Here is a 72,089-nt window from a genome sequence, read left to right as displayed (position 1 = left end):
CAAAGACATCCCTGAATTTGTTATTTGTCGTGGAAAATTAGATATTTCTTTATATTAAATAACAGAGACATGATTAAGTATTATATTAGACATATGTTAGGAAATGAAAAATAATGAAAATTGATCTAAGATAGTCAAGGATAGACATGGTAAGTAACAAGCAAAAAAAAAAAAAAAGCCAGTCTAGATGCCGCAGTCTGGCTGGGCACAAATCACGAGCCACTGAAGCAGGAACAAACTTTATTTTTAAACTGCAGGAAAACACTTCACACAGCTCCCGGGGAATCCTCCCGAACGCGCCAGGAGGCTTGTCCAGGAACCCCCAGCCGGAAATATCTCTCCCGGAAATCCCTCCTCCTGCACTTCCCCAACCAATGGGAACTCTCGGGGAATCCCCGGAAATCCCCATGAGAACTCCAAAATAGTGCGAGAACTCAAAAGTTGCGGCAGAGGCGGATAGTAATGCCTCGCCTGTCAATCAATACTGTTGGCAAAATGCCAGGGGCCATACAGACTCGGCCGTGGCTCTCAACATCTAGAGTCTTCTCTAAATATGAAAATAAAAACTGGATGGATATAGAAAAGATAAGGCAGAATATTGCACTAGAAAGAAACAGTATTTGTTTCATTAACTGTGTACTTGGCTAGGTTACAGGATGTACAAACTGCTGTATTTAATATAGCTAATTACCAACTATGAGACTCAGTTTTGTACCTGAATAAAGAGAATAGATTCTACCTTAAAATGTAAAACCTTACATGTTCTTTCCTTTTGTACTTGCAAACATCAGAGCTTCTATCTATGAGGTTTACCTGCAGTGTTTGTAAATGTATTAGTTATGTGGTAATAATAATGAAGATCCAGAGTCCAGGGATAAAACTCTAGGTTGGGAAATTTGTAGAATACAATAATTCTGTGAGCAATATAGGAAAAATGTGGAAAAGCATAGAGGTGACATTTCATTACTATATTCTTACACTTACCAAAGATGCATTGCAGGACTGACAGTTTGAGGTAACCCTAGCAATAGCAGAGGGATCTTGGTAGTTAAAAAGATGGAAGAGCTGAAGCAGAGACTGATGGTAAAGGAAAAGTACAATCCATGTGGGAATAGATACAGGACTTCAAGAAATATTTCCCTCTTAGTACTTTATTGCCCCAAACAGTGCAAAATGCAAAGTGCAAAATGGTTCTAGTAAGTATCCCAGAGTTTTAGCTGGCACAGGTTTATTTTTGAGGTCAGATTTGTTTTGTAGACCAATAAAAAGGGGGAGGGGGGCTTTTCCTAAATGATGATAAGAAAGAACATCAAAGTCATCCTATTGGGTACCTGTAACCACTTTTTTGTTTGTTAATTTTTTGTGGTGCTGGGGATTGAGCCCAGGGCTTCACACATGCTCCATAAGCATGCACCCCTTGCCCTGCAACCACATGTGAAAGCTCAATTGCTTTGTAAAAGAGAGTTTAAAGTTTGTGTAGGAGAAAGAGAATCACTAACAAATGAATGTTCCATGAATGAGGTCCATTTGTTAGTTTTCAAGAAGGATAATTTAAAAGTTCAAGTTCATGTAAGGGCATTAGAAAAATACCATAAATATGAAATGTAAACCTTTAATGGTTATCTACCTTTTTTCCATACTGGGAATTGAACCCAGGAACACTTAAACACCAAACCACATCCCCAGCCCATTTTATATTTTATTTTGATACAGAATTGCTTAGGGCCTTATTCAGCAAGACCTTGTCTCAAAATATAAAACCGGCTGGGGATGTGGCTTGGTGTTTAAGTGTTCCTGGGTTCAATTCCCAGTACTGAACAAGAAAAAAAAAATTAACAGGGGAGAATTCAAGACACAGATAACAAACCTCAATCAGTTCAAAAGTAGTGATGGAAAGAAAGAAAGAGAGAGGTCAGGGGTTTATCTTCCCATTCTCATCCTGCTTGAGCTATTCTTGTCATTGACTTCTTCCTTCTAGGCCATGCCTAATATTAGCTGCGCATTTCTCAGAGCTCTCAACCATCTCTGGTAACCCTTCTTCCCATCTTCAGGCTAGTGACTGCTAATGGCTTCTTTTTATTTCCAGTCCCTTGGTGGATCAACATTCCTCAGTTCCCTTAACTCTACGCAAACTGTACCATTTTACCCTCAGTAAGAAGCCTTCCTGAATCCTCCCTGAGTGTGCCTGCTCCTGGTGGAACTTAGCTCATGCAGCCAGTGGGACATACACCTTCAGAAAGTCTCATGGAAATCACGGTGGTGGCCTGTAGCACCTCGAAAGTCAAGGCATGAGCAACTTTAAAACTTTTAACTAGTCATTCAAAATATAGCTCCAAATTATACCTAATAGCAACAATAGAAGGAGGAATGAGGAGAATAACTAAATAAAGTTCTCTAAACTAATGTACATGTTGTTTTACATCAATGTAACTATATGAACTGCAACTGTGTCAACATGGATGAAGCTCAATGAAGAGGAGTTGTAGGATGGAGCCACAGAAATACACAGTGTGACTCATTTATTTAAATCACAAAATATATAACATCCAATGAAATGTTAGCACATAACAGAAAAATAATCACCTTGGAATCAAGGATCCAGGATTATGGTTCAGGTGGGCCAGCCACTGAGAGGCAAAGTATAGCATACACACCACTTGTGAGCTACTAGGCATGTTTTGGTTGTTTTATTTTTATGAAATACAAGCTACAGGTACTTTTCTGTTTTATGACACAGGGAAATACATTTTTCACAACTGAAAAAACATTTTAGTATTTTTTTTCACAATTAAGAAAACATAATAATAAACTGCTGTCAAATTTCTTCAAGTCACTTTTATCATACTACATTTTACTATCTTTTCAACTATTTTAACTATGCTTTGATAACTGCACGCTTTGTCATACTAATTTTTCTGTTCTGTTTATTTGATTGTCATATTCATTAAAATTACAAACTATTTTCTAAAAGAACTATGTAAGAAGCAGAGAAAAATGCCAAGATGAAAAGTATCTGTAATTCAAAATTGTCACTTAATCAACGAGGTTTAAGGATTTTTAAGTTTGTGTTAAAACGTACCCTGGATCTATAGGACTGACAAATTTTCTCAGACTGTGCTTTGCTAATGCCATTACCTATACTTATCCAAGCCACCATTTAAAAGATATAATAATTATGAGAACTAAACAGAGACTAAGAAATAATCTGCCAAATGTTTATATTAACTTGGCTTTGTATACGTATTGTTATGGACCAGGCTATATGGACAATGACCAAACAGACTCCATTTTACCCTGAGACTCCATATCATATAAGAAATGCTTCTCCCATGGGAAAGCCACACCTCTGTACCCATTATACTTGGCAACACAAAATAGCAATTCTTATACAATGTAGAGTTGTTCTCTTTGCTTTCCATCTTTCTTGGGCAATGTACTTTGCCAGAGATTAATTGTCTAGATGTTAGTAACCATTCTCTAACTTGTACTCAACTAGGGTCATTCTGACCCACTTCCCTTCTGCTTGCTTGCTGCTATGCCAAACTGGAGTGTCCTATGGGAAATACCAATATACCCATTGTATTGTCTCACTAACTGCCCAATCCAGCTTCTGTACCTGCTTGCTTACAGCTATGTCAACCCAGATGTAGTTTTTCCTTTAAATATCCTAAAATGCTCAGGCTTGGGGCTGTTCCTTGCAGAGAGAGTTATGGGTCCTGCGGGGAGCAGTTGCTAGCTGGCCAGGTAAATAAAGACTCTTCAATTTGGACAAAACTGGGATTTGGTGTGTTTTCTGAGCAACCTGCCCCACAACAGTATGCATTAATTACATGTCTTTATGCATTCATTATGCTCAATTTGTAATTTATTCAACAAACATTAATTAATCCTATTCTCTGCATTTTCCTAGATAGTTTATGGAAGGGATGTGGCTCATAGGAGGAAACCTGTCCCTAGATATGGTATGTACTTGCTTAGAGCAAACTAATACACAGTTACTTCACTTTGGTTGGAATAGTTGATTCCAACTGCAGCCCTAGATGCAGAAGTCTGATTCAGACATGGCTTAGATTAGTCCACTTTGGGCACATAACTTGAGTAGAGAAAATGGATTTCAAACCCTCTTTTCTTCAACCTCAAGGAAAAAGCATTCAGCTTTATACCACTGGGCTTCCACTTGGAAACACAAACTAAGTCAGCCTTGTTTGAGGCCACTTTGCTATCAGGTGCTGGTCAAATATGAAGTCACCATGGCAGAAGCTGAATCAAAGCACAGCAGCAGGTGTATTCTAATGACCTGCTTTGGATTTCTACATTAAACCTCCTTATTATTTGAGTAACCCAACAAAATGTTTTTACTGTTAGCCAGTTTGAATTTATCTTTCCTTCACCTCCAACCAAAAGAGTCCTGATAGTGTAATAACAGATGTTATTAAATACATTATTTTCTTTCCACATAAGTTTAAAAGGATATGCATCTAAGTTATGATATATGTTAATATAGTGAGTAGTCTGAAAAAACAATTTATGAGGCATAGAAAAGATAAATCCATCAGCAGACATCTTCTGGAAACAATTATGCAAAAAAATTCACCACAATGCCAAATCATAAAATGACAAAACTCTAATTGTGTTTTTTTTTATTATGTGTGTGTGTGTGTGTATAATCTTAAAATTAATCTTAAAATTCATCAAAAAGAGTTAAAGAAAATAAGGGAAGATATCAAAAAAATTTAACAACTGAATTATAACTGATTTTCGAGCCTCTGTGACCTAGTGGGAAGGAATTAAACTCTATATCTGTTGCACTTGAATCAGGTTTTCTGAACTTCAGTTTTCCTATTTCTAATCACATGCTAATAAAGTTCTTCTCAGTGTCTTTTTTTTTACATGAAATGTATAGGGTGATGCTAAGTATATGGTAGGAGCTTCTGCAAGGTACTCATTAAATCTTTACTTTCTCCTCTTTTTCCCTTAATACTATAAGCATGTGAAGTGCTTCCATTTTTGAAAAATCTTAGAACTTATTCACTCTTCTTCTAATTCTGCAACCTCTCCCAACAAAATACTCATACAAAATTCCAAAATGGTTAAACTTTCAAAACATAGTTTTGGAAATATTTTTAAATATAAAAAATGAAATTCTCTAAAAATGTGTTGAGGTCTCAAATAAAACCGGTAGAATTTTAAGGGTTTGCTTTCTTATAGATAAATATGGATTAAGCTATTTGCAATGAAAAGTACATATTTCCCCAGAGGATGCAACTTCATAGCAGGACGCTCAAGATGCTGATAGCAGGCTGAGGGCAGTTAAATTATATTAGTGATCTGGAGGATGTAGTAGATAGTGAGGTGTTAAATTTCTGCTGATCTCCAAAAATTATTTAGGTTAGTGAAAAACATGCAAGATTATGAGGAAATCCAGAAGGATCTAATTAAACTGGGTGATTGGGCAATGTGATGATAGATTAAATTTAATGCAGATAAGTGCAAGGTAATGCATATTGGGAAACATAATTTAAACTTTTCATGCACACTGATGGGTTCTGAATTAGCTTGAACCTCTTAGGGAAAGCATTTAGAAGTCATTATGGATAGTTCAATGAGAAAGCTGCTCAATGTGCAAGAGCATTTAAAGTAGCCAATAGAACACTTGTAGGTATTAATTTCAGCATGTAGAATAATATGAAAACCATTACTATGAAATTACATAAATCAATGGCATTCTCATACTAGGCTATGTTTACTTTAGGTACTTTATCAAAAAACACTAAGGAATAATTGACAATATATTCAATTGTTAAATTAAAAGTGAGCAAATAGATTGTGTATTTGTTTAGGAATACAATAGCAGCAAGGCACAAATTTAATAGGCATGAAAAATAATGGGTGGCTCAGCAGAATCTTCTTTGGACATTCCTTTTCAATAAATACTAAAATATGAGGATAGAATGACATTGGGGGAACTGAAATCTACATTTTAACAGAAATACCTTTAATATGACTCAAAATCAATTTGTATTTCACTAGTGAAGTACATTACTGAGGCAAATAGCTTGACAAGATTCACAGGGATTATATATTTCTATGATTATGAATAACATTTGCAGCTATATAGGTTCAGATGCCACCGAATATTTCAATCCATTTGCACCAGGATTTAGAGAAATCATCTAGGAGATCCAGGAAAATTTGTTTTTCCTAGTCTGATAATGTAATTCATAAATGACTAGAAACAAAAATGTAGCCATTATTTATTTTAACCACTTTTGGTGTCCTATGAGAGTGTGGAATTTTTAAAAATAATGGCAGTGATAATATTGTAGGGGATAAAATTGCTAAAACATTTTCAGAAACTCTAGTTACAGATAACTTGGTAAAGTTTGCAATTAAAAAGACAACCACATAAACATAAATGAGAAAACTATATTTGCATTTTTAGCATGGTTCATTCATTCAACAAATATGTACTGAACATCTGCCTTGTTCTGAAAGCTTAGGGCACTAAGGATATGACTAATATAAATAAGACCCCAGTCTCTGCTTTCATAATCATGCATGCTATAAAGTGGAATGTAAGCCGGACAATTAAAATAAGTGCATGATAAAATATTTACATATTTGGAACATAGTGAATAGATAAACCTACTTTGGAAGGGGGCATTAGAAGAATACAGAGAAAAAATAATGTTTGAGGTGAGAGCTAAAAGTTAGGAGGATTTTTAACCAAAAGCCAGAAGAATATTCAGGTCAGAAAAATAAGCCACAGAGAACATAAAAATCAGGAATGGTGGATTTTGGAAAACTGTATATCAGTCAACTGGTTCATACAATGAAAGACATTAATATTATGATTATTTTTCTGTCAAATAATTTAAAAAGACTGGATACATATGAAACCACTAAAACTTAAAACATGTTAATTTAAACAACATTAGTGTCTATATTTTGGAAGTTCATATTTCTTTTCCACCCTCAAAAACAATCATATGTTGCCCTTTTCTAAAAACAATGATTAAATATATATATTTCATAGGCCCTTACTGTAGTACTGACCTGGGAAACAGTTTTGAGATAATTACTGGAATCTCCTAAATGTGCTATCTTTAAAGTGTTAACTTGAAGAATACTGTCTCACAGACAAATTTAGGAATCAACTTCTCCAGTGTGGGAGATTAGTATGTAAAACAGGGGTCATGTTTCCTCTCATGCGACAGTTTTAAGACTCCCTTCTTCAAAGTGTACCAGAGTATGGTTATGAAGTCTCTTCTAGAAGACCAATAGAGACTAAGAGAGTAATCAATACTTGCACTGTGTACTTTAATAATCCATTCATAAAAATCAGAATTTCTGTGACACTGTGCTAACAAAATTGAGATTCAGTGGGGGTGGGGGAGGTAAGGGGGGTTGAGGGTACATACCTATAATCCCAGCAACTCAAGAGGCTGAGGAAGGAGTATCACAAGTTCAAAGCCAGCCTCAGCAATTTAGTGAGGCCCTAAGCAATTTGAAAAGGCCCTGTCTCAAAACTTTAAAAAAGTAAATAAATAAATAAAAGTCCTAGGAATGTGGCTCTGTTAAGTACCCCTAGATTCAACCCTTGTACCAAAAAAAAAAAAAAAAAACAACTCTTTTTGACATTTCTTATTACTCTAATATTTGTGTCAATAACAATTCCCCAAGCAGTCCTTAAATAGGAAAGTGATACGACATAAAGTACCTACATATGCAAATATATTGTCATATTAGCATATAAAATACTTAAAACAATAATTTATTCATCACCAAATGAATACTTTAGTTGTTAACAAGCTATCAATTTTTGTGCTGATAATTTTTCTTCCATCATTATGGCTTTCCCCCCTAATTTTGCTTTATCCTTCCATTATTTTGCCCAGTTGTTTTTCAAATATTTGGAACTCTTTGCATAAAATCAGGCCAAATTGAGAGCTAAACATTAAAGATATTATAAAAATGTGTTCCAGCAAAGCTCAGTTCATGCTGACCATGATGCTGTGGGGCCTTCGCACTTCTCATAGCACGTCCAAACGATCATGACATTCTGCCAATTTCATTGGCAATGTAACTTGAGATTTCCTATGCATCCTTTTGTCTAAAATGTTGGAAGAGTTTGGGAGTATCCAATTCTCCATATATTTGAGAGCCAATAATTGTGTTGAAAAATATGTATCTTTTATGAAGTCTGGGTATTAAAACTCAAGAGGTAGTGAATGGGACAGAATATATAAATCTTTCAAGCAGAAAAATCCTGTAAGTATAAGATACACAGAGTGGCTTTCTTAAAAGGGGAAAAGTACTTATTTTACTAAGGTGAAAGTTCCCAAACCCTACCTCAACCATATGATCCTGCTCAACATCAACAATGGTAAATCATATCAATTCCTGAGTCCTGGGAGTGATATGATAAGAATGGCAATTTCCCTCTCTGGTTCTTCTGCCTGTAACCCATCACCCAGTCTAATATGAAAAAAAAAAAATGAGAGAGAGTATAAGTGAATAAAATTCTACAAAACACTTGCATTTCTCAAAACTCTCTGGACATTAAACACAAAGAAAATTACAGTTTAGAGCCATTAAAACTAAATATAATATTGTATCTTTGATGGAATTCTGAAACAGGGAAAAAGGCATTAAGCAAAAACTGAAGAAATCCAAATAAAGTATGGATTTTGGTTAATACTAATGTATTGCTGCTGGTTTTCTGATCATAACTGACACATTAATGTAAGATGTAAATAATAAGAGAAACTGGGTCTGTACTATATGTGAGCTCTATGTATTGTCTTTGCAACTTCTCTGTAAATCTGACTACTTGGAATTAAAAGTTTGCTTTTAAAAAATGAAAAACAACAACAACATAAAAAAAAAACTACTTTCAAGGATGTTTGTATTTGGGTTGGAATTGCTGTACCTTTCAAGTCTCTTCTCCCTGTGACCATCTCAGAACAGAACATATGCAGAAGAAAGTGCACAGGACTTGGTGGGAAGAGGAGGTCAGGCTATGGACCAAGGTTATCAGGGCCAGGAAAGTTTCAAGAAATCAACACCAAGTACTCACTTTATTGTTTACTTCAAATTTTTCTGGAGTTTAGCTAGAAAGTGGAATTTTTAAAGTCAGAAATAACACCAACTTCTAAACTGCAAATTAATAGTCAAAAGATCATGATTTTCATCTCCTTAATCTCTTACCTATAAAATATAAATTCTACAAATTTAGGAACAACTCTTTTTTGTAGATGTGTGAGGCAATTAAATACGAACCTATATTTGAAAGACTGAGAACTTCAATCATTTGACGTAATTCATTTATGAGACGTTTTGACTCTGGACAACTTGCTAAACCTTCTTAAACTTGTGTTTTTTTCCCTCCTATAAATTAGAATGCTATGTATTTCATAGTGTGATTGTGAGGACTACTCTGTAGTGTTTATAAATTCTTAATACATTACCTTAAACTTAAGTAATTAAATATTATTAGCAGTCCTAATCTGTCTTACCCATCTTTTGATATTACTTCATTGAAATGTGAATTTAATCAATACTCCTAAATTTCTGACGTTTATTTGATAAACTCTATAGGATAAAATCATGAAAAAAAGATTTTATTTCTCACACTTGGTCTTACATACTAATTTATAAAACTGTAAGAGGGTATTTGTACTCCACATAAGTAGACTTAAATCTAGATAGATATGCATGCAGATAATAGAGCTGCATCTTTAAACACATCCCAGAGGGTAACATTAATATTTCTGATAAGTCTATTTATAATAGTGAAATAACTTCTGCATTTACTTTTGCCTTGTCTTAAAATACAACTTTGAATCTTAAAGAAGTTGTTGTTCTATGAAATCATGTATTAATTGTCTTTCATAACTAGAAGGATCTATGAAATCAAACAATTTGGCCAACAATAATCAAGTAGTAAAACATTTACTGTTGTTGCAGAGTTAACTGTGTGGTAGTCACTATGATAATAACTTGTATTATCTCTCATTGAAGTTTCTTTAATCCTCACAACATCCCCCAAGGACATTATTCTCATTTTACAGTTAAAGAATTTGAAGTTTAGAGATGTTAAGTATTTAGCTCAAGATCATAGGACTGCTCAAGGTCTTAATGCTCTCTCCTTCCTCCTTTGGTCTTAATCACAAAGTTTTCCTGCTATCCCTCTGACAGATATTTTGCCTCTACAATATATACACTAAGCAGCTCTCGCCTCTCACTGACTTTTATCCATCCTATAAGGGATGAAAACCAACCAACTCTAGAGACAATTCATTCTGTCTTTTTTCATTCTTAGTTTAAGTTGAAATTTATTTTCCTAAAGTTTCTAATAATAGGTTTCAGTTTTAGCCCTGGAAGAGATAACTTACTACCCCATTTACATTCAATATACATGATAATGTTTGCTCAAGAGCTCTAGTTAAAAACAAAATGTTCTTAAAATCTCCAAGCAATAAAAGAATATGTTCCTATTTTAAAGTTCTTTCAGTAAAGTTGCTCAAGCTGGAGGCAAATGTCCCAGTTGTAGATATTGGAAGATACATTCATAATTTCACTAGTAATTATAACATGGGGATAAAGTTGAGTTAGTCAAATATGGAGAAAACACTGGTTATTGTAATACTGAGATAAATGTGATCCAGAATAAAGAAAAAGTCACTGGAAAAGAAAAACTATAGAGGCAGTTAGGTTTCGAATGCTCAGTGGAAACTAAGTATGAGGACAAAAAATAAGCTGTAAATTCAATAGAAGAGGAAAATGTTGCAGAAGTTTGTTTTTTTGTTTGTTTTGTTTTTTTAAGGAGGAAAAATCAGAAAAACCAAGTCTTATTAAGCATGCTAGGGAAAGTATCTAGGCAGCACAAAATAGCAGTGCTACAGCTTTGTTAGCTCTATCGCCACTAACACATCATAAATAACAAAATTTGCAGTTATGAAAGAAAGAAGAGTCTTAAAAATCAGTGAGAAAGAAAAACTAGCTTTGCAATTTCTGATTCCACTATATTCAGTAACTCAGTTATTCCAAAATTGTAGTGATACTGCTTTTCTTAACATTTTCCCTTAAAATAGTATTACATCAATACTACGATCTGTTGCAACTATAGATGGAGCTGCTGTCCACTCTAGCCATCCTCTTGTTTCATGCCTTTCCAAAACAGAATGAACTATGCAGTTGATCAATGAGGGTAAGCTGAAAACAGAAACTATGATAAGTAGTTTTAATCCATGAAATTTTTCATTTTTCGTTTAAACCCAAGAAATTTTTTTTTTAACTACTCCATGAAAAACTGAGAACTCCAAAGAAGAGAGTAGGTGCTACCACCCTAAAGCTAGAATGACAAGGTTTGTAGCAGTGTTACCAGATCTCAGGACCTCCTCTAGGAGAAACTATGCTGGTTGCAGCCAAATCCATCAAGGACATTCAGCCACAGCTAGTCATAGCCCAGCAAAGGCAGCAGTGGGGTAGGGCTATCCTAGTCCATCCTCCCTCCCTGCTTTTCAGTTTTTGTCAGTGCTCCTCATTGGCCAAAGCCAACAGAAGTTAGTTAAAATAGGAGTCTATGAAAGCAGCTGGTAAGTATCAGCTCTGATTCCAGGCAGAGGAAAAAAAACAAGAAAAATACATCTGAAGGCAAGTAATCCCAGAGATTGTCATACCATCAAAAATAAAATTCACTCTTCATGACCTTCAAGAGTAGAGTCATTTTTACTCATTGTTGCATGTAAAAGAGGAATAGTTTATATTACACGTTTGTGAATTCACCAATGAATTTGTATCAATAAGTTCTTGAAAACTTCTTAACAATATTTAAGCTACTTAACTCCTCTTTTACTTCTTTATTATCATTTTATGCTCTTGAACTTCCATACTGTAAGGTTAGTTAGTAATGAACAGGTGGGTAGGGGAAAGGACAATAAGGACAGATGTTAGGGATATGCAGTAAGAAAAATCTAGTAGTCATAAAACTACTAGGGCACCTTATTAGAATAGGCAAGCTTTGGGGGAATGAGCACTGATATGCTCAACCTTCCCTAAAATGTGGTTATTATAATCCCTTGAGGTAACTATTATTTAAAATCAGAGGGATCCTTAATCGAAACAGAAGAGCTTCAGAAAAGCTGGGTCCAGTATGTGGAAGCTTCAACAACAATGGTTAATTATAACCTCTCAAGGGAAACTACTCTTTCTAAACCATATAATCATTATCATCCCTAACCAGCTCTCAGGGCCCTCCCTTATCACTGAAACTATGTCGCATGGATATCAAGATCCTCACAAAGAAAGTTTGTTGAGGGCTATCCAAAGAGTAATAAACTAATTAAGGAGGGGGCAAGGAAATTGAAGGCAAGGACAGGAAGAGTGCAATTCCTTAAAAACTTCAATGTTGAGAGCACCACACCATTATCTTTATCTTTTTTTTTTTTTAATTCAGGGGTGTTTCACCATTGAGATTCAGTCCCACCTCTTTTTTATTTTTTATTTTGAGACAGGGTTTGCTCAATTGCTGAGGCTGGCCTCAAACTTCTCATATCCTCCTGCCTCAGTCTCTGTATCACTGGGATTGTAGGCATGCACCACTAAGCCCAGTCTGCTATCGTTTTGAGGTGGTCCACATGGTTCCTATGCTAAACTTTTGATTGCTATTCTGTTTCACTTGAATTATTTCTGCTGATGGTATAAAAACTGGTAACTGAAGGTTGTCTTGGCTACTACAGCTCTGTTCTGGGCTCCAGAGTGGGTCCTGCTCTGTAACACACAACATCTGGCATTGCTAGCTCCTCCTCTTCCCTATGTTAATATTGAACAATTTGAGAGCTAAGTTCTTGGCCCTCATCTCTTCTCTCTCCATCCCTCCCCACCCTCTCCATCTTTATAATTTTTCCCAACCCCATAACTTAAAATGCTGATGTGTAAATTTTGATCTCAGCTCAAACTCTTCCTCGTGATACACTCATATATACCCACCTGAACTTTTATGTGATTGTCCCAAATATAACTTCTCACTCTATTCATGTTTTAAAGACAGCATTTATTCATCTACAACCAAGCCTGCTTTTTTTTTTGTCTATTTCATGTCTTTTATTTTTTATTTTTTTGGAGGGTATACCAGGGATTGAACTCAGGGACACTCACCCACTGAGCAACACGTCCAGCCCTATTTTGTGTTTTATTTAGAGACAGGGTCTTGCTGAGTTGCTTAGTGCCTTGCTTTTGCTGGGGCTGACTTTGAACTCTCGAACTCCTGCCTCAGCCTCCTGAGCTGTTGGGATTATAGGTGTACACCATTGCACCCAGCTTTTCCATGTCTTTTTGATTTTACTTTTACTTCATAACTTAAAAAATTTCAAACTTGGGCTGGGGATGTGGCTCAAGCGGTAGCACATTTGCCTGGCATGCCTGGGGCACTGGGTTCCATCCTCAGCACCACATAAAAATAAAAAATAAAGATATTGTGTCCACCTAAAATTAAAATATAAATATTAAAAAAAATATCTCTCTCTCTCTCTCAAAAAAATTCAAACTAAACTATAATTACTTTAACTCCCCCTCTACAGCTAATTATTCCTCTTTGAAACTCTACTCCCAATGTATATGTAGAATTTGAATATTTTCACCTTCTCCATTGCTCTGATTCTAAGTCAAAGCTAGACTCATTTTTCACCTGTTATTGCAATAACCTATTTAGTCTCCTATTTCATGTCTCCTTACAGCCCATCCTCCACACAGTAGCCAAAATAACCTTCTAAACATGTAACTGAGACTATGTCATGCTCTTGCTTATCATTAACTATTACACTCAGCATAAAATCCAAACTCTTTATTTTGATCTATAAAACTGTAGCAAAAATAATAGATATCCCTGTAGACATTTCTGCTCTAATCAGAGTTTTTAGCATTCACTTTTTAGAATCAACAAATCATTAAATATATTTATCTATACTATATGGATCTAGTGACCTAAAGGCCTGTTTTGTCTTTTAAAATTTAGTAGAGTTAAAAAAAGGTAACATTTTTGAAATTCAAAGCACTTCAAAGGCAAGCTGTGCAGTCTCAGATTTCAACTTCCTTGAAACAGAGCCTAGAAGAAAAAGTTGAGCCAGCTCCTTACTAACAGAGATACGCCTTCATGAAAATAAAAAAAAGAAAAAAAAAATATATATATATATTTGTTGTCTTTCTAGCTATTTCTTTTAGCATCTGAATCAATGATGCAATTCCAAAGATTTAAGGCCAAAAAGCAATCTTATTCCTAGCCCCTACATTGAAAGCCAAAGAAATATCAAATGAAGATAAGAGAGTTACATGAAAGATTACCTATAGCTGTGTCCTGCTGCCACTTGGTAGGACAATCAACATGCATGGGGGATTAAGCTATATAAACTCAGTTGAATTGAATCAGCTGTCTTAATGGGCCAGAAAATCAACCAGTCTGAGTGAAAAATTCACTTGAAATGGTTGACTGGCACTAGTTGAAGAAGCAACTGAAATTTGCAGAATCCTTAAAATGCCCCAAACTAGGAGGGGGGAAAGACCCAAAACTCTCTTTTTCAATGTCCCTCTCTGAGTGCTAAATCTAGACATCGCTCCAGGGATGTCAGTCCAAAATACCAATTGTATTTCTCCTAATATCTAAAAGTATCTTTTCAATTCTCAAAAATACATATCATTACATAAGCCAATGGCACACAGACTGCCATTCTGAACTCAATACTTAATGTTCTGAAACTCATGAACAATTTACTCATTGATTTTTGTATTTCTAATCACTTTCCCATATCAAAGCAATTCATATGAGCATAAACATTTTTCATTTTTTTAAAGTTTCAAATGTGTTATCTCAAGGCCCTTTTAATTAAACATTGTTATTATTTAGATGAGAAACCAGAAACTCAGATATGATCAATAATTTGTTCAATATCATGCATGGATGAAATGACAAAGCTGAGATTTGAATCAAGGCTTGATCTTCTATCACGAATGAGTAACTCCATAGCTTTTGGAAAACCAATAAGATCACAATTTCTCTTTTTTCTTTCCGAAGTTGCCTTCCTTGATAATCAGAAACTTTCACCTCCTTACCTAGGAGAACTAAATAAAGTCAGGCAATCACACTACCTATTAAGGAAGCCACATTATAAGAATCCATTAATTTATTAAGTGACCTATAGGATTGACTATGATATGATACTCCAAATAATTATAAGTCAATACCAGATTTACTAAGACCTAATAATGTCCTCTCCCTAAGAAAATAAAGCCCTTGTGCAGGTAGGTTATTTATTTCTAAATTATGCATTTGTATAGCAGAAAAATCATACAGCTGCCACGCAGTCTTTGATTCTAAAGAAGACTTGAAATGCTTTGCAATGAATTAAGTTCTATCTTGAATAGAGTAAGTAAATAGTTCATTTTAGTAGAAACTATATTGTCACTACATCAGCAATTCTCATTTAAAAAATGTGCATTACTTATTCAGCTATTTGAAAGATGATATTAGAGAGAAGTTATTTTCTCAATTCGCTTATTTTTCATCTACAACCCTTCATTTTTAAACCTACAATGTCGTGCGTTTTTAAGACATCAATTACCATTTTAAAATGTACCACTCTATCTTGAGTTTCTCAGCAAGTTTCTATGCCAAAGAAAACACTAATCCTTTCAATTTATTGAGAATCAATGTTTAATCCTCTTTTTTGTTCTCATGCTTATTACAAATCATAAAGAATTCTGAGTGTCAGTTTAAAAACTAAAAGACCTATGTAATGTTCCTATTACTTATTGATCATTTTAAATTAAAAATTTTAGTGCTGTCTATTTGAAAATCAAACCAAAATTTATATTCCACACAGAAATTCATTCAATATATAATAAGTAAAGTGTGTGTTTAGAGGAATACTTCATACTATCTATTAATATTCATTAAAATGGGGTTTTCTTTTATAGTTAATTTGTGATAGTTCAAGTTTTTAAATAAAGGTAAAATATTCAGTTATCTCTATCACATATGAAGATCATGAAAATGTTCTGATGGATATTTGAAAGCAAACCTTAAAATAGCAAACATATTATAAAATAAGTTTTGAATTGCCCTTTTAAAACTCTTAAATCTTTATGGTCCTTTAAAAACTTTAGATAAGAAAAACTTCTTCATATGGTTCATCTTAAAAGTTTTCTACTCCATCTAATTTCTTATACTCCTATAAATTGCTTAACTATTATAACATTGCTTCCTTAGATTTATGGATTTTTAGTATAGTAAAATTATACATGATTCCATATAAAATTCATTTTTTTCTATATTAACATTTCTTTATCCATGTACATATATATAAAATTATATATATATATATATATATATATATATATATATATATATATATATAATAAAGATACATAAATAAAATTATATTTTTTCCTGAATTTATTCATTGAAAAAAATACTTAAATGCCAATAATGTGTCTGGCACAATATATAAAAATTCCCCAGTTCATTAAACTTACATTCTAATGTGGAAGGCAGACAGAAACAAACAAAACAAAGGAAAAATATAAGGTATATTTGTTATACAGAAAGGTATAACAAATATGCTATGAAGAAAACTAAAGCAGAGATAGGGAGTATGGTATAGATGATGGGCTAGCATTTATGTCCATCAATGGTAAAGTCTTCACTCTGTGAAATTTAAAAAAGACCTTTAGAAGGTGAAAAAGTTAGCCATAGGAATACCTGAAAAAAAACACAGCATCAGCAAGAGTGTGAGGTAGAATTGTTTAATTGTTTAATTAAAAAACAGATTATTCACAGAATTTTTCTAATCCCAGAGGCTAAGGCAGAAGGATTGCAAGTTCAAAGCCTGACTCAGCCACTTAATAAGGTCGTAAGCAACTTAGTGAGATCCCATCTCAAAATTTAAAAAGTAAATAAATGAAAAGGGCTGAGGATAGATTCAAGTGCCCCAGGTGCAAAAATAAATAAATAAATAAGTAAATAAACAGATGCATAGGGATGCATAGACTCTTGAGCAGTTTTAGACCTGTCAACCACCTATGTCTCCAAAATATATATACCAGACTGGGACTGTAGCTTAGTAGTAAAGCACTTGCTTAGCATGTGTGTGGCCCTGTGTTCCACTGTCAGCAATACACATACAGACATACACGTACTCTACATTCATTATCTGCAAAAAGAATCATCTTATAATACTTATTTTGCTGATTTTCAAGACAGTAGTATATATTATTATTCACTGTCCCAAGAACATAAAATTTTCTCTTAAATTATTGTAAATTATTTTTGCATATTTACATATATATGAAAACTCAATTTGTATATATATATATGTGTGTGTGTGTGTGTGTATATATATATATATATATATATATAATTTGTAAGTTAAGAATATCTTCTTACTTGTGCACTGAATATAATATAGGCAGAAATTTCCACTAAAAATATATGAGTATAAAACTAGCATACTAATTAAAGGTAATTCTTACTTCAGTATAAAAAAAAGAAATAGAAACATTTGCTTTTGACATCTTTTCTAGGTAAAATTATTTATAGCAACTCTATAAGGTATCAAATGAGCACAGAAGTGAACAGTTGTATTGAGTAAAGTTTTTATAAACCAGCAGTTAATATTTCTTAAATATATGAGAATATAGTTTCCATTGAGTTTGAATCTTTATTTCTCTAATCTACAGAAAGGTTTTAGAGCCATTTTTATCCTGTGAACACAAAAGAATATATTGAATGATTTCAGCAAAATTTCCTCATTAGACATATAATCACTGATGCAAATTGTATTTTCATGTTCATAAATATATGAAAGGTGTACCTTAAATATGTCATGCTGCATCCAATTTTTACATTCTATTAGATAATTTTCTTTATTATGCAAGTACAACTTAATTATGTCCACCCTGAACCAAATTCATCTTGACCTTGGAGTAACCTCCAGCTATTTCCTCACTCCTGTGGTCCCCTAGTGGCTAAACTTCATAAAAATCATATTTATCATGCTAGTCCTTACAATCAGTAGTCATATTGATTCATAATAATTGATGACTATGACTTAAGTTTTTATTCACATTGTTTTTATTTTTTACTTGGTGTATATTGAAAGAGCTTTGTAATTTTGTTTTTATTTTTTGTAGCAGTAATCAAAGTTCTAAAACCCGTGACAAAGTACATAAATAAGCAGACAATGACAAATGCATCAAAATAGATGCCTAGGTAGTAATAAGAAAAAATGCTATAACTTGAATATATGTCCCAATCTCAAAGATTTAAAATATGAGATAGTAACATATTAGAGCTAATGAAATATGGCAAGTATCTATATGCTGTATCTGAGGGCTGTTCTTCTGTTCCTTATAGAGCCTTCTCTAATTAGACTTTCACCTATACACTCCAACTGAAAGGGCTTTTACCAACTCCACTAGAGATCATGTATGAAAATATCCAGTGGGAAATACTCAGTTCTCATTTTTCTTGATGTATAAGTAATATTTGCCACATGAGATTACTTCATCTCTTCTCTAATGCTGTTTTCTCTTGGCTTTTCTTATGTGGTGTTCTTATATTTCTCCCACCTCTCTTATTGCCCTTACTTTTCTTTCCTAGTTCCTTTTTCTTTACCTGTCAGGGTTGGAATACCCACATTGTAGTTTCTGGACCATGTGTCTATCAAACTCATTCTTTATTTTTTTTTAATATTTATTTTTTAGTTGTAGGTGGACAAAATACCTTTATTTTATTTTTGTGTGGTACTGAGGATCAAATCAAGTGCCTCACACATGCTAGGCGAGCACTTTACCTCTGAGCCACAACCCCAGACCCTCAAACTCATTCTTTTGTTCAGCTTTAAAAATTACTTCTGGGAGCCTGCGGAGGTTGCTTCTTGGACCCTGCTACTATCAGAGCATACACCAAGCACTAAGCAGCCGAATTCCGGCTCCCGGAACTGAGCCCACAGGGACTGCTTCTTGGAGCTTACACTTATACGAGCTTACACCGAGCACGGAGCGGCCGAGTTCCGGCTCCCGGAACTTCCCTGGACTGGGGCTAGGAGCCTGCGGAAACTGCGTCTCGGTCCGGGTCCTGCTGAGGGCCGGTCAGGACTCACCCGTTGCTTTGGTTGCCCGGCAAGGGGAACGAAATGCTGCCATTCGCATAGGATACCAACATGGCAGAGATCTGATGTCAGCAGAAAGCGGCGGAGGAGAGCTCTTCATCAATACCAGCGGTGACATAAGCAGTTGGTCTCCTGGTAGGGGGGTGAGGCACAGTCACCCGAGTCTCCTCAATTTGTCGTCGAGCCAGAGGGGAGGAGCCGGGCCGCCGCCAGCGCCCGGAGCAGGCCCAGCAGCTCGCCAGCGTGGTGACCGCGTGACCCCAATTGGAGAGGGGGCGGAGCAGAGCCGCCACCCACACCCGCCAGGTGGGCAGACCCGCGACCCAGTGGTACATGGGCGTGGTAGGAGGGGCAGGGCAGAGCCGCCCTTCGCGCTTGCAAGGTAAACAGACCTGTGACAGCCTGGCGGGTCAGGCCCAGGGGCCTGCCAGTGTGGTAAACACGTCACCCCAACTGGAGTAGGGGCAGAGCAGATCCTTCTCCCACGCCCGGATCAGGCCCTGCCGGTGTGGTGGTCACGTGACCCCAATTGGAGTGGGGGCGGAGCGGAACCGCCACCCGTGCACGCAGGGTGAGCAGACCAGTGATCAACCTGCAGATCAGGCCCAGGGGTCCGCAGGCGTGGTAGGAGGGGCAGGGCAGATCCGCCGCCCGTGCCTCCAAGGTAGGCAGACCTACAACAGACCGGCGGATCAGGCCCAGGAGCCTGCCGGCGTGGTACAAACACCACCCTAATTGGAGTAGTGACAGAGCAGAGTCGCCTCCCGTGCCAGGAACAGGCCCAGCGTCCTGCAAGCGGGGTAGTCACGACACCCCAATTGGAGTAGGGGCAGAGCAGAGCCTCCACCCGTGCCCGAAAGGTGGGCAGATCTGCGACCGACCAGCGGGTCAGGTCCAGTGGCCTGCCGGTACGACAGACACATCACCCCATTTGGAGTAGGGGCAGAGTAGAGCTGCCGCCCGCGCCTGCAGGGTAGGCAAACCTGCAACTGACCGGCGGATCAGGCCCGGTGGCCTGCCGGAGTGGTACACTCGTCACCCCGATTGGAGTAGGGGCAGAACAGAGCCGCCGCCAGGTCCCAGAACAGGCCCAGTGACCTGCCGGCGTGGTAGCCACGACACCCCAATTGGAATAAGGAGAGAGCAGAGCCGCCGCCCGCACCTGCAGGAAAGATACGCAAGCAGTATGAAAAGACAAGGAAAGAAAGGACCACAAGCAATGCAGGTCAACGCAACTTTAGAAGAGGTAACAGCTGCAGCAGATGGAATGTCAGATAAAGAATTCAGGATATACATGCTTCAGATGATCTGGAGTATCAAGGAAGACATTAAACAGCAAAATCAGACAATGAAAGATCACTTTGACAACGAATTACGCAAACAAATCCAGGAAGCAAAGGATCAACTATACAGGGAGATAGAGGTTATAAAAAACAAGCAATCAGAAATCCTAGAAATGCAGGAAGCAATAAACCAACTTAAAAACTCAATGGAGAATACTACCAGCAGAGTAGAACACTTAGAAGATAGAACATCAGATAATGAAGACAAAGTATTTCAACTGGAAAAGAACATAGACAGCTCAGCAAGACTGTTAAGAAACCATGAGCAGAACATCCAAAAAATATGGGATAACATTAAGAGACCAAACTTAAGAGTCATTGGGCTACAGGAAGGTACAGAGCTCCAAACCAAAGGAATGAGCAGTCTATTCAATGAAATAATACAAGAAAACTTCCCAGACTTGAAGAATGAGACAGAATCCCAAATCCTACAAGCCTACAGGACGCCGAATGTGCAAAATCATAAGAGATCCACACCTAGACACATTATAATGAAGATGCCCAACATACAGAATAAGGAGAGAATTTTAAAAGCTACAAGAGAAAGGAAGCAGATTACATTTAGGGGTAAGCCAATCAGGATAACAGCTGATCTTTCAACACAGACTCTGAAAGCTAGAAGATCCTGGAATAACATATTTCAAACACTGAAAGAAAATGGGTTCCAACCAAGAATTGTGTATCCAGCGAAATTAAGCTTCAGGATGGAGAATGAAATTAAAACCTTCCACAATAAACAAAAGTTTAAAGAATTCGCAGCTAGAAAACCATCTCTTCAAAACATCCTCGCCAAAGCATTACAGGAAGAGGAAATGGAAAATAACAATGAAAACCAACAGTGGGAGGTAGGACAGTAAAGGGGGGGGAAATAATCAAAGAGGAAAACAAACCATGTTTAGTAACAGAAATAAACAAATATGGCTGGAAGAACAACCCATATCTCAATAATAACCCTAAATGTTAATGGCTTAAACTCACCAATTAAGAGACACAGGCTAGTAGAATGGATCACAAAACAAGACCCAACAATATGCTGCCTACAGGAGACACATTTGATAGGAAAAGACATACATAGGCTGAAGGTGAAAGGTTGGGGAAAATCATATCACTCATATGGACTTCGGAAACAAGCAGGCGTGTCCATACTCATATCAAATAAAATAGATTTCAAGCCAAAGTTAATCAAAAGAGATAAAGAGGGACACTACATACTGCTTAAGGGAACCATACACCAACAAGACATAACAATCATAAATATTTATGCCCCAAACAATGGTGCAGCTATGTTCCTCAACCAAACTCTTCTCAAGTTCAAGAGTCTAATAGACCACCACACCATAATCATGGGAGACTTCAACACACCTCTCTTGCCACTGGACAGATCTTCCAAACAAAAGTTGAATAAGGAAACTATAGAACTCAATAATACTATTAATAACCTAGACCTAATTGACATATATAGAGTATACCACCCAACATCAAGCAGTTACACTTTTTTCTCAGCAGCACATGGATCCTTCTCAAAAATAGATCATATATTATGTCACAGGGCAACTCTTAGACAATATAAAGGAGTAGAGATAATACCATGCATCTTATCTGATCATAATGGAAAGAAACTGAAAATCAATGATAAAAGAAGGAAGGAAAAAGCATACATCACTTGGAGAATGAACAATAGGTTACTGAATGATCAATGGGTTATAGAAGACATCAAGAAGGAAATTAAAAAATTCTTAGAGATAAATGAAAACACAGACACAACATATCGGAATCTATGGGACACATTGAAAGCAGTTCTAAGAGGAAAATTCATTGCTTGGAGTTCATTCCTTAAAAAAAGAAAAAAACAACAAATAAATGATCTCATACTTCATCTCAAAATCCTTGAAAAAGAAGAGCAAAACAACAGCAAAAGAAGTAGAAGGCAAGAAATAATTAAAATCAGAGCTGAAATTAATGAAATCGAAACAAAAGAAACAATTGAAAAAATTGACAAAACTAAAAGTTGGTTCTCTGAAAAAATAAACAAAATCGACAGACCCTTAGCCATGCTAGCGAAGAGAAGAAGAGAGAGAACTCAAATTACTAGCATACGGGATGAAAAAGGCAATATCACAACAGACACTTCAGAAATACAGAAGATAATCAAAAACTATTTTGAATCCTTATACTCCAATAAATTAGAAGATAGTGAAGGCATCGATAAATTTCTGAAGTCATATGATCTGCCCAGATTGAGTCAGGAGGATATAGACAACCTAAACAGACCAATATCAATTGAGGAAATAGAAGAAACCATCAAAAGACTACCAACTAAGAAAAGCCCAGGACCGGATGGGTATACAGCAGAATTTTACAAAACCTTTAAAGAAGAACTAATACCAATACTTTTCAAGCTACTTCAGGAAATAGAAAAGGAGGGAGAACTTCCAAATTCATTCTATGAGGCCAACATCACCCTGATACCTAAACCAGACAAAGACACTTCAAAGAAAGAAAACTACAGACCAATATCTCTAATGAACCTAGATGCAAAAATCCTCAATAAAATTCTGGCGAATCGGATACAAAAACATATCAAAAAAATTGTACACCATGATCAAGTAGGATTCATCCCTGGGATGCAAGGCTGGTTCAATATACGGAAATCAATAAATGTTATTCACCACATCAATAGACTTAAAAATAAGAACCATATGATCATCTCGATAGATGCGGAAAAAGCATTCGACAAAGTACAGCATCCCTTTATGTTCAAAACTCTAGAAACACTAGGGATAACAGGAACATACCTCAATATTGTAAAAGCAATCTATGCTAAGCCTCAGGCTAGCATCATTCTGAATGGAGAAAAACTGAAGGCATTCCCTCTAAAATCTGGAACAAGACAGGGATGCCCTCTCTCTCCACTTCTCTTCAACATAGTTCTCGAAACACTGGCCAGAGCAATTAGACAGACGAAAGAAATTAAAGGCATCAAAATAGGAAAAGAAGAACTTAAATTATCACTATTTGCAGATGATATGATTCTATACCTAGCAGACCCAAAAGGCTCTACAAAGAAACTATTAGAGCTAATAAATGAATTCAGCAAAGTGGCAGGATATAAAATCAACACGCATAAATCAAAGGCATTCCTGTATATCAGCGACAAATCCTCTGAAATGGAAATGAGGACAACCACTCCATTCACAATATCTTCAAAAAAAATAAAATACTTGGGAATCAACCTAACAAAAGAGGTGAAAGACTTATACAATGAAAACTACAGAACCCTAAAGAGAGAAATAGAAGAAGATCTTAGAAGATGGAAAAATATACCCTGTTCATGGATAGGCAGAACTAACATCATCAAAATGGCGATATTACCAAAAGTTCTCTACAGGTTTAATGCAGTGCCAATCAAAATCCCAATGGCATTTCTTGTAGAAATAGATAAAGCAATCATGAAATTCATATGGAAAAACAAAAGACCCAGAATAGCAAAAACAATGCTAAGCAGGAAGTGTGAATCGGGAGGTATAGCGATACCAGATTTCAAACTGTACTACAGAGCAATAGTAACAAAAACAGCATGGTACTGGTACCAAAACAGGCGGGTGGACCAATGGTACAGAATAGAGGACACAGAAACCAATCCACAAAACTACAACTACCTTATATTTGATAAAGGGGCTAAAAGCATGCAATGGAGGAAGGATAGCATCTTCAACAAATGGTGCTGGGAAAACTGGAAATCCATATGCAACAAAATGAAACTGAATCCCTTTCTCTCGCCATGCACAAAAGTGAATTCAAAATGGATCAAGGAGCTTGATATCAAATCAGAGACATGCCGTCTGATAGAAGAAAAAGGTGGCTACGATCTACATACTGTGGGGTCGGGCTCCAAATTCCTCAATAGGACACCCATAGCACAAAAGTTAATAACTAGAATCAACAAATGGGACTTACTCAAACTAAAATTTTTTTCTCAGCAAAAGAAACAATAAGAGAGGTAAATAGGGAGCCTACACCCTGGGAACAAATCTTTACTCCTCACACTTCAGATAGAGCCCTAATATCCAGAGTATACAAAGAACTCAAAAAATTAGACAATAAGAGAACAAACAACCCAATCAATAAATGGGCCAAGGACCTGAACAGACACTTCTCAGAGGAGGACTTACAGTCAATCAACAAGTACATGAAAAAATGCTCAACATCTCTAGCTGTCAGAGAAATGCAAATCAAAACCACCCTAAGATACCATCTCACTCCAGTAAGATTGGCAGCCATTAGGAAGTCAAACAACAACAAGTGCTGGCGAGGATGTGGGGAAAAGGGTACACTTGTACATTGCTGGTGGGACTGCAGATTGGTGCAGCCAATTTGGAAAGCAGCATGGAGATTTCTTGGAAAGCTGGGAATGGAGCCACCATTTGACCCAGCTATTCCCCTTCTTGGTCTATTCCCTAAAGACCTAAAAAGAGCATGCTACAGGGATACTGCTACATCGATGTTCATAGCAGCACAGTTCACAATAGCAAGACTGTGAGACCAACCTAGATGCCCTTCAATAGATGAATGGATAAAAAAAAAATGTGGCATTTATACACAATGGAGTATTACTCTGCATTAAAAAATGACAAAATCATAGAATTTGCAGGGAAATGGATGGCATTAGAGCAGATTATGCTAAGTGAAGCTAGCCAATCCCTAAAAAACAAATGCCAAATGTCTTCTTTGATATAAGGAGAGTAACTAAGAACAGAGTAGGGACGAAGAGCATGAGAAGAAGATTAACATTTAACAGGGACGAGAGGTGGGAGGGAAAGGGAGAGAGAAGGGAAATTGCATGGTAATGGAAGGAGACCCTCAGGGTTATACAGTGGAGGGGGTAGAGAGAGAGGAGGGGAGGGGAGGGGAGAGGTGGGGAGGGGGGAGGGTGGAGGATAGGAAAGGCAGTGGAGCACAACAGACACTAGTATGGCAATTTGTAAATCAATGGATGTGTAACTGATGTGATTCTGCAATCTGTGTATGGGGTGAAGGCGGGAGTTCATAACCCACTTGAATCAAAGTGTGGAATATGATATGTCAAGAAATTTGTAATGTTTTGAACAACCTACAATAAAAAATTTAAAAAAAAATAAAAATTACTTCTAACTGGCACTACCAAAATTTTTATTTTTCATTCAGACCTCTGCCCCCAGATTCTAAGATACTCAGGTTACGTTCCTGACACATCCATGTTCATGTCAAAGTTGGGATATTGGCCATTTCTCTAAATCCAGCTTCTCTGTCTTTTTTCTCATCTCAGGAAAGATAAGTTTTATCTTTAAGTAGCCAAGACCCATAAAGACCCCACTTTGATTTCTCTCCTCTATTTTACTTTACATCTACTTTGTAAGAAATTTCTATTAAACCTACTTTGAAAACCCATTAAAATCTGACCACTTCTCACTCTTTCAACACCACTATAACTCTGGCTCAAACATTGGTAGTGACTCACCTGAGTTATTATACTAGCCACTCACTGATGTCCTTAGTCACTTCGTGTTTCTTTACAATCTTCTGTACATAGAGAAGCCAGAATGATCACATGGAAATGAAGTCATATCATGCTATTCAAGCTTCTTCAAGACAAACAACAGCTTCCTGTCCCACTCTGAATATAAAACTACAGTGGCCTATATGCTTCCCAGAAGGTGCACCACTCAACCCATGTGCTTCTCCTTCTCCTTGATCTATCTTATCTCATATGTCATCACCCTTGTTTTTACATGTACATGTTGATTTCCATGCTGCTCAGTTGATATTCAGGGCAGACTTTAGTCTCAGGCCTTTGCACTTACGTTTCTTTCTGTCTATAACATCCATGCCCCAAATATCCACATGGCAATAATTTCTAACTTTTTTTTTAAGTATTTGTCTAAACCCACCAATGAACCCTTTACTTAAAAATGCAAATAGCTATAAAGATGGACTTTTATATCTTCTTATTCTGCATTATTTCCACCAATTTACCACAGTGTCATGAAAAAAAAAATACGCTATATTTTACATGTGTCTCTTCAACTAGATGGTAAATACCACAAGGAGAGAATATTTTATTTTATTTTTATTGTAGTATCCTTATACTAAGAGTAATTCTGGACATAGGAAAGAAACTCAATAAATACTTGTTAAATAAATACCTTTGTACAAGCTTATAAACAATACATTGAGCTTATTATTTAAAAAATAATAAAGAATAATTATCTCAGTCCATTATTCTGTTATAAAAATATATTAAACTAGATACCTTAGAAAAATTAGATTTCTTTTTTCTTCTTATAGTGGCTAGGAAATCCAAGATAAATGTGCCAGAGGATCCACTGTCTGGGAAGGGCTCACTTTCTGCTTCATAGATGGTTACTTCTTGCTATGTTTTCACATGGTAGAAGGTACAAAGGAACTTTCTGTGTGTATTTGATGAGTGCACAACTTACATTAATGAGGACTTGGCCTAATCACCTCCCACAGGCCTCATATCCTAATACCATCATAGCGGTGTTTAGATTTCAGCATATGAACTTGTTATGGGAGGAACACTAACATTTAGACAATAGCAGCAATTATTCTAGCAAAGAAAATTAAAGTAAGTGCTACTTTTTTAATTATTCTATAAACATACTTTTCAAATGAATGTTATATTCTGACCAATTAGAAGTGGTATTTGGAATCATAGCCACTAATTTTACAGTTCATCAATCAAAAGTAGTGTCAATCCTTACCCCATTTTCTTTACTTGAGTAAATTAAGATTATGTGCATTTTTGGTAAGGTAGCAGGCTAAAATAAAAATATTCCCTCAATTAATATTGCTACAATATTTTCTCATATTACAGAGTACTAAATTATTCCATCAAATCAACAGTTTTACTGCTTCTGATAAGCTATGATTCTTCTTATATTGAAAATATAAACTGAGAGTGATGGCACATGCCTATAAGTTCGGTGGCTCAGGTGGCTGAGGCAGGAGGATTGCAAGTTTAAAACCAGCAAAAGTGAGGTGCTAAGCAACTCAGTGAGACCCTGTCTCTAAATAAAATACAAAATAGGGCTAGTGGTATGGCTCAGTGTTTTAATGCCCCTGAGTTCAATCTCTATTACCACCCTCAACCCCCCCAAAAGAAAATACACTTACTTTCTATGTCTCTAATTATTGTTTTCAATAAATTACATGAGGGGCAAAATAAGGAAAAAATTAAAAGAACAATTTATTCAAAATAATTGGAAGACAAAAGCGGTTGCTATATCATTGATTCATGTTGCAAAACCAAAGTAACAAGAAAGAAATTGAAGGAAGACCTCTTTTGTTTATAAACACCATAACAGACTATACTTCAATAGGAAATTGTGACCTTGTTCAGATAGTGAAATGGACTTTATATGCCTCATGATTTAGCAATTCAGAGTAAAAATTTCTTAAGTCAACAATAGAAACAAAAACCCTTGTTGAATAGATATGAAGTTAAATTCTTCTACCTTCAACTTCCTAAATAATGTTGTCTCTGTCTTTCTGTTAGAGTACTTAATTAACCTCAATCTGGGTATCTGAGGTTTAAACAATTATATTTTTTAGGTAGTTTTTTTTTTTTCCTTCTTAACCTGCTTCAGCAAAGTAAATCAACAGAAACAAATTCAATAAAATGCATTTAATTTCATATTTTGTGCAATTTAAATCTCAAACAGACATGCTAAGTTAGGCGTTCTCTATCATTTTTCTAAAATATTAAATATAAAATATTTGATTTCTGGGAATTCCTTTGTAAATAGAACTGAGCTCTCAGTAACATTTTCTTTTTCTCTTATCTCTACTGGAAACACAGGTAGAAATTTAAAAAAAAAGATATTTGGAAGTAATGGTTGGTATAATTTTCTCTAAATGATCTTTATAAATACATCTTAATCTCTTAATTGCAACCACAATAAAACTAAATAAATATTTTTAAGTGTCAAACACCTACTATGTATTGGCTGATAGATGGATATTTTCTCAAATATTTCAACAAATCTTTCAAAGGATTTTCATTCTTTAGATGAAGGAACTGAGTACCAGACCAAATAGATCACATCATTATATTTAATTCCTTAGCCCTTATAGCCATGGACTCAGCTTGTGACCATTTCTCCAAAACAGGTGAAAGGTATTTCTTTATTCTTTGACTTTAGGTGGCAAAGCAAAATGTGTGGAAATTTTTAGTCTAAACCTTAAAAAAATGGATGATTTTTAAATTTTCCTCTTGCTCCATTACCATTGTATAATTAAGTACACACCCTAGCTTGTTTTTATATCCAAAAATAAGAGAAAATTTTAGAAGATACGCTTTACCTCATACACAGACCTGTGTGAGAAGTAGAGTCTTCCTATGTTGCTGCTTGAAACAGGGATTATCATCTAAACCCAATCTGAATCACAGTAACTCTGGCTAAACACCAACTGGCTTGAAGATGTATGAGTAATAATCAATGGTTGTAGTTTTAAGACAGTAAGCTCTGAAAAAGTTTGGTAGGTAAGAATAGCAAGAGAATTAAAAGAGGTTTACACAGATTTTCAAAAAGTTATGGAGTGGGACCATTTTGTAAACTTTGGATAGTTTTACTATAGTGTCTGAACTCTTAAACATCATGATTTTTTTGTCTTATCCCAACCCTTCAAGTTATAGGAAGCTAGTAATGACATATATGAATCTACTTAAGATCATATTTTCAAGCCATAATGAATGATGAGTAGAGTTAGTTATCATACATTCTGACTTACATGGGACAGATGCAGTTTCCCAGTCATACTTATTAATAGTACTTCCTTTTACTCTAAAAATTTACATTTATTATATAATTACCCTAGTAAAAACTAAACTAATCAACCAGATGACCATGTGTTGTATTTATTCTCATAGGGAAGAAATAAAAGGAGCTATTTGTGGGACAAAAGTGTAATTTGGTATCAGAGATGAACAAAAGGAGACTAGAGTCTTTATGACTCTCTAGATCATCTTTCCATCAAGAGTGATGAAAACTGAACTGAGTGAAGATAATCAGTTTTATAGATATTGATTCTAAGATACCCAAGTGGATTAACGGGACAGAGTCATTCACATAGAGATAAGTTTTAACTTTGATATATATGAAAACCCCTGTGGGTTTTAATAAGAAGAGAAAAATTGAGAAAAAAGAAAATCTGGAGAGAGAAATGAGATTTAACTCTAACTTATAGTTCATAAAATGTGTTGATTAGACATTTTTCTTGGTCTCTGTAAGCCTTAGTCTTTCATAAAACTTCCAACACATTGCTGAATTCACAGGGCAGTGATAATTAAATGAAATAGTGTCCATGGAACTGTTACATAGTTAGTAATGCTAACTTTAGTTTTGAGTAGTATCTTCTTGGTGTATTGTGAGCCATTAAAATTTAGCATTACAATTCAGATTATATTTGATTTTGATATATTCTATTTAAAATAAAAATATTAAAAATAAGTATCCATTCTTTATAACCTTATTGAGGAAGATTTGGCAATTACAAATTGTATGTAAGTATATCAAACAATAAGACATTTTGATACAAATATACATTGTGAAATGATTAACACAATAAATCCATTACTTCACATAGTTACCTTTTTGTGTGAGTGTATGTGTGTGTATGTGTGTGTGCACGTACATTAGAATATTGAGAATACTCTTTTAGCAAATTTCAAGAGTAAAATATAGTGTGGTGAGGCGCTTCTGCCGTTTCTGCAGACTATGGTCGCCATTACAAGATGACGCTGGCTCCGCTGTGGTCTGTGACAAACAACTTCTTATCTGGGAAAGTTGGCACATGATTTTTCACCACCCTGTGAGAAAGCTCCACGCGGCAGCTTTGCATTGGGGCTTGGGATGCTTTATTAAGGCTGGGAGGGGCATCCGAGGGGAAGAAGAAGAAATATCAAGGGCCTGAATAAACTGCTGAAAGAAGATTCCCGAGTTGCGTCTTCCTTGCGGGCAAGGGGTCGCGACAATATAGCAGTGTTAACAATAGGCACTATGCTGTAATTAGATCCAAAACTTATTCATCCTGAATAACTGAGACTTTCTACCCTTTGACTAACATCTCCCTGTTTCCCTAACTGCCCACCACCTCTCAACTACCATTATACTCTGCTTCCATGAATTTGACATTTTTAGATTCCATGTGATAGTGACATTATGCAATATTGTTCTTTCTTTCTGTGCCTGACTTAATTCACATAGCCTAACATTCTCAAGGTTCATTTATGTTGTCATAAATTAAAGAATTTTATTTTAATTTTTTTAAAATGTGGGTCTTGCTATGTTGCCTAGGCTGTCCTCAAGCTTGAAACTTCTTATTAAACTGAATAATATTCCACTGTATATTCTTTCTGATCATATGGCCACAGGACATAAACATCTTTAAAATAGCTTGAATATTTTCTTTAACATAACACCCCTACTGTCGAAACACAGGATATTTTAAATAGTATAATCTCATACTTTCAATTTGGGGTGTGAGGAACTAGTTTATTTCATATCAATCCTATTTACCTACAACTACTTGAAAACTGGCTAACATTTTGAAATGTGGAGCATATTGGGGAACAACAAATAGACAATACTAAACAGCCACTACCTAAAAATGCACAGTCAGGTGGAGCCAAGCCTCTCTAGCATTTTTCCAACTAGAGAAAACTCAGATTGAAATATGAATGCCCTACCAAAAGGGAGCATTTACTTTTTAGCGACCTCATTGTGAATATTTATATTTTATAGGGTCTTGAGAACAGGAAACCACACAGAAAGTAACTGTGAACATGGAAAACAAACAAAACACTAGGCAATTTTTTAAAGTTTAATGAGAGAAATAGGAATTCAAGGACAAACCAATGCTCACTGTTTTGCTTAAAAAAATAGCATACACAGCATTTTGTAAAACATTTTAGCAGTCTTTACTAAGGCCTAATATATGCAATCCTAAGTACCAGAAATATCCACCAGAATTACACACATTTGTGTTTCAGAAGGCATGTACATACATGGAAGACCACAGCAGAATACTTTTTTATTTAGAGCTTTGTGATTATATGCAACAGTTGAGTTCATCCCAACAAACTCATACATGCATGGAAATCAATTTCGGCTCCTGATCTCCCCTTTCCCTCCCAACCTCCTTTCCCTCTCCCCTTCTCACTCCTCTACTCTACTAGACTTTCTTTCTGTTGTATATTCATTTGTGTTTGATTAGTTCTTTATGCAATCTTATGCTTCTCTCCCCCTTTAATTATTTTACTCTAGCTTCCACTAAGGAGAAAACATTTGACCTTTGAATTGCTGAGTTTGGCAACATAATATTCTCAACATAATATTTTTTACTCAACATAATTTTCTCCATTTCCATCCATTTACATGCAAATGCCATAATTTCATTCTTTTTAATGGCTGAGTAAAACTCCATTGTGTGTGTGTATTTATACATATTTATAAATTTATATATGTTATAAATATATATGTTTTCCTTAATCCATTCATATATTGCTGGGCATCTGGGTTGATTGTATAATTGTGAATTGTGCTGCTATAAACATTGGTATGGCTGTGTCACTGCAGTGTACTGAGTTTAGACCTTTGGAAAAATAGCAAGGAGTGGAATAGATGGCTTATATGATGACTCCATCCCTAATGTTTTGAGGAATCTCCATACTGCTTTCCAGAGTGGTCGGACTAGTCTGTAGTACTACCAAAAATGTACAAGTGTGCATTTCCTCTAGAATCTTGTCAGCATTAATTATTGTTCATATTCTTGATCATGGCAATTCTGACTGGAGTGACATGAAATCTAAGTTTAGTTTTGATTTGCATTTCCTTTATCATAGTTGAATTATTTTAATAAGTTTAATCAACTTAATCAGCCCCAATTGAATTGTGAACTATTAATTCACAAAAGAATGATTAATTTTTTTGCATATTCATATACAGGAAGTCCATCACTTATGGTGGTTTGACCTATAATGTTTCAACTTAACAATATAATGTTTCAACTTAACAATGATCCAAAAGTAATATGCATTCAGTTGGAACCATACTTTTGAATTTTGATCATTTCCTGGACTATCAATATATGGTGCAATATTTTCTGCTGAGCAGCAGCAAAAAGCCACACTTCCCAGTCTAAAATATCATAATATCTTATAATCTGGGAAGCTAAAAGATCATAAGAGTAAACAACAAAAACTATGGCATACTGTGCTGCTAAGCTACAATGTTCTGTAAGCAAGGCATGTTAAATGCATTTTTTGTCTTATAATACTTTCAAATTATGATTGTTTGATTGGTATGTAATCTCACCAAAATTCAAGAAGCATCTGTAATGGAATACTGTATAGCAATGATAAAGAATTAGCTACTTTTACATGAAACAACATGGATGAATTTCACAAAACTAATGCTGAATAAACACAAAATAGTAATTTCCTGTGAGATTTTATTCTCGTGAAATTAAGTAACAGATTTAAACTAATCTATTGTAATGGAAGTTAGAATACTGGTTTCACTGGGAGATAAGGGAAAAGGAGAATAAGGGACCTTGGTAAGATTCTTTTGATGTTCTATTTCTTACCTGGATAGAAAAAAGATCAAAATTCAACATTAATAGTATGATATCTACTGAATGCATATTACTTTCACACCATTTTAAAGTTTAAAAATCAGAAGTCAAACCAGTGTAAGTTGGGACTATATGTACACATATTTGTGTGTATGTACCTGTAAATATGCATATATGCATTTATGTGTGTATGTATATATATATATATATATATATATATATACATATACATATACATATATATGTGTGTGTGTATATACACAAAAATCTTAGTAGAATTGTAAACATATAAATCAAGAACAAATTTATGTTTAGCTTTTAGGTGGAAAGAGATCATGGTCTACAATATTCTCACATTTTTCTTTTAAATTATCTTTTAGATCCCAGCTAAGATGTTTACTTTTTTTCAAGATTAGATTCTCTCGGTCAAATAACCCTGTTGGTTTCATCTTAAAAGTATCAAAATTTAAAATTATTGTATGTATTTTATTATATATTTATATTTATTCATTTATTTGTGTAATATCAATCTCTTTCTAAAGGTCAAGGGCCTTGACTGTTTATTCAATTCTGCATAGAATGTTTTTACTTTTTCACATTCCTTTTTTTTTTCTTTTTGCATAAAAGTGATACTCAATGAGGAGTTATTTCACATATGAATAAGAAAAAAGTAAAGGCAGAAAATTTCTAAATTTTTACAGAGATATCACAGCTTCTCAGTGGCCAGGTCTATTAACTTTTCAGTTTTCACACCATTAAATTTGAGGAACTCAACCATGAATAATCCCAGAAAAAATAATATTACATTACATTTTCAATTGCTTCCATATACAAAAGTCTTGTCTATAGAGAAAGTCATAAATTTCCTATTTAAAATAAACTTCAGGTCAGCTTTTCTCTTCAAAACATAAGAATTATGAACAGAATAATAAGACTATGAGAGATGAAATTTCTCAAAATAAATGTTCATGAGTGGATTAAGGAAATATGTAGTTATTCAAAAAATAGATTGAGAGTTTTTTTAATGAATTAAATTTATGTTTAAAATTTGACTTAAATAAATTTCATTTATTATAAAATACATAAAATGTACATGATGGCATAATAATATATATACTGCTGTGAGCTGTGATGTTTTAATAACATATATATGTGGAATGTTTAAATAGGCACAACAATTTAAATCCTAAATACTTATCATTTACTTTAATAAGCTTTCAGAATTCTTTCTTCTTACTTTTATAAGCATACACTACATGATCAATATCTATATTCACAAAAAATTCTTATTCCTACCTACTATAACTTATGGCCTATTGATTTTTATTGTTCATCTCTTCCTCCCCTGTGCTGTCTGCAACCTCTAGTAACCACTATTTGGCTCTCAACTTTTAAAAGACCAAGTTTTTAGTATCCTCATATGAGTGAGATCATGCAGTACTTGTCTTTTTGTGCCTCACTTATTTCCCTTATCATAAAGGTCTCCAGTTCTATTCATGTTTTCACAAGTTACAGGAATTGATTCTTTTCTGGGCCTGAAAAGTATTGTACAGAATATATGTACCACATTTTCTTTATGCATCCATCAGTTGATAGACATAATTTTTATCCATGTCTTATCTACCAAACTAGTACAACACTAAACATGGGAATATGGATTTTCACTTAGACTCACTAACTTCATTGCTTTTAGATATATATCCAGGATTACAGTTTCTGAAACGAATGGTAGTATTTTTTTTTTCTTTTCTTTTTTAATCTTTCATACTGTTTTCCACAATGGAAGTACTAATTTGCATTCCTCCTAGTGGTGAGCAAAATTCTTTTTCTCCAAACCCTTGCCAAGAGTCTTTATCTTTTGTGCTTTCGGAAAGGACCAGTCTCACTGGGATAAGGTTGTGGTTTCGGTTTGCATTTTCCTGGTGATTAATAAGGTAGAGGATTTTTTTTTCATATGCCCATGAAACATTTGTATGTCTTTTTTTTTGACAAATGAATATTTAGGTCTATTGCCCATTTTTATTATTTATTGATATTTTGGAAAAAAAAAGACTATCTTTTCTTCAATGTTTGTCCTTAACAGCTCTGCCAAAAATCAGTTAGCTATAAATCCATGGATTTACTTTTAAGCTTTCTATTTAGTTTCAGTGATCTATATGTCCACTTTTATGCCAGTACCATGCTGTTTTGATTGCTATAACTTTGTAGTGTATTTTAAAATCACATAGGGGAACAATTCCTGCTTTCTTCTTTTGCTCAAGATGACTTTTGTATTAGGATTTGTTTTGGTTCCATACAAATTTTAGGATTTTTTTTCTAGTTCTACGAATAATGCCATTGGTATTTTGATAGTGACTAAATTGGATTATGAAATTATTTTGATTAAATACATTGAGTCTATCAATCCATAAACATGGGATGTCACCTCATTTTTTTGTATGTGTGTCTTTTCAATTCTTTCCTTATTGATTTATAATTTCCCTTTTAGAGATATTTCATCTCTTTTGTTAAATTTATTCTTAGGAATAAGATTTAGGTTTTTTAGTATTATAAATGGTATTTATATATTGATTTCTACGTAACATAGTTTACTATTGGCATATAGTAATGACTTTTATATATTCATTTTATATCTTGTAACTTTGTTGAATTCACTAGTTCTATATCATTTGGGGTGGTGTTGTGGGGTTTTCTATGTATGAGATCATGTCATCTGCAAAAAGTGACGACTTTATTTCCTTTTTTCCAATTGGCAGGACCATTTTTTTTTTTGACTGATTGCTCTGGTTAAAACTTCCACCCCTATTGGCTAAATAAAAATGACAAAAGTGGGCATCCTTGACTTATTCCAGATCTTGGAGAGCTTTCAACTTTTCTCCATTCAGTATAATACTAGATCGGTTTGCTATATATTATTATTTTGAGGTATCTATGCTTCATTTATTCATGCTTTTTATCATGAATTAAGGTGAATTTTATCAATTACCTTTTCTGCACCTGAGATAATTTTGTGGTTTTTGTCCTTCATTAAGTTAATGTGGTGTATCACATTTACTGATTGGCATATGTTGAATCATTTCATCCCTGGGATGAATCCCACTTGATATAGTGAATAATCATTTTAGCATTCTTTTGGGTTTGGTTTGCTAGTATTTTATTGACAATGTTTGTATGTTTAAAGTGTATTGGCCTTATTTTTCATTTTTATTGTTTTTTATTTTTCTTCATTTTTTGAATAATTTTATGAGTATTTATAATTTCTTTTCTTTACATGTTTGGCACAACTCAATGGTGAAGCATGTGTTATTCCTTGAAGAAAAACTTTTTATTGCTGGTTCAATATTATTTAATATTGATCTGTTCAGATTTTCTATTTCTTCATGAAATACTCTTAATTTGTCTATGTGTCCAGGAATTTGTCCATTTCCTTTAGCTTTTCAAATTTTTTGGTGTCTGTTTGTCCATATTAACCTTTAATGATACCTTTTCTATCGTGTTAGTTTTAATGTCTTCTTTGTCATTTCTGATTTTATCCCTCCTTCTTAAGTCTATGATTTTGTTTTTCTCTTTTGATCATGTTTTTGGAGAAATATCTCTGTGTTTAAACATATATAAACACATTTGTGTATACACACACAAACACACACACCACACATTTGGTCTCTGTTTCATTTATTACTTCTGTGATCTTAGGTATTTTTTCTCTTGTGCTAATTTTGGATTTGGTTTATTCTTAGGTATTATCATCCTTGAGATACAGTGATAGGTTGTTTCCTTGAGATTGTTCAACCTTACCACCATAGCAATTTATTACTATAACATTCTTACTTTAGTAATACAAATTGTTTATGAATATGGTTACCTGGACATAGCTATATATCCCTTAGTCCCAATTTAAGTTGATCTTTCTCTAAATCAGGTATCTTTTCAAGAAAATGACTAACTGCATCAAAAAATGCTTTTGGTTCTAGAGAGTCTTGGCAAATAAAATTGGTGAGACTATTTCACTTTGTGGTAAAACATCTTAAAATTATTTAAGAACATTATTTTAGAGAGAGAGAGAGAGAGAGAGAGAGAGAGAGAGGGAGAGAGAGAGAGAAAAAAGAGAGAATTTTTTAATATTTATTTTTCAGTTTTCGGTGGACACAACATCTTTATTTTATTTTATGTGGTGCTGAGGATCGAACCCAGTGCCCTGTGCATGCCAGGTGAGTGCGCTACCACTTGAGCCACATCTCCAGCCCCAAGAACGTTTTTGACATGAAATAGAAAAAACATATTGGAACACTGTCCCAAAGATAAAGGAGATAGGAGAGTCTTTGTACAAGCATTATCTGATTATATCTAATCTTCTTAGTGGCAACAAATCAATTGAATTTGAAATGTTGGACTGACTGTCCCTGAGACTACTGAATCTGAGACTGTGTTTTAAAAAATAACTATATGTCAGAAGTCTAAATGTTAAGGAAAAACTGGTTAATTTGAACAAAAATTTTAAAACAAATGGCAGACAGAAGGTTAGTATCTTTAATATAGAACATTTTCTCATATTTTTTTAAAAACGAAAAATAGCTTAAATTATTTATACTAATCTACTGGGATTACAGTTGTGCACCATAGCACCTGGCAATGTATCTCTTGATTTACATAATTTATAGTTTCTCTTTGTTGATCTATCAAATGTTTTGTTGAATAGTCAAGTAATTCTCAAAATTTTAATAGGTGTTAATAAAAAAGTTACATTTTATATTATAAAATTTTCATAAATTCTGTAGGTAAAAATATATTTTTGTGAAAAATTGAGATAAATGTGAAGAGTACATATGGTACATGTAATTCATAATTTGTGAATATATAAAATTTAAAATATTCATGTAATCTTATTCATTTTTTATCTAATAACCATAATTTAAGTAATTGGTAATTTGATGGTCATTTGATTTGTTTGATCATATTTTTGTATTTAGTATTATTTTTAAATAATGATTAGTTAAGAGCTGGGGTTGTAGCTTAGTGGTGGAGGGTTTGCCTACCATGTGTGAGGTACTATGTTTGATTCCCAGAACTGCTTACAAATAAATAAAACAAATGTCCATTGACAACTAAAAAATTATTTTAAATAAACAATTAGTTAATTTATTTTAAATGTTATTATTCATTGTTGTAAATGTGTGAAATATAATAACCACATTTTTATTATTTGCATCCATTTTCTTGTCCTATATATCTAACTATAATAGATATTTTATGAGTACATATTGGTTTACTGTTAGCATACAATTGATCATTAAATGTGCTGGATAAAATACATGCAAAAATATCTCCTGTTATTGACCTAAGTTTGCTTAGGATTCTTTTGTTAATCAAAATGCATATGTACTCCTGTTTATGTAGTTTCTCTATGGTCTTAATAATCTGTAAGTGATAGGGGGAAAGTGTGTTCTGCATTGTGGATACTGAATGCAGTACACATTATCTCCCAACTCACTAGGTGTGTTTGATTGAGTAAAAAAGTCATGACAGGCAGGGAGTATATGGTAACAATCAGAAATATGAGCTCTAGAATAAGGCTACGTGGGCACAAGTGATGACTAATTGTGTGGACACACACTGATCATTCAACCTCCATTAGCTTCTCTTTCTGTACCCTTAAGATAAAAGTTAGGTGAGGCAGTAGCATCTGTATTATAGGTTCATGAAAACTAATTGAGTTAGTGATGTTAAGTATTTAATGCATCACATAGCATTCAGTTCATGTTTGATAAATGTTGAGAGAACAAATAGGGAGATGATCTTGTCATTTGGTACATATTAATTTGTTCCAAACATGTTTGAATTGCCAAAAACTCTTACATTATTAATTTTTTTTGATTAATAGTTAATATTTATTGAAGTTTTTACTATTTTCCAAATCCTATGTGGAATGATTTTCTTTTTTTTTTATATTTTTAATTTTTTGATGTGGGTTGTTCAAAACATTACAAATTTCTTGACATATCATATTCCACACTTTGATTCAAGTGGGTTATGAACTCCCACCTTCACCCCATACACAGATTGCAGAATCACATCAGTTACACATCCATTGATTTACATATTGCCATACTAGTGTCTGTTGTGCTCCGCTACCATTCCCATCCTCCACCCTCCCCCCTCCCCACCTCTCCCCTCCCCTCCCCTCCTCTCTCTCTACCCCCTCCACTGTATAACCCTGAGGGTCTCCTTCCATTACCATGCAATTTCCCTTCTCTCTCCCTTTCCCTCCCACCTCTCATCCCTGTTAAATGTTAATCTTCTTCTCATGCTCTTCGTCCCTACTCTGTTCTTAGTTACTCTCCTTATATCAAAGAAGACATTTGACATTTGTTTTTTAGGGATTGGCTAGCTTCACTTAGTATAATCTGCTCTAATGCCATCCATTTCCCTGTAAATTCTATGATTTTGTCATTTTTTAATGCAGAGTAATACTCCATTGTGTATAAATGCCACATTATTTTATCCGTTCATCTATTGAAGGGCATCTAGGTTGGTTCCACAGTCTTGCTATTGTGAACTGTACTGCTATGAACATCGATGTAGCAGTGTCCCTGTAGCATGCTCTTTTTAGTTCTTTAGGGAATAGACCAAGAAGGGGAATAGCTGGGTCAAATGGTGGCTCCATTCCCAGCTTTCCAAGAAAACTCCATGCTGCTTTCCAAATTGGCTGCACCAATCTGCAGTCCCACCAGCAATGTACAAGTGTACCCTTTTCCCCACATCCTCGCCAGCACTTGTTGTTGTTTGACTTCATAATGGCTGCCAATCTTACTGGAGTGAGATGGTATCTTAGGGTGGTTTTGATTTGCATTTCTCTGACAGCTAGAGATGTTGAGCATTTTTTCATGTACTTGTTGATTGACTGTATGTCCTCCTCTGAGAAGTGTCTGTAAAGGTCCTTGGCCCATTTGTTGATTGGGTTGTTTGTTCTCTTATTGTCTAATTTTTTGAGTTCTTTGTATACTCTGGATATTAGGGCTCTATCTGAAGTGTGAGGAGTAAAGATTTGTTCCCAGGGTGTAGGCTCCCTATTTACATCTCTTATTGTTTCTTTTGCTGAGAAAAAACTTTTTAGTTTGAGTAAGTCCCATTGTTGATTCTAGTTATTAACTTTTGTGCTACGGGTGTCCTATTGAGGAATTTGGAGCCCGACCCCACCGACTGTAGATCGTAGCCAACTTTTTCTTCTATCAGACGGCGCGTCTCTGATTTGATATCAAGCTCCTTGATCCATTTTGAATTAACTTTTGTGCATGGCGAGAGAAAGGGATTCAGTTTCATTTTGTTGCATATGGATTTCCAGTTTTCCCAGCACCATTTGTTGAAGATGCTATCCTTCCTCCATTGCATGCTTTTAGCCCCTTTATCAAATATAAGATAGTTGTAGTTTTGTGGATTGGTTTCTGTGTCCTCTATTCTGTACCATTGGTCCACCCGCCTGTTTTGGTACCAGTACCATGCTGTTTTTGTTACTATTGCTCTGCAGTATAGTTTGAAGTCTGGTATCGCTATACCGCCTGATTCACACTTCCTGCTTAGCATTGTTTTTGCTATTCTGGGTCTTTTATTTTTCCATATGAATTTCATGATTGCTTTCTCTATTTCTACAAGAAATGCCGTTGGGATTTTGATTGGCATTGCATTAAACCTATAGAGAACTTTTGGTAATATCGCCATTTTGATGATGTTAGTTCTGCCTATCCATGAACAGGGTATATTTTTCCATCTTCTAAGATCTTCTTCTATTTCTCTCTTTAGGGTTCTGTAGTTTTCATTGTATAAGTCTTTCACCTCTTTTGTTAGGTTGATTCCCAAGTATTTTATTTTTTTTGAAGATATTGTGAATGGAGTGGTTGTCCTCATTTCCATTTCAGAGGATTTGTCGCTGATATACAGGAATGCCTTTGATTTATGCGTGTTGATTTTATATCCTGCCACTTTGCTGAATTCATTTATTAGCTCTAATAGTTTCTTTGTAGAGCCTTTTGGGTCTGCTAGGTATAGAATCATATCATCTGCAAATAGTGATAATTTAAGTTCTTCTTTTCCTATTTTGATGCCTTTAATTTCTTTCGTCTGTCTAATTGCTCTGGCCAGTGTTTCGAGAACTATGTTGAAGAGAAGTGGAGAGAGAGGGCATCCCTGTCTTGTTCCAGATTTTAGAGGGAATGCCTTCAGTTTTTCTCCATTCAGAATGATGCTAGCCTGAGGCTTAGCATAGATTGCTTTTACAATATTGAGGTATGTTCCTGTTATCCCTAGTGTTTCTAGAGTTTTGAACATAAAGGGATGCTGTACTTTGTCGAATGCTTTTTCCGCATCTATCGAGATGATCATATGGTTCTTATTTTTAAGTCTATTGATGTGGTGAATAACATTTATTGATTTCCGTATATTGAACCAGCCTTGCATCCCAGGGATGAATCCTACTTGATCATGGTGTACAATTTTTTTGATATGTTTTTGTATCCGATTCGCCAGAATTTTATTGAGGATTTTTGCATCTAGGTTCATTAGAGATATTGGTCTGTAGTTTTCTTTCTTTGAAGTGTCTTTGTCTGGTTTAGGTATCAGGGTGATGTTGGCCTCATAGAATGAATTTGGAAGTTCTCCCTCCTTTTCTATTTCCTGACGTAGCTTGAAAAGTATTGGTATTAGTTCTTCTTTAAAGGTTTTGTAAAATTCTGCTGTATACCCATCCGGTCCTGGGCTTTTCTTAGTTGGTAGTCTTTTGATGGTTTCTTCTATTTCCTCAATTGATATTGGTCCGTTTAGGTTTTCTATATCCTCCTGACTCAATCTGGGCAGATCATATGACTTCAGAAATTTATCTATGCCTTCACTATCTTCTAATTTATTGGAGTATAAGGATTCAAAATAGTTTTTGATTATCTTCTGTATTTCTGAAGTGTCTGTTGTGATATTGCCTTTTTCATCCCGTATGCTAGTAATTTGAGTTCTCTCTCTTCTTCTCTTCGCTAGCATCGCTAAGGGTCTGTCGATTTTGTTTATTTTTTCAAAGAACCAACTTTTAGTTTTGTCAATTTTTTCGATTGTTTCTTTTGTTTCGATTTCATTAATTTCAGCTCTGATTTTCATTATTTCTTGCCTTCTACTTCTTTTGCTGTTGTTTTGCTCTTCTTTTTCAAGGATTTTGAGATGAAGTATGAGATCATTTATTTGTTGTTTTTTTCTTTTTTTAAGGAATGAACTCCAAGCAATGAATTTTCCTCTTAGAACTGCTTTCAATGTGTCCCATAGATTCCGATATGTTGTGTCTGTGTTTTCATTTATCTCTAAGAATTTTTTAATTTCCTTCTTGATGTCTTCTATAACCCATTGATCATTCAGTAACCTATTGTTCATTCTCCAAGTGATGTATGCTTTTTCCTTCCTTCTTTTATCATTGATTTTCAGTTTCTTTCCATTATGATCAGATAAGATGCATGGTATTATCTCTACTCCTTTATATTGTCTAAGAGTTGCCCTGTGACATAATATATGATCTATTTTTGAGAAGGATCCATGTGCTGCTGAGAAAAAAGTGTAACTGCTTGTTGTTGGGTGGTATACTCTATATATGTCAATTAGGTCTAGGTTATTAATAGTATTATTGAGTTCTATAGTTTCCTTATTCAACTTTTGTTTGGAAGATCTGTCCAGTGGCGAGAGAGGTGTGTTGAAGTCTCCCATGATTATGGTGTGGTGGTCTATTAGACTCTTGAACTTGAGAAGAGTTTGGTTGAGGAACATAGCTGCACCATTGTTTGGGGCATAAATATTTATGATTGTTATGTCTTGTTGGTGTATGGTTCCCTTAAGCAGTATGTAGTGTCCCTCTTTGTCCCTTTTGATTAACTTTGGCTTGAAATCTATTTTATTTGATATGAGTATGGACACTCCTGCTTGTTTCCGAAGTCCATATGAGTGATATGATTTTTCCCAACCTTTCACCTTCAGCCTATGTATGTCTTTTCCTATCAAATGTGTCTCCTGTAGGCAGCATATTGTTGGGTCTTGTTTTGTGATCCATTCTACTAGCCTGTGTCTCTTAATTGGTGAGTTTAAGCCATTAACATTTAGGGTTATTATTGAGATATGGGTTGTTCTTCCAGCCATATTTGTTTATTTCTGTTACTAAACATGGTTTGTTTTCCTCTTTGATTATTTTCCCCCCATTTACTGTCCTACCTCCCACTTGGTTTTCATTCTTATTTTCCATTTCCTCTTCCTGTAATGCTTTGGCGAGGATGTTTTGAAGAGATGGTTTTCTAGCTGCGAATTCTTTAAACTTTTGTTTATCGTGGAAGGTTCTAATTTCATCTTCCAACCTGAAGCTTAATTTCACTGGATACACAATTCTTGGTTGGAACCCATTTTCTTTCAGTGTTTGAAATATGTTATTCCAGGATCTTCTAGCTTTCAGAGTCTGTGTTGAAAGATCAGCTGTTATCCTGATTGGCTTACCCCTAAATGTAATCTGCTTCCTTTCTCTTGTAGCTTTTAAAATTCTCTCCTTATTCTGTATGTTGGGCATCTTCATTATAATGTGTCTAGGTGTGGATCTCTTATGATTTTGCACATTCGGCGTCCTGTAGGCTTCTAGGATTTGGGATTCTGTCTCATTCTTCAAGTCTGGGAAGTTTTCTTGTATTATTTCATGGAATAGACTGCTCATTCCTTTGGTTTGGAGCTCTGTACCTTCCTGTATCCCAATGACTCTTAAGTTTGGTCTCTTTATGTTATCCCATATTTCTTGGATGTTCTGCTCATGGTTTCTTAACAGTCTTGCTGAGCTGTCTATGTTCTTTTCCAGTTGAAATACTTTGTCTTCATTGTCTGATGTTCTATCTTCTAAGTGTTCTACTCTGCTGGTAGTATTCTCCATTGAGTTTTTAAGTTGGTTTATTGCTTCCTGCATTTCTAGGATTTCTGTTTGTTTGTTTTTTACAACCTCTATCTCCCTGTATAGTTGATCCTTTGCTTCCTGGATTTGTTTGTGTAATTCATTGTTGAAGTGATCTTTCATTGTCTGATTTTGCTGTTTAATGTCTTCCTTGATACTCCAGATCATCTGAAGCATGTATATCCTGAATTCTTTATCTGACATTCCATCTGCTGCAGCTGTTACCTCTTCTAAAGTTGCGTTGACCTGCATTGCTTGTGGTCCTTTCTTTCCTTGTCTTTTCATACTGCTTGCGTATCTTTCCTGCAGGCGCGGGCGGTGGCTCTGCTCTCTCCTTATTCCAATTGGGGTGTCGTGGCTACCACGCCGGCAGGTCACTGGGCCTGTTCTGGGCACTGGCAGCGGCTCTGTTCTGCCCCTACTCCAATTGGGGTGACGAGTGTACCACGCTGGCAGGCCACCGGGCCTTATCCGCCGGTCAGTTGCAGGTTTGCCTACCCTGCAGGCGCGGGCGGCAGCTCTACTCTGCCCCTACTCCAAATGGGGTGACGTGTCTGTCGTACCGGCAGGCCACTGGGCCTGTCCCACTGGTCGGTCGCAGATCTGCCCACCTTTCGGGCACGGGTGGAGGCTCTGCTCTGCCCCTACTCCAATTGGGGTGTCGTGACTACCCCGCCTGCAGGACGCTGGGCCTGTACCTGGCACGGGCGGCGACTCTGCTCTGCCCCTACTCCAATTAGGGTGGTGTGTGTACCACGCCGGCAGGCTCCTGGGCCTGATCCGCCAGTCTGTTGTAGGTCTGCCTACCTTGGAGGCGCGGGCGGCGGATCTGCCCTGCCCCTCCTACCACGCCTGCGGACCCCTGGGCCTGATCTGCAGGTTGGTCACTGGTCTGCTCACCCTGCGGTCACGGGTGGCGGTTCCGCTCCACCCCCACTCCAATTGGGGTCACGTGACCACCACGCCGGCAGGGCCTGATCCAGGCGTGGGAGAAGGATCTGCTCTGCCCCTACTCCAGTTGGGGTGACGTGTGTACCACACTGGCAGGCCACTGGGCCTGACCCTCCAGGCTGTCACAGGTCTGTTTACCTTGCAAGCGTGAAGGGCGGCTCTGCCCTGCCCCTCCTACCACGCCCATGTACCACTGGGTCGCGGGTCTGCCCACCTTGCGGGTGTGGGTGGCTGCTCCGCTCCACCCCCTCTCCAAATGGGGTCACGCGGTCACCACGCTGGCGAGCCGCTGGGCCTGCTCCGGGCGCTGGCGGCGGCCCGGCTCCTCCCCTCTGGCTCGACGACAAATTGAGGAGACTCGGGTGTCTGTGCCTCACCCCCCCTACCAGGAGACCAACTGTTTCTGTTGCCGCTGGTATTGATGAAGTTCTCTCCTCCGTCGCTTTCTGATGACATCAGATCTCTGACATGTTGGTATCCTATGCGAATGGCAGCATTTCGTTCCCCTTGCCGGGCAACCAAAGCAACGGGTGAGTCCTGACTGGCCCTCAGCAGGACCCGGACCGAGAAGCAGTTTCCGCAGACTCTTAGCCCCGGGCCAGGGAAGTTCCGGGAGCCGGAACTTGGCCGCTCTGTGCTCGGTGTAAGCTCCTATAAGTGTAGGCTCCAAGAATCAGTCCCCGCGGGCTCAGTTCCGGGAGCCGGAATTCGGCCGCTTAGTGCTTGGTGTATGCTCTGATAGGAGCAGGGTCCAAGAAGCAGCCTCTACAGGCTCCGCAGCCCTGGGCCAGGGCGGTTCCGGGACGGTTCCGGGAGCCGGAACTCGGCCGTCCCGCGCTCGTGTTCGCTCCGATAAGATCAGGTTCTAAGAAGCCCCCAGGCACTGAACCCTAGCAATCTGTCTGCAAGCCGCAGGCGAATGGCAGCCTTAAATTACCTGTTCTATGGCTGAATGAGCTGCGGTCAGTCGAAAACAGGGATGGTGACGTCAGCTTTCCAACATGGTGGCTGCTGGCCTCCTCTGTGGTCTGACCGGTGTGGAGAACCTAATTGGACCGCTTCCTTCCCCCATCTCGAACCCAGAATTCAGCCCTGAGTACGGTGCTTGCACGGCTGGCAGAAACTGCAGCGCTGTATCCCTGCGTCGCTATCTCCGCGTTTCCCAGCGCGCGCTGCAGACTCTAGCTGTGGGGCGATTTGCTGAATAAGCAGTGTTACCCTCCGTGCGACAAACCTCTCACGTTTGAGTCCCCTTAGCTGATCCTCGTGCGATGGAAATCCTTCCTCCAGGTTCCGGAGCACACCACTATTGCTGGAAATTCCTAACAAGATATCCTTTACCCGTCCTGACTTGTCATCCTCCCACACAGTGAAGCAGCACACGGGGGCAATGCACTCCCCTCACCGCCATCTTCCTTCTCATCCCGTGGAATGATTTTCAATGCACAATTTTGTTTAATTCCCACAACAACTTTATGCAGTAGCAGTCGAATACCCTCTTTTTTCTTTGGGGTTGCTGTGACAGCTCCTCTGACCTTAAGTGTCCACAGAAAGAGAGAGGTTACGTTATTAATTTTAAGTGTATGTTGGAAACAAACACACACACACACACACACGTATAGAGAGCAGTAGAAGAATGATTTTTACTTTTTTATATTTCTGAAGGAAAGTAAGAATTTCATTATTTCCATATGTACATTAACCATAATATATATATAAAAATTACTAAACTGGCTATGTTAAATTATAGTAGAAAGATATATTTTAAACCAAATTATTGAAAAATATTGGGAGCAATGTAGTAATCTATTATAATTTTTAGGTTGAGATGAGGTATTTAGTTTTTCCTTAATGACTCTATACTCAGTGGGGAAGAAAGTTTGATTACAGACTCCCAAATAAAGTCTTATATAGACTTTCTATAGAGTGATCTTATTTGAACTTGAGTAGTTACACTGTATTACTTTGCTAAACTGCAATTTTATATGAGCAGGTTTGTAATATACTAACGAAAATGAATGTTAATGTTCTGCAATATGAAAATGTGACCACTAGGACCATAATGAAAGAGACCCTATTTGTGTACGTGATCTTGAAACTCTGTGTTCTACAGTATGACTCATGCAACAAATTCACATCCTATAAGCAGTTTCACTTATTTCCATCCATTTGCTATTATTTTCAGTGTGTGTTTGCTCATTAGTTTGTTTTTGGCTTTGTGATTCATAAGACATTGGGATCTACAGCTGGTGTTAGCAACATTTTTAGTTTTGTGAATTTCATCAGGTACCCAGATGGGCCCTTGACTTGGGCAACTTGTGCCAGGCTTACTATAATAAAACTTAAATCCACACAATTTATTTTATGTATCTTGTCTTCTTCCATCAGCAAACTCTTCCACAAAAAAAGGACATCTGAAAAATCAGTTCCTTAACACCCCAGGTCTTTATTATTATTATTATTATTATTATTATTATTATTATTATTATTATTATTATTTGTACCAAGTATCAAACTCAGGGGCACTCAATCACTGCGCCACATCCCTAACTCTATATTGCATTTTATTTAGAGAAGGTTTCACTGAATAGCTTAGTTCCTCGCCATTGTTGGGGCTGGCTTTGAACTTGTGATACTCCTGTCTATTGAGCTGCTGGGATTATAGGCATGCACCACTACCACACCTGGCCCTTTTTTAGTTTTGCTCAAACAATTTTTATTTCCAATATGCTCCATAGTTCTAGCAAACGGGGACAAATCTAAGTGAATGTTAAATTAAAGCTGCTATTACTGAGCATAGAACATATGAATTTATATATATATATATATATATATATATATATATATATATAATGTCAAGTTGATTTTATAAATATAAATATATATATATATATATATATATATATATATATATATATATATATATATATATATATATTCTTTTTCCTGGAAAACAGGGACAATTTTCTCCCTTATTATACAGATTCATATTAAGGCAGCTTTGTCAGGTTACCATAAAGCCACAAATCCAGTGTTTGCCACATTTTTGTAGTAAAGTCACTTTTACCTGGCTTCCAAGATTATCGTAGATTCAATGTTGTCTCACTGGGAAACCTGAGAATTTAATTCCTACAAAAGAATTAATAACTAATAATGATTTCACAAAGTTACTCTCTCAGATTATATTTTAACTTTTTATTAAGGGAAATGGCCCTAAGCAGAGAGCACAACTAAAGCCAATATTATGATACTGAATAAAGAAGTGTGTTTAAATTGTGTGAACTAAATATCAGTTACTAATTAATAGGAGTAAAAAAATAGTTGGGCATATTAAAAGAGCAAAAATTACTAGACACTGTGAACAAGATAGACAAATATAACAGTTAAAAATTAGTATAGTTTTTGTATGCTTGGTGATTGTTTTTCTTTACTCTTTTTCTTTGTGAAGAAATAATATGAAGACTTTTATATGAAAGGTTTTAAAGGAAACCTAGATTGCATGACCTAAAGAAAATCATCTATGGTAAGATAGTCACTGACTTGGAAACCAAAGGTCTCATTGCTTCATGGACTCTCTGTTTTTGATGAATTATTTTTTCAGAAATTAGTAGTCTAGAAATAAGGATATTTTATTTTAAAAGTCCTTAGAAGTCAAATTTAAAAGTATATGATGAATTAGAATCTTTGAAAATATTTCTAGTAGTACTATGTACTACAGCATTCTTGCATATATATATATATATATATATATATATATATATATATATATACACACACACAAGATTTTTGAAAAATCAGCTTGACTTGCTTCTGTGATTCAAGAACATCATTTCTTTGGAATAAGATAATTCAATCAATGTATTTTTGATATTAATTTTTGAGCTATAATAAAATTCAGGTTATAATATCCTAAACTTTTTAACCTAGACATAGTATGCAAGCAGTGCACAATCTACCCAAAATTTGATATTGAAAACAATCGATAAGGTTAATGTAATGAATTAATTAAATGTGTGAATCTTGAAATGCAAAGTACTCTGTTGTTCATTATTGTCTTAAGATGTATTATTGTACTGACTTTTCTTTGTTCAGTAATGCAAGCAATAATTCCAACCATGCATTCAAATCCTTAAATGATACAGTGCACAAGAATAAAAGTATACCATTTCCTATTTTTCACTTAATATACCAGTAGTGTTTCAGATGACTTAAACACACACAGACTTGAATTTGTTGACACAGTTTGATTTAGGTAAATGCAGTTCCCCAGAGAGAAACAGACTGATAACATTAGTGCAAAGTTGTACCTTTCTAAAAAATTCACTACATCTAAACTTATCCAATCCCCATTGTAAAAGTAAAATATGTTTCTATACAACAAGCTCAAACACTTTTACTTTTATTGTTTTAGTTGCTAAAAAAAAAAAAAAAACAGAAATCTCTTCGCTAGGATTTCTTTAGTGACATTTTTAATATTGGGTAAATCAAATCCCTAGTCTTCAGAGCATTATATGTCTTGTGTTCTGAAGTTGTGCCATATAAATAAATTGCTTTTCTAATCATTTTTTTTTAAAGTATATGAAAAGTTCAATCTAATCTGTCCAACATCATCAAATTTTTATTCCTTAACCTTGATTTTATTTGCAAGCAAAACTCAATTTCCAAAGATATGGATTGTTACCTATGTAACTGGATTATGAACTACAAATCAATACATTTGATATTATTATAGTTAATGTTTCAGAAAATTGTGTCACAAACAGTCTTATACATTAGTCTTATTTTATTCTTTTTAATAATCCAGTTTTAGTTCTATCATTATATTTTTTTATTTTAGAAAAAAATTTTAACGTAGAAGGAAATGACATGAGAAATTATAACTGAACAAATCATGCTAAAATATTGATCTGCCCAGCTGTTATATTTTGTGTCTAATTTTCTATTTATGATGTTGGTATTCATATTCCTTCAAAAAACTTAAAATTACTATTTTAGTTTTTATAATATAATCTCAGAAATGATCCTTGAGGAAGGACTAAGAAGGATCATTTACCAAACTTGATTATGAAATTGTGATGTTTTATTAAATACTTTCATATACATTATCTCCTTAAAACAACCCTGTGATGTAGAAATTAATATTGCCGTTAAATGTGTTATGGAAGTTTCAGAGACGTTCCAAAGTCTAATGGATTTAAAAGTAGTTGTTCTGAGGCCCAAACACATTCACTTAAGTAGAGGAACAATATTTATTGCAGTTAGGATCCAATATTTATTGTGTATCTGCATTTGATGATTAGTAATAAATGCTTAGGAGTATTAGCTCAAACTTCATTCTATTTCCCTCTCCCTCTCTCTCTCACTCTGGCTCTCTCTCTCTCTCTCTCTCTCTCTTTCTCTCCCTCTCTCTTTGAATTTGTGCATTTTGCAGATGAGAAAATGAACCCACAGAGACATTCAATAACTTGTAAGTAATAAACTTGAAAGTGCCCACTAACACTGCAGGCTGTGTAGAAAAAACACCTAGAACCTATGCCAGATTCACAAGTTCTTCTTATCCTGTATTCTAAGGAAAATAGTAAGTATGGCAGAAGTGCTTGTCTTGACATTAAGATAATTGTCTCTATATTTGTTACTATCCTGAATATTATTTTTATTATATGGACTCTCTATTATGTTGCTTTTTGCCATATTTTTAAATTGTCCTGCATTTTATTAATTTCCAATGTCCTCTTTCCTAGTTCATTAATACTTTGTTATTACTATTTTTAGTTTTAATCAGACGAGTTTTTTCTAAATACTTAAATTGATGCACAGCAAATTTGCACTTGTAGCTTCTTGTTTCTTTATATCAAACATGGGCCCCAAGGGTCCACTTAGGTAGATCTCACAGTTTTTGAGATCATGTGCACTCAGCTCTGAATACTTTCAAATTTCTTTGCAATTTTCCTTTGTAAATCAAGAGTTATTTGTTAATGTACTGTTAAAATGCTTTCCCAAATTTCCAAATAATTATCCAGGTCCTTTGAAGGTAAAGACAAAAGGTTTATTTCCAGACAGGCCTGAGTGTGCAGAGAACCAAGCAGTCTGCAACCCTTGACCCTGACTGGGGACATGGACATGCTTATAAGGCCTAAAACCACAAAGGTGTGGGGTGGGGCAGGAGAAGCAATCATAATCATAAGGTACACTTTATAGAAATGGAAAGTAACAAAAAAGATTCATATAGTCATATTTTCAGAAATTACATTCTCAGAAAAACAATCTTGCATTAACCCAATAGAGCAAGTATACTGTGGTCAGGGTGCAAGTAGGTGGGGTTGGATGTATTAGCTTTTATGGCAATGGGCTCATGAGGAAGGAGGGGCATTTTCATACAGGGTAGGTGTCTGGACAAAATTGGGTAATTCTGGGCTAATTTTCAAATCAGCCTAGTACAGTACATATTTTAGTTTCTTGAAACATGAGGTTTAATAAGTTATCTTCACTCCATTACACACACACACACACACACATACACACATGCAGTAATGTCTAAAAACTTTGTCTGTAGATTCTACAAAATTTTTGCAAACTTTATCATATGGCCTGATGAACAATAAACATTCTATTATTGATATGCTCTTAAAGCAATGTGTATTCTGAAGTGACATCAGCAAAATGTCTGACAATATACAAATAATGTAAATAAAAATACACAAACCACTTTCCCACAAAAGACACCAATTTAACAAGAGTATACAGCCCCAAAGGCTTCTATGAGAAGTCCAGAAAACAAAACCCCAACACAGAAAGCCAAGAATGGCAGCATCAAAAACCAAAAACCTTACTTTCCCTAAGCCATCAGAGTTTTGTGTGAATGGGAGAAATGCCCAACTTGCAGCTTCTTCCTCAGAATGGAAAGATAACAACAGAGTATATATTCAAAGTTTCAGTCCTTGGGATAGCTGGCTGAGAAACACTGAAAACAAAAGAAACTTTGGTAACTTGCTATAGGACCCAATAATCTACAATGTAAAAAGGGAAAAACAGAGGAGCAGCTCCTGAAAATAAACTAGCTAACCTCTTTAACTGGGAAATAATATACATAAGTTCAAAAGCTTATCAAACAAACAAACAAAAAATTGTTTTGAGAGTTCCCCAAAACTCTAGCTGACTTTTTTCCTCAAATGCCCAAATCCCCACCAATAAAAAAAAGTGAGACTTATGAAGAAACAAGGAAACCTGGCCCAATGAAAAGAACAAATAAATTTACATAAAAAGGAAGACTTATGCAATTCCTGACAAAGAATTTAAAATATTTGTCTTAGAGAAGCTCAGTATCTATACAAGAATACTGATAACTAAATGAAATTAGGAAAATGACTCATGAACAGAATGAAAACATCCACAAAGGGTAGCAACTAAAATTACAAATGAATAAGAAGCTCTGAAGATGAAGAATAAACTAGCTGAACTGAGAAATTTGGTAGAGGGTCTCCAAGTCAATCATAATTAAGCAGAAGAAAGAGATTGTTAACTTAATGGTAGGTCATTTAAAATTCTTGAATCAGAGGAAAACAACAATGAAGAACAGTGAGAAAAGCCTATGTTAGCCAGTTATTCATCACTATGAGCAAAATACCTGACAAGAACTACTTAGAGAAGAAAAATGTTCTTTTTGGTTCATGGTTTCAGAGGATTCAATCCAAAATTGGAAGAAACCTTATGGTAGAAAGGATGGTGAAGACAAGCTGCTCAGGTTCATGACAATCTAGAAGAAAAGAAAGAGCAAGAGGCTGACTAGAAGATAAACCCTTCTTGGGCACAACACCAGTGATGTACTTCCTCTAAGTAGGTCCCACCTGCCCATAGTCCATCCAGTCATCAATTAATCCATTTGATAAATGAGTCCACAAATGAAGTCAGAGCCCTCATGATTCAATAATTGCCTAAAACCCCACCTGTGAATCTTGTTGCATTGGGGACTATTCCTCAACACATGTTTTGAAGGGACATTACAGAAGCAAACCATAACAAAGCCTATGAGAATACTATGGAGTATTATCTCAGTGAAACAATATATACATTATGAGATTTCATGAATTAAAAGTGAGAGAAAAGGGACAGGTAACTTGTTTGAAGAAACAAAAGCTAAAAACTTACCAAATCTGAAAGAATAAGTGGGCATCCACATTCAAAAGTCTCAAAGACACAAACTAAGATGAATTCAAAATGCATTATAAGATCAGTGTCAAAAGTCAAAGACAAAGATGGAAAATAGGGAGAGAAATGAATCATTAACATGTAAGGAGCTTCCTTAAAACTACTAGTGTGTCTCTCAGTAGAAACACCAGAGACTGAAGAGAACCCAATGATGCATTTAAAGTTCTACAGGGGGAAAAGTGCTAACTAAGGATACTATATGCAGCAAAAGTGTTCTTAAATATGAAGAGCTGAAGTCCTTCCATATTAACAAAAGCTGAGGGACTTCATGAAAATTAGATCCAAGAAGAAATGCTAAAGGGAATCCTTAAAGTTGAAACAAAATAACACTAGAGAGAAACACAAAAGATTGTAAAAATATAATGCTCTCTGGTAAAAGTACACATATAGATATTTGCAGAATCCTAAAATATTATAAGGATGGTACAGAACAGACTATTCAAATTCTTCTTAAGTATCTAAGACATATTCTCTAGGGCAGAAAAAATAGTTTCAGTAAATTTAAGATTTTAAGATTTAAATCATATCAATTATCTTTCCAGCCACAGTAAAATTAAACTAAAAATAATTGCAAAAACCACCCCCCAGAAAATTTAGTAAACATATGGAAATTAAATAGCATACTCTTATGTAATCAAAATGTCAAAGAAGAAATCAAAAGTAATGAGGATATATCTTGAGACAAATGAAAATGCAACATACCAAAAGTAATAGTATAAATTCTGTCTGTAAGCAACTACTTAAAAAAAATCTTAAGCAAACTGGTTTAATACTTCAAAAAAATTAGAAAAAATAAAACTGAAAATTGGAGTTAGCAAAAGGGAGAAATTATTAAAGATTTGAAGAGAAGAAAGCAAAATAGAGAATAGAAAAACAACAAAACCAAAAGACTTTTAAATTAGAAAATTGACAAACTCTTAGTTAGAAAAAGAGAAAATTCAAATAATAAAACTTTAAAAATGAAATAACATATTGCCATGATTACTACAGACTTTAAAGAACTGTAAGAGATTAACTCTATTAACAAGTCTATATCAAATATATCAACAAACAGAATAACACAGAAAAAAAAAAAAAAAACAGACACATTTCTAGAAACATACAAGCTACCAAGATGGAATAGTGAAGAAATTAAAACATTTGTACAAACCTGTGGGTAGTAAAAAAAAAAAAATCAAGTAATCAAAGCTACCAACAGAAAATTCCAGGATCAGATGGTTTCACTAGAAAATTATATAAACTCCAAGAATGTAAAGAATTTTGATTGATTCTTCTCAAACCTATCCAAAAAATTGAAGAGGAGGGAAAATTTTCAAATATATTTTTACCTCAATACCCAAACAAGGCAAAGATAGTACAAGAATACTACATGCCAATGTTCTCAATGGATGCAAAAATCCACATCAAAAATATGAATAAAAACAATTAATTTGTACATTAAAAGACTTATACACAATGACTGAGTTGGATTTGGATTAATGCCTAGAATTCAAGGATAGTTCAATATATAAATATGGTTCATATACCACATTAACAGAATGCAAAGCAAACATCCATGATAATATCAATAGATGTAGGGAAAAAAATTCAACAACATTCAAGAAACATTCATGTCAGAAAAACTCAACAAATCAAAAATAAAAAGGAATCACCTAAACATACTAAAACCATATACAAAAAGCCTACAGATGACAATAAACTCAATGGTGAACTCTTAACAGGTTCTTTTTCAAACTTAAAAATAAAGCTAGACTGTTCACTCTCACTATTTCTATTGCACATAGTACTAGAAGTCCTAAAGCAAGGAAAAGTATTACATACTTCCAATTTGGGAAAGAAGTAGTAAAAGCACATCAGTCTAAAAATGACATGTTCTTGTATATAAAAAATTCTAAAGATTTCACAAAAATACTGTAAATTAATAAATAAATTCAGCATATTTACAGGACATAAAGTAAAACAAAGTAATCAGTAGTGTTTCTATATGTTTATGAAAACAAAAAGAAATTTTAAAAATTCCATTTATACTAGCATTAGAAAGAATAAAATTAATGAAAGAAAAGAAAGTTAACCAAAGATTTATACACCCCAAGTTAATATCCTTTAATTAATTAAATTAAAGGATATGCAAATGAAAAGTTATGTGTGATCATGGCTGGAACACACACTACTACACAAAGTAATCTACAAATTCAAAGCAATCACTATTACAACTCCAATGACTTTTTTTTTTCCCAAGAAATAGAATACATCCTACAATTTAAAAGGAAGGTCCAAGGATGCTGAATATCCAAAACAGTCTTGAGAAAGTAAAACAAAGCTAGAGGCCTTACACAGCCTGATTTCAAAACGCATTTTTAAATTACAATGATAAATCAATGGTGGAGAATAGCTAACCTGGAAATCAGCCATATACATGGGTTCAATGATCATTGACTGTTGAGAGCCACAGCCGAAGGGGCCCCAGCAAACTTCCAGCTGCCAGCAAACTTCCAGCTGCCAGCTGATGATTGGCTCACAGAGGCCGCAGCAAACTTCTAGCTGCCAACTGATTGGCTCCTCTGCGGTGATGCTCATTGGGCTGTTTCCCCGTCCTTTCAGACCACAGAGCTGCTCATTGGGGGACTTTTTTTGGCTCTGCCCACGCGACCCAGCCAATCAGCCTCAAGAGCAGGAGGAGTGGGGGAGGTGGAGAGGCTTGTGGGAAGCCGGTGGTGGCAGTTGGGTTCTGAGGGTTTTTCCTGAGGAGCTGTGTGGTGTGGTGTTGTGTGGTGTGTGTGTTCTAAAAATAAAGTTCGTTTCTTTTGACAAGTGGCTCCTGAATTGTGCCTAGCCAGACTGCAGAATTTGGTGGCTCTCACGGGGAACTACTGAGGGTTAGTGATAAGGTAAACTTCTTGCCCCTGACTGCAGGGCGAGAGGATGGGTAGCCATTTTAATATTCTTCTTTTGTTTTGCTTCACTTTTAAGTTGCCTGTCCCTGGAGATGTTTAAGATGGAAGAAAAACTGCTCACATCTGAGGAACAGATAGGGAGAAAGGACGGATGGACATTTCAGGAGGATATAAAGGCTATAATGATTTTTTGTTGTTCCAATTTTGTTTCACTCTGTTTCAGTTTTGTTTGGTGTTATCTTCTTGGGTTGTATTATAGTTATAGTAGAAATATTCAAGTAAAAGAGAAGGTCTCTCGAACTAGTCAGACAGAGGAAAAAATTCAATTAAAATAGAAGGTCTCTGGAACTAGTCAGAGGAAAAATTTCAAGTAAAAGAGAAGGCCTCTCAAGCTAGTCAGACAGAGAAAGAAAGTGTAGAGCAGAAAAAGACATCAGGGGGAAAGTTACAACAGGAAACTGCTACTAACACCTTTCTATCACCAGCGGACGTAAGTGTCCAACCAACAAGGCCACGTCCATATGCTGGGAGGCTCCCAACCCCCGCAGTTGATAGTTGGGATCCTGAGACAGGATCTCAAATATTAACATGCCCTGTATTTGAGGCAGGAGGGCAGCAAATTCACAATGCTTTAAATTTCAAAACAGTGAAGCAGCTAAAAGAGGCTTTAACAACCTATGGTCCTCAAACAGCCTTCACTGTAAGCATGGTCGAATCCATTAACAACTTGAACATGACGCCAGCAGATTGGGCTAATATGTGTAAAGCTGTGCTAAATGGAGGACAATACCTGTTATGGAAGGTTGCCAATGAGGAATTTTGCAAGGAGACAGCTAGGCGAAATGCAGCAGCTGGTTATCCTCAGAGAAATCTAGATATGTTGTTAGGAAAGGGACCATATGAGGATCAGCAGCAACAAATTGCATATGATCCTGGCGTATACACACAAATTGCTGTAGATGCAGTTAGGGCATGGAAGACTTTACAAGGACATGGAGGTTTACAAGGTCAATTATCTAAGGTAATACAAGGAGCTAATGAACCTTACGCTGAATTTGTAGATAAGCTTATTCAAACAGCTACCAGAGTTTTTGGGGATACAGAACAAGCAATGCCATTAATAAAACAACTGGCTTATGAGCAAGAGAATCGTTGGTGCATAGAAGTCATTAGACCATGGAAACATGAAGATTTAAACACATATATTAAATTATGTAGAGACATTAATGAATAAGGGCAAGTCGTGGCAGCTGCAGTACAACAGGTTTTAGATGCCAGGCCAAGAACATGCTACAATTGTGAACAAACAGGACATTTTAAAAGGAATTGCCCCATAGGAGGAGGGTTTAACAAAACTAGGTATCAAAGGAGTAGAATACCAGGTATTTGCCCACGATGCCGTAGAGGGAGACATTAGACTAATGAATGTCGATCTCATACCACCATAGAGGGTACTTCATTATCAAAAAACAAACATGGACCAGGTGTTTATCCACGATATCATGGAGAAAGGCATCGGGCTCCATTGCCAAAAAATGGACAGGGGGGCCCAATGCTCCGGGGCCCAAGACCACAGATATATAGAGCACTGGAGGAACCCAGCAACCCCATCAGGGTAGTGCCCAGGACACATTGTCCATTAGATCCCTCATCAGACAAACCAGAGGGAGCGCAGGGTTGGACATCTGCACCTCCGCCAGAGCAGTACTAACTCCAGAGATGGGAGTTCAAATCATTCCCACAGGGGTAAAAGGACCTCTTCCCAAAGGAACAGTAGGCTTATTATTGGGACGCAGTTCTTCTACTCTAAAAGGACTTATGATAAGTCCTGGGGTAATTGATCCCGATTATGAAGGTGAAATAAAAATTATAGCCAGTTCTCCAAAGGGTATATCAGTAATTTCACCAGGAGATAGAATAGCACAGTTACTAATAATACCCAGCCTACATGATAAATTTTCCAGTCGTACTGTAGAAAGAGGTTCCAAGGGATTAGGCTCCACAGGTGTAGATTGGGCTATGCTGTCTTTAAATTTAGATTCTCGCCCAATGCTTAAACTAAATATTCAAGGACATGAATTTAATGGGCTACTGGATACAGGTGCAGATCTTAGCATCATTTCTCATCAAGAATGGCCAAAACATTGGCCATTACAACAAGCCACTCAAACGCTTCGAGGCCTAGGAGTGGTGATTAGTCCCCATAGAAGTGCAATGGTATTATATTGGAATGATCCTGAAGGATGTGAAGGAACTATACAGCCATATGTATTGGATCATCTTCCCGTAAATTTATGGGGACGAGATGTCCTAGATCAATTAGGTTTGACATTAACAAATAACATCAACCAAAATGCACCCACTATTATGACTAGATGAGGTTTTAGGAAAGGAAAAAGATTAGAAAAACAAGAACAAGGTATAGCAGCACCAATACAAATAGGTCAAGTAACAAACAGACATGGGTTGGATTTTCAGAAAGGGCCACTAAGACAATAAAAATTACTTGGAAATCAGAAAGACCAGTATGGGTTCCTCACTGGCCCCTGACTAAAGAAAAGATACAAGCAGCCCATGACCTGATCAAACAACAATTAGTGGAAGGACATATACAACCTTCTGTATCTCCCCATAATACTCCCATTTTTGTCATCAAAAAGAAATCTGGTAAATGGAGATTATTGCAAGATTTAAGAGCCATTAATAATGAGATGGTTATTATGGGACCTACTCAATCGGGGATTCCTCAATTGTCTGCTTTGCCAAAAACCTGGTATGTTTTAGTTGTAGATATTAAAGATTGTTTTTTTCAATTCCAATTCATCCTGAGGATAGTCCATGTTTTGCATTTACTATCCCTGCACTGAATCACGAAGGTCCTGATCAGAGCTATGAATGGAAAGTACTCTCTCAAGGGATGGCTAACAGCCCAACTATGTGTCAAATTTCTGTTAACAAAGTAATCCAGCCACTTAGAAATCAAAATCCTGAACTACAAATATTTCACTATATGGATGATGTATTATTAGTACACAAAGCTAAAAACACATTGCTAGAATGTTATGCCACACTTACAAACTTATTAAAAAATTATAATCTAGAGATAGCAATATATAAAGAACAATTAAATTTTCCAATTAATTATTTAGGAGTTCTATTATCCTCAACCATGGTCCATCCACCAAAAATTCAAATACGAGTAGATCAACTCAAATCACTTAATGACTTTCAAAAGTTATTAGGAGACATAAATTGGATAAGGCCTTATCTAGGTATACCAACAGGAGAGTTGGGACCTTTATTTGATATCCTAAAAGGTCCATCAGATCCAAATTCACCCCGAATGTTAACACCTGAAGCAAGAAAGGCATTAAAAATCATTGAAACATATATGGAAAATATGCATTTGGATAGAATTGATATAAGTTTGTCTTTATTATTTATTGTACTACCAACAAAAAATATTCCTACAGGAGTATTTTGGCAAGAAGGTCCATTATTATGGATACATTTATCTTATTCTCCTAACACTGTTCTTACTAGGTATCCTGAGGCTGTAGGACAATTAATACTCGAAGGAATAAAAGCAGCAAAGGGAGTGTTTGGAATTTCTCCCAATAAAATTATTACTCCATATACTATGAATCAAATTGATGAGTTAGCTAATGAGTTAAATACTAGGGCAATAATCATGCAAATCTAATGTTTCATTTGATAACCGCTTACCATCTAATCCTTTATTGTCTTTTTGGTCATTGCATCCTGTAATTTTTCCAAAAATGACAAGAAAACACCTATCATGAATGCTCCAAATATATTCACTGATGGGTCAAATAATGGTACAGCAGCAATAGTTACACCTGATCAAACTTTTACATTTTTAGTACCCAAACAATCAGCTCAAAAGGTAGAGCTTAATGCAATATTACAAGCTTTTGTGATGTTTAAAGATTCTGTATTTAATTTATTTTCTGGTAGTCAGTATATAGTTAATGCTATAGTATCCCTTGAAGATGCTGGTAGGATTTCCCTTTCCTCTACTGTTTTCTCTTTGTTTTCCACTATACAAAGTCTAATCTGGGACAGAAAAGATCCATTCTTTATAGGACATATCAGGGCACATACAGGATTGCCTGGAGCCCTTAGTTTGGGCAATGATTTAGCAGATAAAACTACACATGACATACATATTTTCTCTACACTAGAAAAAGCTACAAATTTTCATAAAAAGTTCCATGTCAATGCTAATACTTTACAAAAGCATTTTAAAATAACTAAGGAACAAGCTAGACAAATAATAAAACATGTCAAAATTGTGTGACCTTTTTACCACAAGTTAATCTTGGAGTCAATCCTAGAAGACTGGTACCTAACCATATTTGGCAGATGGACGTCACACACTTGCCAGAATTTGGAAAATTAAAATATTTGCATGTTACAGTTGATACTTCTTCTGGATTTTTGATGGGCTCCCTTCATGCCGGAGAAAAAACTAAAGATAATATAGCTCATTGCTTACAAAATTTTGCCACTGTGGGCGTTCCAAAACAGTTAAAAACAGATAATGCCCCTGGTTATACTTCTACCTCTTTTAAACAATTTTGCTCATCATTTGGCATTACTCATATAACAGGAATCCCATACAATCCACAGGGACAAGGCATAGTTGAAAGAGCTCATCAAACTATTAAAATGTACTTATTAAAGCAAAAAGAAGGAATTGGGAAGGGGTATATATTCCCCAAAGATAAACTTAAAATAACCCTTTTTACTCTAAACTTTTTAAATTTGGATTCATCAGGACTTAGTGCTACGGAAAGGCATATGTGTCCAAAAAATGTACATAAGTCCAAGGTACTTTGGAAGGATATTCTAACAGGACAATGGAAAGGTCCTGACCCAGTAATTGTCTGGAGTCGGGGGTCTGTTTGTGTGTTTCCACAGGGAGAACAGCAGCCGATTTGGATTCCAGAGAGATTAACTAAGGTCTTGACCCAGTGATTGTCTGGAGTCGGGGGTCTGTTTGTATGTTTCCACAGGGAGAACAGCAGCCTATTTGGATTCCAGAGAGATTAACTAAAGCGATTTCTACAGACCAAAAAGAAGATGATTTGGCTCAAATCCATAACAGCTGATATCCAAAACTCCAGTTTGGCTATCCTTACATCTGCGACAGAAACAGAATGCTTTTTTCAATATCTATTTTATTATTATCCTTTCCTACATCATGAAGTTCTATTTTTTTTTTGAGCTCATACAGACCTAGGTTAATGTTTTGCTGATCAGTTCTATTTTTTGACTATAGAGTTTTTAAACATTGCAATGGAGATTTCACCTACAAAAAGTTATAAGGCCTTACTATTATGTTATGTGTTGTATGTATTATATTATGTGTACACACTTGTGTTTTATGTTGTATGTTTGTATGTACGTATGTCCATATATCATATATGATGAGCTCTCATGAAAAAATGGATCCAAATATTTTTTTTATTCACATGATTTAAATGGCTTAATTTAAATTGGGTAAACAGCTGTTGAGGATTGTTTTAATATGTGAACAAAAAAGAGGTTAACAGATCTGTTTGTTTACTTTCACCTTTCCTTTTCATTATATTTAATAATTCTGTTCAAGATAATGTAAATTGTTCAGAAAATTGTTTTCTTTTAATGCCTTCTGGAATGTTACATAATTTTTTTCTTTAGCCATTATTGCCAGAATTATCCCAGTGCCGGTGAAGACAAAGATAAAACCAATCTACAGCTTCTGCAATAGCCATCACTGAACTGCTTGCGGAACTTGCCTGGACTATGTATCACTTGTATGCATTGTGAACTCACTTGTATGCATTGTGAACTATCTGTTGGTGCAGTGACTTGTGGTAGTGTTGGGGTATTTTTGCTGATGGTGTCATCGGTGGTATAATTTTTCCAAAAGGAGCTGTCAAATGGCTTGGTGTATCTTCCTCCCTTCTGCTTGTCATGGTCGTTCAGCTAAAATTTGGGGGCCAACAGAGGTGAGGCAAAGAATCTCACCCCCCCACTGGTACAAAGACCTATCCACCAGGTGTGGCTGTATGCTGGACCGGTAGTCAATGACGGGTAAGATCCAATTGCAATGGTACCAACCTAAGACAGGAGGCTGACACCTTGAGGTCAGGTCATCTGATGACGGGTAAGAACCATATGTACTATTGGACAACCTAAGGCAGGCAGGGTACCTAAGCCACATGCTTGTTGTTTAAACAGAGAGGGGGAGATGTTAAAAGCCACAGCCAAAGGGGCCCTAGCAAACTTCCAGCTGCCAGCAAACTTCCAGCTGCCAGAAAACTTGAGCTGCCAACTGATGATTGGCTCACAGCGGCTCCAGCAAACTTCTAGCTGCCAACTGATTGGCTCCTCTGCGGTGATGCTCATTGGACTGTTTCCCTGCCCTTTCAGACCACAGAGCTGCTCATTGGGGGACTTTTTTTGGCTCTGCCCATGTGACCCAGCCAATCGGCCTCAAGAGCAAGAGGAGTTGGGGAGGTGGAGAGGCTTGTGGGAAGCAGGTGTTGGCAGTTGGGCTCTGAGGGTTTTTCCTGAGGAGCTGTGTGGTGTGGTGTGTGTGTTCTAAAAACAAAGTTCATTTCTTTTGACAAGTGGCTCCTGAATTGTGCCCAGCCAGACTGCGGCAATTGACAACACTGTCAAAGCTATACAAGGGGGAAAGAACAGTCTTTTCAACAAGTGGCTTTGGTGAAACTTGATATTCAGGTCAAAATGAATGTAGCTAGGATCTTACCACACACCATATACACAAATGAACTTAATTAAAGATTAGAGACAATAATACTTTTAGAAAAACACATTATGGAAGAGCCTTGTGACATTGGATTTGGCAATGATTAGTTTGGATGTGCACCAAAATCACAGGCAACAGAAACAAAAATAGATAAATGGAACTATATAAGACTTAAAGCATTTGTAAAGTAAACTTAACAACTTCAGCACAGAAAAAAGAAAAAAAATCAATCCAGGAAATGGGAGAAAATTCTTGCAAATAATGTTACTTGAGATTAAGTATATATGAAAAAAAAATTATCCTGACCAAATAGACAGGATATAAGAAATTCTTTAAACTTAACAACAAATAAGCAAATTAGAAAACTGGCAAAGGATTTCAAGGTAAACTTCCTCAGCAAAGAAATAAACTAGGCCAATTAAAACATATAACAAGACACTCAACATTACTAGTTGATGGGGACTGTAATTAAAAATTACAATCACCTCATACCCATTAGGATAGCTTATGTAAAATACATAAATAAGTAGAAAATAGAAAGTGTTGATGAGGATGTGAAGAAAATGGAATTCCCAAGACTATTGGTGGGAACACAAAATGATGTCAGTGTTATGGAAAACAGTGTGAAGTTTTCTCAAAATATTGAAAAATAGAATCACTGTACAACCAAGTAAACTATTGGGTATATATCTGAGAGAACTGAAAAGGATTAAATAGATATCTGATATCCATTTAATTGCAGCTTTATTTGCACTAAATAAAAGAAAAAAATCCAAATATCTACTTATAAAATGATAGATATAAAAATGCTACATATAATAAAATATTGAACAGTCTTTAAAAAGGAAATGATGCCATGTACTCTAATATAGGTAAGACTTAAGGACATGTTCCTAAGTTAAACATGCCATTAAAAAAAAAAAAGACAAATACTGCTTGATTCTACCCTTTTGAGCTTTTAATGTATTCAAACTTTTAGAAACAGAAATAGAATGTTGGTTGCCAAGTGCTTAGAATGGGGAGGACAAAGAAAAGTTTTTATGATATAGAGTTTCAGTTATGCAAGATGAGAAAGTTCTAGAGATTTGTCGTATAATAATAATGCATGTAGATAACACTTTCATACAAGACAATTAAAAATCATTGATGTGGGCTGGGCTTGTGGCTCAGTGGTAGTGTTTGCCTAGCATCCGTAAGGCAGTGGGTTTGATCCCCATCACCACATAAACAAACTAAATAAACAAAAGTATTATGTCCATCTATAACTAAAAAATATTTTAAAAAATCATTGATGATAAATTTTATGTTATGTTCTATATTCTACAATAGAAATAAACATATAAATCTAAAAAGGCATATTCTTAAAAGGATTTTTAAATCACAAACTCAAAATTTGTGTTGTTCTTTTTTTGTTGTCATTTTGTTTTTATTGATTTTTATTCATTTGTTTTATTTTGAGACAGGATCTAGACACACTGCTGGTACAAACCTTGAGTTTGCAGTCTTCCTGACTCAGTCTCCCAAGTGCCTGAGATTATAGGCATGAACCACCATGACTGACTGAAATTATAAGTTTTGAATTTTGAAAATTTCTTCCTATATTATGTAGTGTTTTTGTGTGTGTGTGTGTGAAGATTAAGCATGTGCAAATTATTGAGCATGTGAAAGTTTCTAATTATATCTTGCTTGTTGCTTGTTAATTTTTTCAAGGAAGCACTTTCCTCTTAAATTTTGTCATTTTAATTATGTCCATTGTTAACATCATTAATAATTATTCCTTTTGATTACTTTGTTTCAAATGTCTTTTTTTACTTCTGTTTTTAAGCTATATCATTATTTTAAAAGTCAGTAGTATATTATAGATTGTTTTTAACTAAGTTTCTATGCTTTGAATTATATTTAATTCATTTTATAGTAGTTATATTTATACTTTTTATGACATCTAATATTCTTACAACTGTTTTGTTTTTATCTTTTCTATTCTTTTGTTGCCTAGATTAAATCTTATTTTATTCTTTTAAATGTTCTATCATATACACATACACATGTAATTATACATGGGATGATATGAAATAAGCAAAGGGTTCAGTTGTGTTTGGTCATTCTAACTTGTTTTCTTATGATTCTACCAGAACCATGAGAGGAACAGTCTAGAATAGGTGAATGCATAAGAAAAATACTAGTTGTTTTTTTAGTTTTTGGTATTTTTGAAATGTTTTTAAAAATAGAATGCCTGACTAAATAACAGACTGTTTAGTCTGCTTGTAGGCTCTTCTATCAGATTAATTATAATTAATTTTTCTAATAATAATAATCAATACATATGAAGAAAACTTCTAAGTTATAAAATATAACAGCATAGTGTGTGATCCCACTAATCAAGAAATAGTTCATTGCCAAAGCCAGTGAAGATTCCTGTGTTACTTACCCCTTTCTACAATACTATTTTCCCCTACCCTGGATTTTGTGTTTATCATTCTACTGTTCAACTTTAGTAATTTATTGTGTGTGCATATATCTCTAAAAAAATTTATTTGCTGTATTATTTTGAGTACAATTCTTAGATGTTATTCATAGTTATGCTTGTTTGTTTGATTTGTCAGTAATTGTACTAGATGGTAAGTTCCAAAGTCTACCGATTTTTCTCTCTCAGTGGTATACTAGTACTAAACATGGGAGAAAAGGTTAACTGATCAGTCTCATCATGCCTTCACTAAGTAGTCAAAAAGACTTTTAATTTTGTATAAATTCAACTTCTTAAAGTATTGTTCTTTTGATATCAGAATTTAACATTTTAATGGCTAAACTGATTATAATTACAGACCATTTTCCCATTATGTTCAGGAATGATGCATGATTCAAAAAGCAGACTACTGAACTCCGATTTTTCTAAGTGATTTTTAAATGACAGAACTCTGATGTACTAATTTTTAGTAATAAAGATTGTTTTCTGGTTCCATAATCCTTTATTTAATTAAAGCTGTTTTTAAAAATAATAACTGGAAATAAGGTACTGTATTTAACAAAATATTAGCAATTCATTTAGGATGTTTTTGAAAGAAGTAAAATATTATTTCATACAAAGTTACAGAGACAATTTTGCAGAGAGGATATACATTTCAAAAATTATATTTATGTGGCAATGTAGTTTGATTTAAGGATTTTTGTATTTGAGTCATGAAATTGGAATCAAAATTGAATTTGGTTTTTTTGAGATAAAATTTGATCTTTTTTTCCTTTTAAAAGCTAAAAATAATCACATAGTTTCAGTGCATTGATTTTGCAATATTCCTTAAGTTGTCTTTTAACTATAACATATAAACCACTAATTTTTTTTCCTAGGAATTATAGTCTTCATTGTTTTCATAGAGAAAGAAATATTAATAGAGAAAGAAACAATGGTGTGGTGGAGTGGTGTTTTTCTTCATTAGTTTCAGGATGCAATTTCATCAAAATTATTGGTGTACATTTAGTTATGTATTTCATAGCCTGGCATCCACCTACAGAGAAGGTGCTGATGAATATTACTTAAAGCATGAAACTGGCAAGTATCTTTTAGTGAATAAGGATTTATCATTTGTTCATTACTTTATTTGGGTCTTTCTTTGGGGTTTAATATCAGGTAGCATTATAAGAAACAGGAATGTTTCTTCAGAAATATTTATTATCTTATTAAGGTAAACTATCTTCCCCGCTGGTGCACGATATTTTATAGAAAAAAATACAAAATCCTATAAACTTCACCATTGGATTCCAGCTACTTTTCAGCTGACTACACTATAACCATTACTTTTATTCTAATTTTAAGGACAGTAGTAGCAGCACTTCAATTAACCAATTAATCAAAATAATATTCAAGTTTCTGCACATCTAGTTCATAAAGATTCTCCCTGTAGCACATTATTTCAAATGAATGCTACCTCCTGTTATGGAGAGTGTTCGACTGGCCTAGAAAAGCATAGTAGTTAGCTCTTTTTATTGCACTGAAAAAAGTTAACAACACTGACACTTAAATGACCATAATTAGTCCATTGAGATTAATTTGGGAACTTTGTACCTCTCCTAGTGCCATTGTCACAGACTTATAGCAACCTCTAAATTGCAGTAGTTCATTGGTTCATTTTCCAAATGGTACTCTCAGTTAGAATATCTGGAAGCTCAATCTAAAAAAAAAAAAAAATGAAGATCTTGGGTACTGCAGAAAATAGCCTCAATAGAAAAAAATCTTGAGGGAGAACTTGTGCTTTGAGATTGTAATGTTTTCTCAGTATATATTTGGAAAAGACACATGAAATGACCATATATAAAAACAAAATTCTTATGATTGATAATATTAAGCATATAGCAAAGTAAATTTGAAAGTAAATTCTTATGAATACAGAAGAAATTGAAAAGCAGGAATATAGAGACAAAATTTTAGTACATTATGAAGTATGAAAAGAAGCCAATCCCCAAAAAACAAATGCTGAATGTTTTCTCTGATATAAAAAGTCTGATTCATAATGGGGTAGGGAGAGGGAGCATGGGAGGAATAGACAAACTCTAGATAGAGCATAGGGGTTGGAGGGGAAGGGAGGGGGCATGGGGTTAAAAATGATGACAGAATGGAAATTTATTGTGTGTGCATATATCTCTAAAAAAATTTATAAAATAGATCATTATTATCCAAAATACATGTATGAAGACACGAATCAGTGTGAATATACTTTGTATATAACTAAAGATATGAAAAATTGTGTTCTATATGTGTAATAAGAATTGTAATGCATTCAGCTGCCATATATAAATTTAAAAAATTAATTTTAAAATGAAGTATGAAAAGAGTCAGATTTCTAATATAAATTTGTCAACATGGCCTTTTTTGAACCCACATGGAAAGGAAAACAAGAGTAAGGAGATATCACACTTGCCTGTACATTGAGGAGGAAAATGCCTGATTATTTAAATATTTCTCTAAATATGTTTCATAAAGATTCCTCAGTGTGTTAGTTTTTCATCTTTGTGACCAAAATATGTGATAATCAAAGGTTAGTGGAGGCTCATAAAGTCATTGGTTCAGACCATGGTTGATGGATTCCATTCCTTTGACTCAAGCAGAGGCAGCCACAATGGCGGAAGGGCATGGTGGAAGAAAGCTGCTCACCTGATGGAAGCTAGGAAGCAGAAAGAGAGGGGTAGGAGGTTGGGGCTACAGGAAAGATGCACTCTTCCAGAGTATACCCCCAGTGACGCTCCTCCTCTGGCCACACAGGTCCACAATTATCACATAGTTCACTCAAACTAAGATGAACTTATTAGATTACAACTCTCACAATTCAATCATTTAACCTGTGAATAGTCTTGGATTAACAGGAGTTTTGAAGGGACTCATATCCAAACCATAACTCCCAGTTATTGCATCCAAAACAGTCTTGGATAGGTTCAAAAAACATAATATTAGACTCTTTTGTTTAGAATTGGTTACTTCACTGGAAACTTGAACTATGCAAATGATTTAAGATATCCTGAGCCACAATATCATCAGAGATATATTTCTCCATCTCTCAGCTTTGCTTGTCTCTAGATAGAATCCTCCAATTATAGTCAGTCTTCTCCTCCTGAAAGAGACAAACACTATCATTCTCCCCTTTTGGACCCCAGTAGAAGAACACATGCTCTCACCTAAATAACCTCAAAAGAAACAGGTAATAGTCTCATCAAAATAGTCTTTAAACTGGTCCATCACTGATCCAGTTACTCTCTTCACAGTCACAAAATCACTTTTGGGATAATCTCTCACAAAGCACAAAATATGGATCCTATTGAGAGGGATACTGGAGAAATGAAAAGAAAAATACAACTTTCATCTCATAGAAGGGGGAAATAGTGCACATTAAAGACACATAAAGTTCTTACTGATATGCAAAATTTTTATAGAGTTTAGCTCACAGATGTTCTGTGAACATGATGAAAAGTGTCAGAATATTTGGTGAAATCCTTGGATGGTCATTGAGATGACAATGAGATGTATCAAACTACCCTCATTTATATTTCTGACAGGATTCCAGTGTGATAAATAAAGATGACTTCATATATTTACTTTGCCCAGAATCTTTCATAATGATGTGATGAAATTTGACCCAAATAACAATTTTATTAATAGTAACTACTTAAATAATTTACCATAAAATGTTGATTAACATAACAAAACTAACCTGTACAAATATTTTTTAAGATTTTGCTCTTAATCCTAGCTCAAAATATTTGTTTAGTGTTTTGAATGAAGTCATGCAAAATAGATTAGTGGTATGTGTGAGATACAGAAAACTTGTGGGAATTATGATTTTGGATGTCATACTGGATATTCAAAAATATCTCAACATAATTGATTACTAAAGCAAATCTGAGAAGATAAAAGTTAATTTCAACTTTAATCTTAAGAGACAAAAAAAAAACAACTTAAACAGACTGTGAACCAAACATAAAAGTAAACAAAGTAGATTTTAGTATTTTTTAAAAAGGCTGAAGGATATTAGCTTGACACAACTTTAACACACATTAACAATATCATATTTCTACCAAACTGAATTAAAATTATGTTAGGAAATATTAATGAAATCCCATTTTTCTGGGACTTGAGTCTGAGAAACCAACTGATACACTTAAGCATGTTCAAGGGAGAACTGTTATAAGAAAATATCAGAAGATATTGAGATTAGAGGTAGAGTATTTATGGGTAAAATTAAAACAATTTACAAGTACTTGAAAGACTTTCATATAATTTTAAGTTCAGACTTACTTTGTTTACCTCCAAAAGCTATATACAGAATTTACACTGGGAGTTTAGAAGTTCAGGAAATTTTTTCTTCCAAATACTGCATGTTTTCTTTTAGTTTTGCAAAGATTTATCCTCAAAATGCTTTCATTAGTTACCAATTTTCCTATGACAATTGAATTTCAAGATGAGATCAAGCAGCCATTGTGTGTCATCAAGAGAAATTCATGTAAATAATATTTGATTAAACTACATAACTGTGAATCCCAGTTCAAAACACTAGTGCTTTGAAATTATTCATAACTGAAGAAAGAAAGATATTGGAAACATCTGGATGAATGAGTGGTTTCTAAAGCAGGTCACAGAGAAATAGACATCTAGTTCACAGTAAGATGTGGTCATTCCACAGAGAAACAGAGACCTAAAGAGTGAGCAATTCAGAACCTTCTGAGGTTTATGAGACAAACAAAAATACTTCTGCCCCCATAAATTATTTACATAGTAGCATTATATGAACAGTAGTTGGTGCTATTATAAGAATAAAAGGTGCTAATGAGGACAATGAAAATAAGTAGAGATAAACAGAACTAAATTAGTAGCAACTGCTTTTGTTTATATATTCTAGTATGTGTAATATAAAGGTTAATTATAAAGACTTGCAAAATATAATAAAATATTTTTTTCTATTATCCAGTTTAAGATATAATTTAAAATTTCTGTCTTCTCTGCTTCAATTAGCTCCTCCACTTCACAGAACAGATATTCACTATTTCCAGTTATGTGTGTGTCTTCTATCTGGTTTTAAGCACAGTTTCATTTAAAAAAATTATAAATCACTATATGTTTATGTTTTGTGTCCTTTTATGTTTATACAAATTAATTTTGTGTGAATTCTGCAACTTGCTTTTGTTTACTTTTTAAAAATTTCAATTGATATATAATAATTGTACTTATCAATGGGATTCAGTATGTTAATTTGATGCATGAATACGATATATAATGTTCAAATTACGATAATTAGTATTTCTTTTGCCTCATAACTCAGAGGTTCATACATGTTGCTTTAGCTGTAGTTCTTTCAAAGTCACTACAGTACTAGATTCCACTGTATTTTATATTATTTGTTCTTCTCCACATGGAAAACTTTCACCTTTTCACTTAATGACTTCTTTGAGCATATAAGAATTGCCAACATCACTCTTCTTGGCTTTGGCACCATTAGTAAGTAAAATAATAGTTACTTGAACACAGCATTGTGATACCAGCATAATCAGTCTGGTAAGTAAGGTAGTTACAAAGTGACTAACAGGAAGGTATGCAGTGTGGTTATGTTGGATAAAAAAATGATTTACATGCCAGGCAATATGGAAAGAATACTATCAGATTTTATCACACTACTCATAATGGCAAACAATTTAAAACTTTGATTTGTTTATTTTTGCAGTTTTTGTTTAATAATTTCAGACCATGGTAGACCATAGGTAATTGTAACTGAGGAAAACAAAAATGCAAATAAGAGGGGACTACTGTTCAATGGCTCATCACATATCACTGGAAAGACATCTCATGTTTTAAGGGAAGTAATGTAAAATGGGGTTGCACTTTGTGTACTCTTTATTCATGCAGAAGTTATACTTTTTCTAGTCTAAATGCAATATAACAAACATGAATTTCTTAAGCATACTCACTGAAATCATACCCTGTCTGAATATCAGAAGTAACCAAGGAGATTTAAATTATTCAGACTAATAGAATAGGAAACACCTTGTGTTGAGCCTGGGCCCAAGAGACAAATATGCAAGCAGGAATTGACCACTGGCATTGGTTATATATTTGTGAAACTCTATGCCTTGAATTCGTTTATAACATTGACCTACATGGTCCTTTATTAGAATAACAGACTACTGAGGTCAAAAACCACTGAAGCTAATAGCAGAGGGCTCTTCCTGAACTAATTCACCATTATAATATACTTCAAAAGCAATTTCCTAATCTGTATTTTATATAGTTGAAAATGCTTAAATAGTACTCTGTGCTTTGTCAAACATTTCCCCATGTGGTAGAATTAACTGGTGTATGCCGAATAACATATTTGTCTTACTTTATGCTCTTTCCTGACATTAGTGAATGCTAACCTATTTTTAATAAAACTAGTCAGTTAGGATAAGGCAGGTAGTTAATAATAAAAAAAGAAGCAAAAGCTAATTAAGGTAGAAGAATATGCAACACCAGAAAATATACCTATGGACTATTTTGAACTAAAAAATCGGTATAAGAAGAACTCTCCTCCTGTTTCTTTTCTTAAAAGCAATACTGAAATCTTTATATAAAAGATGTCTTCCCTCCACCAGGAGGAAAGTCACATTTTATTATCAAGTATGGGAAATTGAGACAGAGAGAAATCTGTGTAAATTAAT

Source organism: Marmota monax, unplaced genomic scaffold, assembly GCF_021218885.2.
Source record: "Marmota monax isolate L192 unplaced genomic scaffold, Marmota_monax_Labrador192_F-V1.1 WCK01_AAM20220418_F8-fsc00046, whole genome shotgun sequence".
Lineage (NCBI taxonomy): Eukaryota > Metazoa > Chordata > Mammalia > Rodentia > Sciuridae > Marmota > Marmota monax.
This window is presented reverse-complemented; position numbering follows the sequence as displayed.